Source organism: Manis javanica, chromosome X (assembly GCF_040802235.1).
Source record: "Manis javanica isolate MJ-LG chromosome X, MJ_LKY, whole genome shotgun sequence".
NCBI classification, from domain to species: domain Eukaryota; kingdom Metazoa; phylum Chordata; class Mammalia; order Pholidota; family Manidae; genus Manis; species Manis javanica.
Window position 1 is genome coordinate 135,256,599 of NC_133174.1, and position 72,089 is coordinate 135,328,687.

Below are 72,089 nucleotides of genomic sequence, written 5' to 3' on the forward strand. Positions count from 1 at the left end.
AGTAGGCTCTGACTCAGAAGCAGCGAATAAATATAGATTAACCAGTGATGTACGAAGATGCAATGACAATTCACTAAGCCAGCCAGACCCTTATCCCCAGAATAGGAAATAAAAAAATGTACAGCTATTTGGAAGCTTATACACTGATTCAACAAATACATATATTTATAAAACAACTCCATGTTTTATAAAACAGTGGCAGGCAATCTTACAGGGGACACAATGGTGAACTAAAAAAACAAGGATCTTTATCTCCGTAGATGCTGAAAAAGCATTAAACAAAATTCAACATCCATTCATGATAAAAACTCTCAACACAATGGGTATAGAGGGCAAGTACCTCAACATAATAAAGGCAATATATGAAAAACCTACAGCCAACATCATACTGAACAGCAAGAAGCTGAAAGCTTTTCCTCTGAGATCGGGAACAAGACAGGGATGCCCACTCTCCCCACTGTTATTAAACATACTACTGGAGTTCCTAGCCATGGCAATTTGACAAAACAAAGAAATACAAGAAATCCAGATTGGTAAAAAAAAAAAAAAAAGTTAAACTGTCACTATTTGCAGATGACATGATATTGTACATAAAAAACTCTAAAGACTCCACTCCAAAACCACTAGAACTAATATCAGAACTCAGCAAATTTGCAGGATACAAAATTAACACACAGAAATCTGTGGCTTTCCTATACACTAACAATGAACTAATAGAAAGAGAAATGAGGAAAACAATTCCATTCACAATTGCATCAAAAAGAATAAAATACCTAGGAATAAACCTAACCAAGGAAGTGAAAGACATATACCCTGAAAACTATAAGAGACACTCTTAAGAGAAATTAAAGAGGTCACTAACAAATGGAAACTCATCCCAGGCTCTTGGCTAGGAAAAATTAATATCATCAAAATGGCCATCCTGCCCAAAGCAATATACAGATTTGATGCAATCCCTATCAAATTACCAACTGCATTCTTCAACGAACTGGAACAAATAGTTCAAAAATTCATATGGAACCGCCAAAGACCCTGAATAGCCAAAGCAATCCTGAGAAGGAAGAATAAAGTGGGGAGTATTTCGCTCCCCGACTTTAAGCTCTACTACAAAGCCACAGTAATCAAGACAATTTGGTACTGGCACAAGAACAGAGCCACAGACCAGTGGAACAGAATAGAGACTCCAGACATTAACCCAAACATACACGGTCAATTAATATATGATAACGGAGCCATGGACATACAATGGGGGAAATGACAGTCTCTTCAACAGATGGTGCTGGAAAAACTGGACAGCTACATGTAAGAGAATGAAACTGGATCACTGTCTAACCCCATACACAAAAGTAAATTCAAAATGGATCAAAGACCTGAATGTAAGTCATGAAACCATAAAACTCTTAGAAAAAAACATAGGCAAAAACCTTTTAGACATAAACATGAGTGGCCTCTTCTTGAACATACCTCCCCAGGCAAGGGAAACAAAAGCAAAAATGAACAAGTGGGACTATATCAAGCTGAAAAGCTTCTGTACAGCAAAGGACACCATCAATAGAACAAAAAGGTACCCTACAGTATGGAAGAATATATTCATAAATGACAGATCCAGCAAAGGGTTGACATCCAAAATATATAAAGAGCTCACACACCTCAACAAACAAAAAGCAAATAATCCAATTAAAAAATGGGCAGAGGAACTAAACAGACAGTTCTCCAAAGAAGAAATTCAGATGGCCAACAGACACATGAAAAGATGCTCCACATCACTAGTCATCAGAGAAATGCAAATTAAAACCACAATGAGATATCACCTCACACCAGTAAGGATCACCACCATCCAAAAGACAAACAACAAATGTTGGCGAGGTTGTGGAGAAAGGGGAACCCTCCTACACTGCTAGTGGGAATGTAAATTAGTTCAACCACTGTGGAAAGCAGTATGGAGGTTCCTCAAAAAGCTCAAAATAGAAATACCATTTGACCCAGAAATTCCACTTCTAGGAATTTACCCTAAGAATGCAGCAGCCCAGTTTGAAAAAGACAGATGCACCCCTATGTTTATTGCAGCACTATTTACAATAGCCAAGAAATGGAAGCAACCTAAGTGTCCATCAGTAACTGAATGGATAAAGAAGAGGTGGTACATATACACAACGGAATATTATTCAGCCATAAGAAGAAAACAAATCCTACCATTTGCAACAACATGGATGGAGCTAGAGGGTATTATGCTCAGTGAAATAAGCCAGGTGGAAAAAGACAAGTACCAAATGATTTCACTCATATGTGGAGTATAAGAACAAAGAAAAACTGAAGGAACAAAACAGCAGCAGAATCACAGAACCCAAGAATGGATACCAAAGGGAAAGGGACTCGGGAGGATGGCTGGGAAGGGAGGGATAAGGGCTGGGAGAAAGAAAGGGGGCACTACGATTAGCATGCATAATGTGGGCGTGGTGTATGTGGAGGGCTGTGCAACACAGAGAAGACAAGTAGTGATTTTACAGCATCTTACTACGCTGATGGACAGTGACTGTAATGGGATTTGTGGGGGGTACTTGGTGAAGTGGGGAGCCTAGTAAACATAATGTTCTTCATGTAATTGTAGATTAATAACAAAATTAAAAAAAATAAGGATCTTTAACCTTGTGGAAATCATTGTCTAATAGGAAGAAGAAAAATTAAATCATTGGGTAAAATATCATTGCAGATGATGATAAAAGCTATGGAGAAAAGTCAAAGAAATAAGAAAGATATCAAGAAAGCTGGAATGGAGTAAGGTGGAAGTAGCAGATGATGAAAATAAGTGTTATTTTTAGGAGAGTTAACAGTCTCCTATTAATTTCCTTTGCTTATTAAACCTTCCACCTACCAATCTGGAGTTGGCCTGCCTCTTTCTTCTGACTCTCCCTGCCCTTCACATGGGTGGGAGGGGGAGAGGGCAGTTTTAGATCACAAATGGGAAGATCCTCAGGAGCTTGCAAACCAACAGGAGTTTTCCCCCTTGAAATTCTTCCATTTAGCATTCTTCTGTGCCCTGAGGCACATTTCCAATAAATCCGAAACAGTAGCAGCCTCAAAGTCCCAGAACTGATGATATTCCATGAACTGGAATTCTACAATATCAGGATGAATCCTATGTGAAAAGTCCTATCAGACTAACATTATCTTGATGAATGACCAAGATAGGTCAAATGTCTGGACTTAAATTTTATTGACTCTGAAATCTGATCTTATGTTTTATTAGCCCATCCAAAATGGAATGAATTCATTTCTCAAGGACAAAGTCACATTAGGCAAATCCACAGACACTAATTTATAAAACCAGAGGCTAGTGTACTAATTTACAATGAATAATGTGGTTATTGATAGGACACCTTTGGCTAAGCTTCTAGCACTAACAACTCATGCACACTTCATAGGAACACATTCTTTTATTTGAGGTATTTCTATCAGGCAGTATTCAAGTGTGCTGACCCATGAATCACTGCATTATTTTAAGGTGACTTTGCATGCTATGTCTCTTTTACTCAAAGACACCACTGATAGTAATGTACATTTGATTCAATAACAGCTCATGGGAAATAAAACAAACAGTACACTGAATGGACACATTAACTTTGAATGGCATGTGGACTTTAAGGGTACATTATTTGTACCTCACACTGGGTACAGGGTCACTGGTTACATTTACTGAGCATATACTAGTACCAGACATTTTACAAGGCCCTAAGGATAAAATATTGAGCAAGAACATACATGATCTTTGCCATCATGGGGCTTATATTCTAGTGGGGGCCTTACACATCACATCAATCACAATACAGAATGAGCAATTGCAGTAAATGCTATGGAGCAAGCCAACAGGATGCTATGGAAAATAAACTGAGTAGAATCGAGACACAGACAAGTAAACTGTGGCCTAAAAGGGGTAAAAGTTTTTCTAAAAAACAGGTTCCAGAAAACCCCTGAGGCAGGAGAGAGTTTGTCATGTGGAAGGAAGTAACAGGCAGCCAGTCAGTTGGAACAGAACGGGCATGGGGCGAGGAGCTGGAGAGAAAATGGCCACAGGGTAACTAGGTAGGGATTTGAGCGACTTTGGCTTTTAAGAACACTGAGCGAGGTCAGGAGACATTGCAGTTTTGAGAAGAGGAGTGACATGATCTGACTGAAGCTGTGAAAGGATCCCTTGCTACTATACGCATGATGGACTGAAAGGGAATAGATGAGGAAACAGGAGATCAGCATGGAGGCCAAGCTGCAGTAACCATGCATGAGAGGATGATGCTTAGAAGAGGCTGAAAGAAAGTTGAGATGTGGGATGGATTTGAGATTCCTTTAGGAAGTAGAAATGACAAGCCAATATCCACTTGATTGATGTAACAGAGGAAAATACTTTGTCAATCTTACTGACTAGTAGCTCCAGTCCACATACTTACAGCCTCACAATTAGCAGGCATTCAGAAAATATTTATTGAGTTGAATTTCTTGAACACCAGAGCACTGAACATGAGGATCTATCCTGGCATCAGCACCATATGGTAGTGAAAGAAGTAGCAGCAGGCCTTCCTCACAAATCTAGACCTAATGTTTTAGCAAAGGGGGAAAAATCTTTTTCTCCTGTTGCAAGGTGCTGAAGTGAAAAGAGGGGCCTCTCCAGGAGTCCTCTGCTTAATCATGTCTATCAAATCATATGACATAATTTGTGTAGCAGAAAGGACTATGCTGCCTTGGTAGTACACCATCCCAAAGAGCCAAGCATATCCCTCACAACACAGTACATGACCGGCAGTGGAGTCAAATACGCTTTGAAAACTGTTAAACCCTAAAGTAGAGTATGTGGTTACTAAAATAATGATGATGGTGTTGGTGATGATGGTAACATGGTTAAATATATGCCTGTAGCTGATTGCAAAACCTCAACGTTGCTTTCTGAAATGCCTATTGCATCCTTATTGAAGCTTGGAAAACAAATAAAGCAATACAACCACTGAAATAATACTACTGTAAACCACTGAAAATGAAAATATAATGCTATATACCACCCAAGTTTTTTCTGATCCCATGGAGTACTATACAACACACTGTCAGCTGCATCCAAATTTGAGAGTTGAGGATGCTTGACTCTTAAGACTGACCTTAATAAGTTCCATACACTCCTAGGAACAAAGTTGTGTACAAATCACAACAAATGAATAGAATTATTGAGCAGAACTACTAACTCATGCCACTATATCAAACCAGGTTGAGAGAACATTCTTTTGTTTCACAACATTTTTTTCTATTTCAAAAAGCACTTTTTTGACAGCCCTCCTTAGAGGTGTTATCCAAGAGAAGGCTCTTCTGCCATTCCTGGAAAACATATGCAAAATGGAGAGTGGTGAGATGCACTTCCCAGGTATGTTGTTAGATCACCTGCCCTTCCTTTCTCAGATGAGTGCCTCAGCAAATCAAAACCACTCCTCTTGAAGATAAGCTGCAAAACACTTTCTGTTTTCTATCAGATCATTTGAATGAGTGCAAAATTGGAGTAGGATTTCTTCTCCAAGGATGAGAACATTTTCTCTGGGGTTTCAGTGAACAGAATGCCAAGAGTGAATCAAGAAAGATTCATGACAATAGTAAGACTTTGATAGATGTGGTGAAATAATGTAAGGGAATTTCACAGAAACATGTTTATGGTTCCTTTTCTGGATAGGAAAAATGGTGGATAATTCAACATTCAGATTCAAAATCATTTACTGAAACTCACACTAGGTGCCATGACTACACTGGGACCAGGATTGGCTGGCAGAGGCCAGGGCAAAAAGAAAATGCAAGGCCCCTTGTACAAAATCATTTTGTATTTTAAGATGGTGACAGCAGAGTATTAAACCAAGTGAGAGACTCCTCTAAGCACAGCACCTTTGTGACCATGAAGATTGCACACACTGGCTGGAGCTCTGTAATAGTGCAATAGAGCAGTAGTGTAATAGAGAGGGAATGATGAACACTGATGTGGCCCTAACTTTTGGTGTCAGGGAAAGTTGCAGAGTGAGAACAGTAACTGACTGGGGGCCCTGAGGAGGAGGTTTTCTCCAGACAGAGAAAGGAGGAAGACCCTAAGAATAGAAAGGCATTATACAAAGAGGGAACACCATTTATTTTCTCATTTACCAGATAGTGAGCTCCTACTTTATTCTAGACACTGTGAGATTCCAAAGATGAAAAAGATCCAACCCCTGCTCTTTAGGTGTATAGTCTAGTAGAAAAGACAAACAGGAAACATGAGATTATGTGGATACTATTATAGACTGAATGTTTGTGGGCCCACCCAAAATTCTTATATTGAAACCTAATCCACAGTGTGATAGTATATGGAGGTGGGGCCTTTGGGAGTTGCTTCCATCATGAGGGCAGAACCCTCATGAATGGGATTCATGCCTGTATAAAAAGCCTCTGGAGGGCTCCCTTGCCCCTACACCATGTGAGGGTACAATATGAAGACAGTCATCTATGAATGAGCTCTCACCAGATACCTGTACTTTGACCTTGGACTTCCTAACTTTAGAGCTATAAGGAACAAATATTTGTTCTTTAAACCACCCAGTCTATGGTATTATTATTACAGTAGCCTGAACGGACTAAGAGAGAGACATTCATTTATTCATTCAGCAAATGTGTATTGAGCATCTACTGTGCACCAAGTACTGGGATAAGTGTCTAGGATAAAACTGTAAATATCTAGACCTGGTCCTACAGTCTGATGGGAAAATGGACAATTTAGCAAGCAATTAAAATGAACTGTGGTGTTTGCTATGATAAGAGAACCCATCCAATCCAGTGACGGTAGGAGTGGGACAGGAAACAAAGGAATGTTTCTTGTGAGAGCTGGTGGGGGGTAGTTGTGAGTCACATTTGAAGTTTTAGTCTATTCTACAGGCAATGGGAGGGCATGGAAAGTTTCAAATAAGGGTGGAATTTTATTAATTTTAAATCACTCTGGTTACTGTGCAGATTGAAGGCAAGAAAAAGTACAGTGTATTTGAGGACTAATATTCTAAAAAGGAAAAAAAGGAAATTTCTCTCCTGTCAATGACTAACAAGCAAAAATGGCCTCATTCAGTTATCTGCTGTGTTGTCAATGGTTTTAAGCCTAAGACAAGTTCACTATGGGTTCAGTGAGACTGAGGAATAACAATGGAATGTTCTTGGGGTGAAAGGATTTATTACCTGACTTGTTTTGCTGACAATAACTCAAGTACTAGAATTACATGTGTATCCAACAGTTTGCAGGTCCTTGTCTCTGCCTCCACCCAGAGCACTGGGCAGAGCTCTATATAGTGACTCAGTCAATAATCGCTTATTGCCAATGGGTGTGGAAGCAGTAGCCTAGCAGTAGGCCAGTCACATCATCAAGTAGTTAAGGATCAGGTGAGGATCCTGGCCATAAGAACTTCAATATTCGACACACTACCCCTCCAGGATTCTCGCCTCACAGTCTACATGCTTTCAATCTTTCACGATGGTCCCTCTGCAGGAAAACTGGAGCATTGTAACCAGAATCCACAGCAGCAACAGAGGATAATAACAACATACAGATAATAACAAAAATTAAAATACAAAAAGATGTTGATACAGGTAATAAAAATTATAATAATCCTTAAGCATGAGGAGCTTATTTAAGCTACATTCAAAACCGCTCTACTCAGATGAGCTCATGACTCACACTTAGTAATGGTACAGATAGGGAGCTCCATGCATCCCAGTGAGTAGCAGTATTTTGCTAGGGTATGTGCCCAAACCTCAAAGATCCTTAGGGTGATAAGACACGTGTTTTAATGACACCAACATAGGCAAATCTTGTCGATCAGGTAGGATGCATGCAAGAGAGTAGCTCTGTGACAGAACTGTGGTGGAAAGAATGTCCCATCTGGGTCTAGTATACCATACCTTTATGCCTCACCCTGTAGGAGTTACTGAGGAGTCTATATATAGTGCTACTGGAGGTGCATGCACTGGCCATAATGATAAAACAAAACTCACCAGTAAGATTCTCCTACCTTCTGGCCATTAAGGATATGCTATTATGATCTTTGGGGGCCACTCTGCTGTTACTCCAGGAACACATAGGAGATCAGCTTCCAGGCCTTGTCCCCAAGGTGCCAGGAGGGTCAGCCATCATTGGCCCATGTGTTGAAATGTCCAAGGCCACTTCCACTCGATGTAGTTTCCAGGGTTTAGTGCAGTTGGTGCTGGCAGCAAGATATTATTCTGGTGCCCAAACCTTGGCTTCAATGATTCTTCTTGGTTTGTACTTTCAGTTATATTTGGGAGGCAGCCATATTCATTAGTATGTCTAGGGCCTCAGGGCTCCCTTTCAGGGTTTCTCATTCAATGCCGTAGCACTGTCCAAAAGTGGACTGACCATCCCCGGAGACAACTGTTGTCTGACTGAGTCCAGATTTTAACAAACCACTGTACTTCTCTATCATGCCTACTATGGTAGGATTGTATGGAACATGAAACCTCCATTTGATTCCTAACTTTTGCACCCATTCTTATCATGCAAGTCTAGTAAAGTAGGTGACCTGATCATTTTCAATTACCTGTGGTCAGCCATCGGCTGCAAAGAGATGCTCCAGGCCTCCTTTGGTTTTCCACTGGTCTGTACAACATGTAGGAAAAGTAACCAGAAGTCCAGTATCTGTGTCCACACAAGTCATGGCATATGGTACCCTTCTGACAAAAGTAGAGGCCCAATATAGTCTATCTGCCACCTGACATGGGGTTTTGACCCCTTAGCTATTGTTCCATGTTGCTGTGGAACTCAGTTTAGGTCCCTTTTAGAGCATACGATGCACTCCTGCCGGGCTCTGCTGACTTCTTCAAAAGTCAAAGGTAAGCCCCACTGACAGGCTACAGCCCACATTGTCTTTTGCCCCACATGCAACAAACACTGATATAGCCATTGGGCTACATTAGAGGCAGGCTTTCCTTCTAATCAACATATCTGGGCCAATTTATCTGTTTCATCACTGCCAGGGGATGCCAGTAACATGACCTGTCACATGGTATACTGTAATTATTTCAGTCTGACCACAGGCCCATAAGCCTTGCCACAATTCTTACGCCCAAAGGGATCAGTGACCAACCAACCAGTTGGCATGATACCATGTCAGTACCACAGACTCAAGCCCCAATTGACAGCACAGGTGTCACTGTAGACAACTAGTGGGGAGTGCTTCTGGATGATCACAGGCCACATTGCCCACAAAACTGCCCATTGACTGCTCTTCCCCTCACCATCTTCCATCTATACTGTCTCAGTCTGAGAATGGAAAGCTATGGTCCTCCATTTTGGGGGCTGCCCACAGCTGGAGCCATCTGTGTACCATGCATCTTCGGGTATAGAAACTTGTCCCTCCCAATTAGGACTCTCTGCTACTAATAGTTCTAAAGTAAATTCTTCCTGATGTTCATCTAGTATATCACTGGTCCCAATAACCATTGGAGTTCTTCACTCATGTGGCTAGTATACAGGGTTGCTATGCTTCTGTAGATATGCACCCTACTTGGCCAGTGTAGGCGTTTGTGCCACAGCACTCCATGGCTTTTGGGTCCAGTCTCATACACACCTTACAATGGGATAGTTTGTTATTATCTTTATCAGGGCCATTCCACTAATGGGTTCTATAGCCAGCAAAGCATTGATACATGGGAGCCAGTTGTTTTTCTATCAAGAGGTATCGTACCTTTGCTCTTTTGCAGGGTTGTGACCAGAATCCATTAGGTTGGCGAGTTCATTCAAGCTAATGCCAGATGCCAGCCATAACCATATTCAGTCACATGAACATCCAGCTCACAGGGTCTTGACGTGTCTATCACACTCAAGGCCTGCACGACCTTGATTGTCTACTTTTCTGTAGTAGAGGCATATGCACATGTCTCATCTCAATCCCACCTGATGCCCTTAGTACCAAAAGGTATAAGGGCTTCAGAATTTGTGCCAAGTATGGGATAAACACTCTCCAATAGCCTGGAAGACCACAAAAATCCTGAAAAAATGCCACAGTTGTAGGGATAGGAAAGGCCTGGACTGTATCTATGACTTCTTCTGGTATAACTTAACTCACCCAACCAGATGACACCCAAGAATTTGACAGACAAACCAGGTTCCTGAACATTGGTGCTGTTCACAGCCCATCCTTTCTCCAGTAAATGTTGCAGCAGTCTAGGTGCTGCACCTTCTAGATCTGAAAGAGAATTGGACATGAGCATGACATCATCAATATAATAGTACAGCCGCACCGTGGGCGGTTTCTCCCATGCTGCCAAGTCCTGTGCTACAAGTCCATGACAGACGGTGGGGCTGTGGAGGTATCCCTGTGGAAGGACAGTGAAAATCCATCACCGTCCTTTCCACATGAAGGCAAACTCTTCCTGACTGCTTTTCTCAATGTCATAGAAAAGAAGGCATTAACAGGATCTACAATGTAATGATACATTCCTAGTTCATGACTGAGGGTATCCATTAGGTTTGCAATAGAGGGGGCAGCAGCATGCATAGAGAGTATGACTTTATTCAGTTCTCTGTAATCAAGGTCATATGCCATGAGGGTTTTTTACTGGCCACACTGGAGGATTGAAAGGACTATGTGTGGGCTTTATAATACCCACCTTTTGCAGTTCCTCGAGGGCTTCTCCAATGTCTTTATGCCCTCCAGGAAATTTGTGTTGTTTGGTATTAGTCACCCGCCAGCACAGGCAAAGCTATGGGTGGGTGCTTAGCATGTCCCTTTAGATGGCTTTTACCACGCATATCCTCAGTCTGAGCTCACCTACAGTGGTCTGCAACCATAGGCCCTGCAGGATATCTGTCCCCAAAATATATTAGAGATAGGAGAGATATACACGGGATACTCCTTTGGGGGTTGATGCCCTATTCCCAAAGGGCTTTGGGCTTGTTTCAGTCTAATAGTCTTACCCCCATATCCATCTATAACAGTGGGGGTCCTGTGAAACCTCTCAGGGTTGTCAAACATCAGTGAACATTCAAGCCCTGTGTCCACCAGAGCCAGGACACGTTGTATGTTCACTGGGGACCAATGGATAGATATTTCAACATGTGGCCCCTGGTCCCTCAGGGCAGGTACCTTGACCTTCCTCTCAATCAAACTGTGTCCCCCAATCATCTCCCTCTGCGGTTCAGGCGAGGCTGGCTCACTCTCCACAGAAAGTCTTGCAACACACAGGCCAGATTTGTGGCTCTATCTCTGGCCTTTGCCTCTTCATTCTCAATGGCCGGAATTGCTGTTCCAGTTTCAGTTGCTGCCACAGCTCCAGTAAGATTTTATTTGACTTTGCATCTAATTTCTCTCCATGTGATCCTGCCTGTATTAAATCAACCCACATCTGGGTCCTCATAACCTTCATGGGGCCCTTTAAATTCTCCCTCTGTGTAGCAGACCTTATTTCTTTCTGTGGTTTCATTGCTTCAACCTCTCTTAAGTCTGCTACTGTACGGGTAACATCACTTATGGGCTGCCCTAAGTGAGGGGCAAGAATGGCTGCTAGAGGCACAAAGAGGGATGTTGGAGCTGTTTGAAGCACATTTCTCATCCCTGCAGTAAAAGGCTCCTCATTGGATCATAATTCTCTTAACTGTAGATGGCATTTTTCATGCCTAGCTCCTGTAACACCTGTTGGAGCTCAGCATACATCTGCCATCTAGCAGGAGAGGATGGTAAATCACCCTGATTGGGCCACACAGCACAAAGTGCAGCCATAAGCCAATCAAGGAGGGAGTGATTTCCTGGGGTCTGATGTGTATTTTGTAATCACTGCCTCAAGGCAGGATGAACTGTGAGGGAAGCCAGCTTTCCCATCTCTGATCTAGACAGAATAATTCCATCCACCCCTAATCCCATGGATACAGGAGCCAAGCTGATATTGACTCTAAGGGCTTCTGCTGAAACCGGGAGCCCAAATCCCACAGCTCGGCCTGAGTATAAGGGTAGAGCATAGAGTGATCCACAACCTGGAGAGGGTGCTGCACCTTTTGTGGAGGAACCCTCAGTTGCTATCTCTTTATTTTCTTTACAACTACTGGGCATATTTTCAACAGAGGAGGGATCAGTGCCTCTGGCATCACCCCTTCATCTTTCCCCAGCTCCTCCATTTCCAGGGCTGATGGCATCTTTCTCTCCACTCCTGAGTGCCTCCTCTGCTACATCCTTTCCCTTTTCTACAGTGCCTTGAAGCAATGATAGCTCAGTCTTCAACAGCTCTCTTACCTTCACCTCAATTCCTTGCAGCTGGTATTCTCATGCTGCCTCTTCCTGTGCTTCTCCCAGGAGTATGTCCTTCTCCTCCATGGCCTTTGCCTCCTTCAGAGCACCTTGCCGGGCTATTGTCTCATTCTGTGAAGAATCTTTTACTTCCTCTACTGAACTTCACAGCTCATGTTCTCACACTGCCTCTTGTGCTTTTTGCAGGGGTCCGTCATTTTCCTTCCCAGCCTTTCTCGCTTCCACTGTACCTCACAGCAATGCCATTTTATTTTTTAACAAATCTTTTACTTCCTCCACCGCACCTCACAGCTGGTGTTCTTGTGTTGTCTCCTCTTGTATCAATGGCATTCGATTCTTCAATGAATCCACAGCAGTTTGCAACTCATGTTCCCATGCTGCTGTTTTATGTGTCTCTTTAGGAGCCCGTTCATCTGTAGACTTTTCTAATACTGTAAGAAACAGCCAAACCACAGTTCCTGTGCCTCATGGGCACTCTGTTTCTCAAAGGCCCTCCTTACTATACCGAGGGTCACACCTACTGCCTCAGGTGTCACCTCAACCTGCCTCCAGTCTGAGGTGGGGCCCAGCCCTCTAGGAAGGAAGCCACCTCAGACCACATGCCCACTGGGGGACATTCAACTGTCTCCCCATTCATTGGGTCAGCCCGCTGAAGCACTCCTCCCGTAAGGGCAGCCTATTCTGTTCCTCAGCCTGTGAGACTGAGGAATGACAATGTAACGTCCTTGGGGTACAAGGGTCTATTACCAGACTTCTTCTCCCAGCGATAGGTCGAACACTAGAAGTATGTCTATGTCCAACAGTCTGCAGGTATGTAATCCTCCTTCCTCTCTGCCTCTACCCAGAGTAGTGGGCAGAGCTCTTTATATAGTGACTCAGTCAATAATAGCTTATTGTCTACAGATGTGGAAGCAGTAGCCTAGCAGTAGGCCAGTTATATCATCAAGTAGTTTAGGTTCAGGTGGGGATCCTGGTTATAGGAACTTGAATTTTCCTCATATCTACTAAGGAAAGAAACATCACCTAAGACTTTATTTGTGTATTTGTGCTGTCATAAGCTAGGATTGGCCCAAAAAGTGGCAGTGCTGTGTGTGTGTGTGTGTGTGTGTGTGTGTGTGTGTGTGTGTGTGTGTGTGTGTGTGTTCATGTATACAAACATGAGATGGAGCTCATGGAATCATCAAAGTTCATTATTAGCTCTTTCAAAATGCAGGCACTCTGCCAGATTTATAAGTGATTATGATGTATACACTGAAATAAACACATTATCCAGACAGGCTGTAGACTACTGTCTTGCCAATGGGTTTCAGCCCTGGACAAGTTCACTATAGATTCAATGAGACCAAAGAAATGACAATGGAACATTCTTGGGGTGAAACAGTTATACCCAACTTTATTTCCACAGTGGCAGGTCAATCACTAGAATCCATTCAGAGTGAGTCTGCATGCAGCAAGCCTGTCTCTGCCTCTCTACCTGTCTCTCTACCCGCCCAGCCATCTCAGTCTCTGTCCTCGGTTCTGCCACTACTCCAGCCACTGGCTCTGCTCTCCTGCAGCCTTGCAGCTGTGCCACCATGTCACCCAGAGCACTGGGTGGAGCTCTTTATATAGAGTCAATAACAACGTATTACCCACACGTGTGTAGTGAGCCAGCCAACCAGGGCCAGGTGAGAATCCTGGCCACAGGAACCTTCACTTTATCCACAGTACCCAAGAAATATTCTGCTGCCTCTGTACTACTTTGGGCTCAGGATATTCTGTGAGGCTTTCTCAAGCCCATTCCACTAACCTCATTTCTACCTTGGGGTCCCACTGCTTCCCTGGACTCTATATGGGAAAAGGGAGCAGGAAGTACAGATTTTCTCTGCTCTAAAATTTCTCAAAACTATTTAAAATAATAATTGTGCTCTTCCACCTCTGGGGCTCAACCAAAAGAGACAGGCATGAGGACACTTACTCAAGGACCCCACCACAATCCAAGCTCTCTTTCATTTCCGGGTGACTTCCTATCCTTCAGTATAAAGAATCCTTAGCTGGGGCAGAGAAACTGTGCTCTCATCACAGTCAAATCTAGCACTCACTGTTACTGCTCTGATTCTCATTTCCCACCCATCACCTTTGCCAGGGCTAGACTTTCAAAACTCAAAAGCCAAGAACTAACTTCTCCAATCTAGTCTCTTATCTTTCCCCTAAGGCAAGAAATGGCACATCTGTAGGAGAAGAATGAAGAGGGGAGGGGATATTGAAGATGCCAGGAAAAAAAGCAGTGGTTAATCTTTCAAAAATGTTATCTGACTACAACATTAACCATTGTCATTTTAGAGTAAGAAATTGGAATTTAAATTAGACTTTGGATTTTCATGTCAGTGTACCTGCAGTGGTTCTTAACCTTCTTTGCAACATTCATGGCCTCTTTAGGAATCTACTACAACTACATACTTTCCCCGAAGAAAAATGCAATAGATACATATTTTTCACAGAATTTTCAGGTGCCCCAGAATCATCTGAAGCCAAATACCCCAGATTAAGGAGTGCCAATCTAAAAGAAAATAATATGTTGGTCATGCCAGTGCATACTTTCACCCCAATGAAAATAATTTCTCAGGATACATCAATAACTGCTCATCCTGGTTTTATACACCAGTCCTATGAACTTAGCCACTATGAATCCAGCTCTGAGAGCTAAGTCCCCTTTCAGTGGGCTAACTAAGCATGTTCCTATGCTCACAAGATTGACAGATGGTGCTGGACTGAGGCCAAATACTGTGAGGCTTCCTTGTTAGGGCAACAGCATTGACCCTAGCATACCTATTTTTCCTCCTGTTTGAATTTTTAATGAATAAGGTCACTGACCTACATGGCAAAGCAACCTACCAGCAAAAATTTATAGAAGAATGCTATGTCCCAAAGTCCATGCTGAAGAAAACAAGAGATCATATCCCTCAAGGAGCTTACTATCTAATATGGGAGGAAAAAATTAAGTACAGACCAGCTAGGACAGAGTTTGGCAAACTACAGCCCATAGGCAATATATGTCTCAACACTGCCTGTTTTCGTAGTACAGTTTTATTAGAACACAGCCACATCCATTCACCTATATGTTGTCTGTGGCTGTTTCTGTGCTACAATGACAGAGCTGAGTAGTTGTGACAGACTATATGGCCTACAAAGCCTCAAGTATTTACTTCCTTTACAGGAAAAGGTTGCTAACTCCAGCCCTACAGCTGTGTTTCTCAAATTTCCATGTGCCTATGACTTACCTAGGGATCCTGTTGAAATGCAGATTCTGAGTCAGTGGTTGTGAGGTGAGACCAGAGACTGACTTTCTGACAAGCTCTCCAGTAATGGCAATGCTGCTGGTCCAAAGACCACACTTTGGGCAGTGAGGCTCTAGAATTCTGAACTCTGGGTTATTAACTGAGTGCCCCTTGTGCCTGGGGAAGGTCCTTAAGGAGATTTCTCATCTTTACAACAGGGAAATACATTTATCTTGCACAGTCATTGATTCTGTGTAGTTCATGTATAGAACCTCACACAGAGCCCAGCATGTAGCTATCTCTTCATCAACGTGATCTAACGTGATGGAATGCTCTGCTTTTTATCTCCACTTTTCTTGGAAGAAGTACCAGATAACTCATATTTGCAAGGACAAATCACTGCAGAAATGTGGACTAATTCTATTATTATTCATAGGTCCAGGCTTTCTTGGGGGTGAATAAGTTCTGTTGTCCAGTATTCTAGGCCTTTCTCCAAAGGACTGAGGGTTTTACAGATCTGTATTAAGCTTTTTACTGTAAGCCCAACTCAGGCCCAACTCATGGAGATAGAAAATTATTCCTAGCTTATATTTTTCTTTTCAATCTCTGTTTCTGTTTTTTGAGAACACATTAAATAAAGAGTCCCACAGACCATATACAGCACATATCATACAAAGTACAGATATATATAGAATGCCATCATCTGAACAGGCATGTCAAAATATACACTGGACTGTGAATTCACATGTCATGCTCTGCTCCTTTCAAATGTTATGGCAACTGAGGACAAAGGAAAAACTGCCTTCATATGCTCTGAAAAAAGTTTTTCAGTTCAAATGATTCCTCAAGTTATCTCAGTGGCTAGTGTATAGAGACAAAAAGTATCTTGACGCATTAGGTTATTTAAATGACATCAACTTCCCATGGACCTTGAAGGAGTACACCTCCTTAAGATACTGGGCTATCTAGGGAAGGCATGTCTGGAGCTTGCCCTTGATAAATATTAGTTCTAAAGACCTTGAAAAATGTGTTGGACATATAGAGTCCCCAGCATATGGGCAGCCACAGACCTCAAAATGACACTGGTCTTATCCCACTAGCTATAGAAAACTTAAGGACCTTACGGGATTTGATGGAATAATTATGAACAGTTAACCTAGACTTCCCAAGCCATCTCATGACATGTACTGGTTATTTCCCAATTTTCTCTCATTTCCAAGCCCACTTTCTATACTCTGTTCTGTGATCCTGGGGCTAAGACTGCACACCACATTTTCCAGAATCCGTGCCAGCTGGCTTACAGATGATTCTGCTATTGAGAGGGACTAGCAAGAGACTATAAGGTAGCAGGAAGGGAGAGCAGACTTCCTTAATGTTTGTGGTTACCAGCAACATGGCTTCAGCAACACAGCTGGTATCTCTGTTATATATAGCTTTGGCTATAGCATCCTACTTCCTTGTACTCTGACATCTATGTAATCAGTTTCTTGAATTAAATCCCTGCTATTTGAAACACTTAGAGTAGACTGGCTTTCTGGACTAGACCTAACTCCAAGTTATCAGATCAAGACCAGTAAACCAATGAAGGAAGTCCCCAGAACAACAAGATTCTCTGCCTCCTGAGCCTCTCTCCAACTTCTTCAGGGTGAGAGAGAGTCTGTAATCAGATATTAAGATAGTGATAGGATGTTGTATACAGGTGTATGTGCTAGCATTTAATGGTTCTACTAAGTCCTCCATTATACGCGTAGATACCAAATTTAAAAGTCTAGATGGATTGCTCAGCCACTAATATAAAGGGAAAAACATTAAGAGTCAGTCACTATGAGAAATACTTCAGCCTGGTGTGGTACAGAAATCCAAGATCACTATTTACTACACCCACACGATCTCCAAAGCACAAAGTCTTTTAAAATACCTACAAATTAAATGTGGTGGGCCCAATTCCAGACTGAATCAGAAGAAACCAATAAAACATTCTGGACACACAACTATGATACCACCAGGAATGATAACACAGGATTTTGCTCTTATTTCTTGATGTGTAGTGGGAATCTGTAGCTGCTAAGCAATTTCTACTTCGGAATAAGTGAGGACAGAGGGGCTTCTCAGGACCTGACTCAATGTGAACAGAACCTTAGAGACCAATTATAGCAATCATGCAGGCCAACTTTTGAAAGAACACACCTCTCTCATGGAAAGAAGATTCAGGAGATTTCCTGCACTCAAATAGCAAAGAGCAAACAAGAAAGGTGATGGCCAACCACAGGAATTCCTTCTTGCTCCAAGGAGAACTAGCAAAGGAAATCACCCCTGTATGTGATAAATAACAGGGAAGAATCTGGGTGCAGCCTCCCAGGCAGAAATTGAGGGCATGCTTCCAGACTGGGGATGTGGGAAAAGGGAATAAAATCAGTAAATCAGGGTAAGGAGATTGGGGCAGGGAGACTACCTATAAGTTATAGGAAGGACCTAGAGGTAAATTAAGAATCATATAAATGAAACATTCTGACCCTGACTGGCAAAAGAAAGAAAGACAATCATCCAGTCTCCAGGCTCAGCCACACAGCACATGGGAAACCTGGGGGAAATGCCACCCACACACCGGAGTGCTGCTTTTTATGTGGGAATTTCCATTCTAAGGATCTGGATGGAAAACAGAAGAACTAGGAAGGCCTTGGGAAAATGCTTTCCATTCCTTGAAGACAAACTAAGGAGGGAGATGAATATAAAAAGATTTTTAATCTCTGCTTTAGTGAGAAGGTCAATAAAGGATGGACACTTTGGTGCATTTGGCCTTTGTGAGTAAAATTACAGTATTTCCAGAATCTCTCACCAGGCTTTAGTCCATCTCCATATCAATAGGGAATTACAAGGGCACACTAGGGCATATCTGGACCAGAGCGGTTGGGTGGGGTCCCTTCTTCTGCAGCCGGGTGGGGTCACAAGAGACACAGGAGAGCAGAAGTGGACCATTGCTTGTTAGCAATAAACAGATTTTCTCCCACTTTATTTCTCCCTTTAACTGATTTAGGTTTCAAAGGTATTTTGCCCCGGGATTCCCCCACCCCTACCCCGGAGTTACAGCCCTGCACAACAGGGTGAGGTCCAGGAGGAGCTAGGACCTGGGAAGGGGGAACCATGCTGAGACCTGAGCAATAGGCAGCCAGAAGGATCTATCTCAGTACCGCAGCCTGAGTAACAGGCCACCTAGGCAGTCTACCCCTCCAATGATTCTCAACTTCATGCCTGGTGCTGGAAATAAAGCTAGCCAGTCACCCCCAATCACCCCCTAAGTCACATCTCCCCTTCCCATTTCTATACATAAATATGGTATTGTTTTCCTCAGTTGCTGTAAGTCTGGGTAAAGGAAATCCCAGGGCAAAATAACTCTAAAAACTGAAATCAAAGGAAGAAAGAAAGTTTAAAATCTGTTTATTGCTTACAAACTGCAGTCTCTCTTTCCTGCTCCAGCAGAAGCAAAACTGGCCCTCCCCTCATCTCTGGAGTACAGATAAGCCCTCCTTGCCCAGGTAATTATCCATTGATATGGAGATGAACTTCTTTCCACTGGAGGAATGATGCAAATGCACTAAAGCCATACTTCTCTCCACTCTTGAGTGCCTGTTGATATGCAGATGTACTAAAACCAGGTGAGATATTCTGGAAATATTACAATTTTACCCACAGTTGCCATGTGTGCTAGAGCTGGAAATCATATTTAACACTCCAGGGATGGACTGGAGAATGCTAGCGCACCCAAAGATGGGGGAACTATGGGATGGCCATCTTGTTACACCATGCTTACAGTGACCCAGCATGGGAGAGTAGAAAGTACAGACTCCTTTAGCCACACTGCTCATTATGGTGGCCACTAGTCACATGGAACTATTTACATTTAGATAAACATATTTAAAATGTTAAGTGCAGTTCCTCAGCAGCACTAGCAACATTTCTGCTATTTGATAAGTCACATGTGACAAATGATTACTGTAAGATAAATTCTAGCTGAAATAAGCAGGCGACGAGAGGCAACAAAGGGCCAGGCAGTTTATTTGAGTGCAATTCCCGGATGATGTTCCCCAGTCTGGCTATCACAGGCCGGGGAAGTCACGCTCAGCAAGGCAGGCAGCGAGTTTTTAAAGAAGGTAGGGGAAGGCATAGCTTAGATTTACAGCAGTGCAAGGATTGGCTAGCCTAAGGCACATTTTTCAGGTTAGAGGGGGACAGCAGCCGGGGACTTTGGCACGTCATCAGTGTCCGACGTGCTGATGCCTCCTTCCGGTGCCTCCAACCTTACAACTACTATATGGGATAGTATAGATATAGGCCATTTCCATCACTGCAGAAAGTTCTTTGGCAGAGTGCTACTCTAGAAACTCAAATCCCAGCCCTGCCACTTCCTGTGTGTCTTTGGGAAAATCATTTTAGTTCTCTGAGACTCAGTCTCCTTGTCTGTGAGGTGGGATCCTGGGAGAATTGACCTCACAGATGAGGATCCAGTGGTCATGAAGGAGAAGTACTCAGCAGAATGTCTGGCACATAATAATGATTAGTCAGCTCTCCAAGTGAACTAAAAAACTCCTTGAAAGGAGATCACATGCAGTGAGATTCACTGCCTGCTCTCCAGAGTCTTGCATAGAGTACACATCGCCAAGTGTTTACAGAGCGCCCCGCTAGACAGAACAGTTGGGTGAGAAATGGAACTGCCCTTTTTAAACTGTACCCAAGCAGACCAGACTGCCCTCAATACTTCCTCCTTCCCAGAGAAAGAGTTGTGGAGGCTTCCAGCAGGCTGCCTATCACTTTGAAAAGTGCCAGAATATTCCAATTTCATAAGAGTGAGCTTTTAAACCATAAGCAAAGCAGGAAACTAGCCAGGTTTAAGATAAACTCAGGAATTCTTAAGTAACAGATAAATCACCTCAGAGAAAAACTGGCTAAGGGAGGAGGTAGCCTCCTGGGAATGATGAGCTTGGGAGCATTTGTATTCAGGCATTGACATTAACCCAAATGCTTTTAATTATCATTATTCCCACTACATTTGCAAGAGAAAGCCTCAGGCACACTCCCGGCAGCTGCAGGACTGGTTGGGGCTGGGGCTAGAGTCCTTCAGCTGCGGCTGGTCACATCTTGGGATACTGAGTTCAAGCCATGTTGACTTCCCCCATCCTAGCCTCACTCCAACAGGTCCCTAACATTTGTCCCATCCCTAACCGTAGCCCTGCATTGGGATTAGGGCCGCCTCCACCCCAGTCCCGCTTCGTCACTCCCTTTCACAGCGGAAACTTTTTGCCTCAACGCACCCCAAGCAGGCTTCTGTCTATACCTCTCCACGGGCACCTCTTCCAGGCGTGCCTTTTTCCACACTGTCAAGTTCAGTTTCTGATTCTCCTTTTACTGAATGCTTCATCAGTGTTTGTCTTGCCAATGGGTTTCAGCACTGGGCAAGTTCACTATGGATTCAATGTGATGAAAGAAATGACAGTAGAATGTTCTTGGGGTGAAAGAGTTATACCCAACTTTATTTCCACAGTGGCAGGTCAGTCACTAGAATCCCCTCCACTCAGAGCAAGTCTGCGTGCAGCAAGCTGGTCTCTGCTCTGGGCCTCTCTGCCCTCCAGGGCCATCTCAGTCTGTGTCCTCGGCGCTGTCACCACTCTAGCCTCTGCTTGGCTCTCCTGCAGCCTTGCAGCCGTGCCACCATGTCACCCAGAGAACTGGGTGGAGCTCTTTATATAGAGTCGATAACAACGTATTGCCCACATGTGTGTAGTGAGCCAGCCAACAAGGGCCCGGTGAGAATCCTGGCCACAGGAACCTTCACTTTATCCACAGTGCTGAACATAGTTGGCCATGTGCTTCTTTTGGAAACTCTTTTTGTGACTCCTCAGCTAGAGCTCCTGGTGGCCCTCTCACCTCCCTGGCCTCTCCTCTGTCTCCCTTGCTCATCTCCATTCCTCACATGCCAGTCAATAGGCACTTTCTCAGAGGTAATTCAGATTATGTCACTCTCTGTTTGAAGGCTTCAAAAATCTGCCTACTACATTTAGAAATCCAAGCCCAACTCCATACCTAGGCCAGTAGGGCTGTAACTCCAGGGGGAAAACCCCAGGGCAAAATACCTCTGAAACTGAAATCAGTCAAAGGGAGAAATAGAGTGGGAGAAACCCATTTATTTCTTACAAGCATTTCACTTCTGCTCTCCCTTGTCTCTCCTGACGGGCTACAGAAGAAGAGGCCCCGCCCAACCTCTCCAGTCCAGATAAACCCTCCCTGGCCCTTGTAATTACCTATTCATATGGAGATGGACTACTCCTCTCCATCTCCTGGAAACACCTATTGTATGGAAATGAACTAAAGCCAGGCGAGAGATTCTAGAAATATTGCAATTTTACCCACAAGGGCTCTCTGTGCTCTGGGCCCTAACTCCCTTCCCAACTCAACCAAAGCACCTTCTTCCTTACTTAATTGCCTCCAGCTACACTGGCCTTCCCTTTGTTCCACCTGTGCCAAGCTCATTCCCACCTCACCACCTATGCCCTAGGTTTACCCTAGGCCCGGACTGCTTTTCACCCTAATCTTTACCTGGCGTGCTCCATCTGTCATTCAGATCTCAGTCCAAATGTTCCTTCCTCCAAGAGGCAATAATCTGACCTGCTCTGACATTGAGCTATTTACAGTGTTTATCCCACGCACTGTGAATGTTTGTATACTTTGCTGCAGAAATATTAATGTATTTGATTGCAGGATGTTGCCCCTAACCCTGTCAAAGGTGTTACATAATATGATACATTACCTATCCAGTATTCTGAAAAATTCTGAATTTTCCTTCACATCTGGACTCAAGAGCTTTGGGTAAGAGGCTGCAGATCTGCGTATCTCCCTGTTTTACACGTGAAGAAACCCAAGTTCCAGAAAAGGGAAATAAATGTCTGAGGTATCACAGCTAGTTTGAGAACTCAGATCTCCTATTTCCTACATCGGTGCTATTGCCTCCTATCCTGTGCTGCCACCCCAGAGACACTGGCATATACCTGGTGTGTCTTACAAGAGAGATCTATCTTGAATCACTTGGCAGAAAAGTAGGCCACCTCTCTTAATCCCCACAGTTCCCTTCATGTTCTCAAAAGATGGAAAGGAGAGTTATACTTCTAAGACTTGATTTGGAGATGGGGAAAGGAGGATAAGGGATGTCAGAGTTTAGAGCAAATATTCTTATTCTCTTTTTATATCAACACCCATATGACTGGGGGTAGATCAGAATGTTAAGAAAACATCGCAAATTGTGCATATGGGAAAAAGGAGGGGCAGCACCACCCACTCTCCTTTGATGACAGGGCAGTGCCATCACAAATCAGTTTGGAACAGTATTTGGGAATTAGGTGGATTTTAGCACCAGGACAAGGCAGAGGCATCCCTTCCCTAGCTGTCTCTCTATATCAGTTGCCCACTAAGCAGAAAACTCTAGACTTTCCTCTCCTTCTCTCACTTTCCTCCTGTAAATTAAAAAGTTCAGACCTCATCCTTAAGGAGCTTCTATACCTGGACCTACTATGCCTAGTCGAGCAATCAAAAAATAAAACCACAGGCCAACAACCATCAGAGATGGAACAGGTTGGAGCCATGGATAGCAAAACCAGTCTTCCAACCAATGGCCACACTTCAGAAATTTCTGAGCAGAAAAGGATTCAATGGTACCAAGATAGAGCACAGACTTATTCTGAGATAGGATAAGCAACAGGATAAATTAAGGTATTCTTTTGACAATAGTAACAATAAAGACAGATACTGTTGATTGTGCATCTACTTGGTGCCTGTCCTGTGGTGAGTGTTTTACACATACATATACGTGTATGAAATTTCATCCTTACAACTCCAGGTATCAGAGCTTATCAGGAAAACAAAGCAACTCTGTATGTTAAATGGAAAAGAATACAGGTAATTAGAAGCTTTGTGACCTTTGAAAGGGCTAGGAGAGTGAAAGTCAGGAAAGTAATTTTCCAGAAATCCTCAAGTGCAGAGCTCTTGGAGGCCACTGCGATGATCTTGGCTGCTACAGCACTTCAGTGGGGTACTCTCAGGAGAACCCTAAAAGCCAAGGAAAAAAGCTGCAGATGATCCAGCTTCTCTTTCTCTTTTGCCTTTCTTTTTTTTTACTTTCGCCTTTCAACATTCACACAAGTCCCTCCAATTGGAAGATTACAACCCAGACTCACCCCAGAAAGGGATTCTGTGAAATGTTGTTCTTAGTTTCTCTCCCTTGAGCCAGAGAAATTTAGAAAGGGATGGTGACGATGCTAGGTTGACAACAAACAATCCAGCTCAAATATAAGATAGGCACTGTGACCTCTATTTACAGATGAGGGAACTGCATAATTTTCAAAGGTCTCACATCTGGAAAGCAATAAAGACCAGGCTCTTCCTACTTTGTCAAGCTGCCTTTTCCAAAGAGAAGACCAGTCAATGAGTCATGTTTACTCAGAAAGAACTGGATGTGAGAGGCCATGGGAGCCCAAAACAGCATCAAATATAGTCAATGCTCCATGCAAGCTTAAAGGAGTGCCAGATTATCTGTGGATATGTGGGTTTTCCTAAATTGAGCCAAACATAGGGTAATCATAAGTCCCAGTTGCCCAGAACAGTCCTGGTATATGCCTACTGTCCCAGAATCCCCTTTGGTTTAGCATGGGTCCTGGTGATTTTTAAATAAAACATTATTATTAATGGTTGCACTAAAATAAGCTGGGGTGTGTTTGGTACCCTCTAAATTATGAATCCACCTTCTGCTACAGTCTCTTCTAGAAGTGTGTGAGGGGCATGTGCAGTGTGCAGGGTGCTCACTTGAACACACTGATAAATCTAAGACAACCACATAACAATATGAGCATCTCTAGCTGATCCACAATGAACACTTTCCTCTCAAGGGCACACTGCTGCACTACCACTGCTTAAATGGACCACCTTCTGGTTTCACGTGGGACAGGTGAATTGCCTCTGTTGTCCTAGACAGATACTTGATGTACTTAGCCAGCCATGCTGTGGCACAGGTCTTGACCTGCAAGTTGCTCAAAGCAGGCTCTGTTAGGCACACATAAACAGGGAATAGAGACAGCAGCCTTGCCAGAGAGTATTTGGATGTAGTCTGATTGCTCTTGCTACGGTAGACCTGTTATTTACCATATGATGTTAATGTATAACTATTTTATTGTCTGGCAATGTTTTATTTATTTTGCAAGAATAATCTCAAAATATTAACATATTTTGTGCCTATTTAGTGAAAAATTATGTACCAAATTTCCATTTTTCAAGAAAATTGATGAGGAAGGGGAAACTTGCATGAAATGCTTGCTGGCATTTACTCTCCACCATAGGAGTTAAAGTGATACAACTGTGCCCACAGGACAATCGGAAAATACAAACATGCTGAAGAAGCATCAGCATCTCCTTGAAAAGTTAGTAGTTATTTTAAGTAGAACATATGCCCGAAGAAAACAGGCAGCTGCAGAAGGTATACTTACATATCACTCTGTGAAATGTGATTTTCACTTAGATCAAATGACTGCTCTTAATTAATTTAACGCACTTTCCATTCTAAATTTCCAAATACTTGGAGAAAAAGTAAAGCTACAGCTGTGAATATATTGGCTCCATTAACAGAAGAGCGTCCCAAAGAGTTAAAAGATACTTGTTGTACCTGGGCCATCAGGTGCTTCAAGTAGAATATCCACTAATTATTTTGTTTCCTTTATCCAATTCATGGAATCAAATTAAAGCTATGAAAGTTAATTCTGGTAAAACATCAGACTTTGTTGTGAATTTGATTGTAAATTCAATTAAAATTTCAATATTGAAGATAAAATATTTGTTTTTGAGTGTCAGAACATATGTGAGACACAATGTCACTGTGAAAGCATTGTTTTTACTAGTTTAAGAAGAAATCTATGGAGCAGAAATGTACTTCGATTTAATTGTGGTGCCCACGTAATTCATATGCACACCCAAAGAAGTTGGATGTCTCCCAGTTGAAACAGAAGTCTTATTTGTTAAAATGTACAAAATCCTTAAATATAGGCAGCTACTTAAATATAAGTCAACTACAACATTTTCATCAAGAAGCTAATTTGAATAGCAAAACTTACTCCAATGTGTGCTTTCTCACTTTGATGACCATACTTATTAGATTTCAGAAATTTTTGAGCATTTGAAGAACTACCTTTTAAATTAACCTAAGTGTCTTATAAAATTGAACTTTTTTGAAAGGGGGCATTATGATTAGCATGTATAATGTTGGGGGGGGGCACAGGGAAGGCTGTACAACACAGAGACGACAAGTAGTGATTCTACAACATCTTACTACGCTGACGGACAGTGACTAATGGGGTATGTGGGGGGAACTTGGTGATGGGGGCAGTCTAGTAAACATAATGTTCATCATGTTATTGTAGATTAATGATACCAAAAAAAAACTAACAAATGGCAAGATACCTAAAAAAAAAATTGAACCTTTTTTGTAAATTAGTGATCTAAATTTTAGTTGCATTTTGTTCCAAATATTTTAAAAATCTTACCTGAGTCTTTAATAAGTGGATTGATTAAAAAAAACTTTACCTTTTGAAGCTTCTAGCAAATTCTCCTTACTGAAAATGAGGTTTGCAGAAGACACTAAAATACATTTCTACAAAAGAAAGGGACTGAAACAAATCAAACAATGACAGTGCAGATGGTGTGCAAATTTTGATTTTTAAATTCTACAATTGTGTTTTCGACTAATCGTACTTTGAGAAGAATTTTTTCAAGGCATTCCTTTTTTAATTGGATAAATATACATTCTGCACCATATGGAATGAAATCAAGAAGGCCTATGATTTTATGCCATTTAAAATCAGCAAAGAATTCCAAAAAATCATAAATTCAGATAATTTATTTGACAAGTTTTGTCTTATAAAAGTATTTGTTAAAGTAAGCATCTCTGAGTGGAGATCAAGAGTCAGTGCTATGAAAAAATATGGATTAAAATATTTACTAAATTTAGTACGAAAAAATGAGAATAAAGATTATCTATCTTCCATTTAGCAGAATATGCTCTGAATTTAACAGCTACCTCAGAACCTGTGGAGATTGAATTTTCTCAATTAAAAATACGGCCCACAGAGAAGAGGTCATTAAAGAGTCAGCAGGACCCTTTCCATTCCCTGCCTCTGGCCTTCCTTGCTCATCTGCTTGTCTTCCCTCACTGCAAACTCTCTTCATATGGCAGAAAGTCTGGCAACCAATGCTCCTAAGATTTACATCTTAAACTTTCAGCCATTAAGTGGCCCTCTGAGTCCCAAATCCAAAAATCCAAGAGAATGGATTCCTTGGTGAAGATTTAGTCAGGTGGTTTGGGCCACTCAACACAGGATATCATTGCATAGCCATGTGCGGGCTGAGAGAAAAGTAGTTTCTAGAAAAGAAGCAGTGGGCAAGCAATTAATAGATGTCCAATACATTGCAGACTGTGGTGCCATTCTCAGACACAGGGAAATCAAGAGGAAGAGCTGGTTTGGGACCAATGGGGAGATTATGAACTTTTGTGCCCATTTTTTATTAAATTTTTCAAACATACAAAAGAAGTTGCATAATGGTACAGTGAGCACCTCTAGCAACTGTGCAGCTTCAACAACTGTTACCACTTTGCTATTTTGCTTTATGTCTCATGCATATTTATGTGTATGTGTGTGTATCTTTTCTGAACTTTTTGAAAGTAAGTGCAGATACCCTGACGCTTTATCCCTCGATACTTCAGAATATATCTCCTAAGAATCAAGTTGTTTTCATACACATCCACAATACTATTATAACCTCAAAAATTAACAATAATTCCTTAATATCTGTGGGTAAAATTGCAGTATTTCCAGAATCTCTTGTCTGACCTTAGTGCATCTCCATATCAACAGGTGTTTCCAAGGGGTGGAGAGTAGTTCATCTCCATAACAACAGGTAATTACAAGGGCAAGCTAGGGCATATCTGGACCAGAGAGGCTGGGTGGGGTCTCTTCTTCTGCAGCCAGGTTCTCGAGAGATGCAGATGGCTGCTTTTAAGAAATGAACGAGTTTCTCCCACTTTATTTCTCCCTCTGACTGATTTCGGTTTCAAAGGTATTTTGCCCAGGGATTTTCCTCCCAGAGTTACAATATCATATTTAGTTGATATTCAGATTTATCCAATTTTACAAATAATGTCTTTAATAGATGGTTTTTTAAGTCAGGATCCAATCAAGTATGAATTTATTTTTGGATATGTACTTTAAAATTACTATTCAGATTTAGATGTTCAGTTGATAGTTGAAAATGCTGGCCTGGAATTCAAAAGACAGCCTATAGTTAGAAAAGAAATTAGAGAATGATGAGTTTCTGTAAGAAAGAGGAGAAAAGAGATGAGAAGCTATTGAATGGAGTATCAGTAAATTGAAGGAAGGAAAGAAGTGGCTAACAGTATCAAATACAGCAATCAGATAAGGTAGATAATGTCTGAGGGAAAATTATTGACATGGCAAGCCAAATCCTGTGCAGAGCAGTTTTGACAAGAGAGGAGGTCAAATTACCAGGGGTTAAGTGCAAGTGAGTTGTAAATAACTGGAACTGAGTATAGCCCTCTCTCTAGAAGTTTTAAGTTAAAAAGAAGTAATAGATTAGATGGACACCAGGAGTTCCCTTTTTTTTCATTATTCTGAGCCTTTTTCACTTTTCTCTCCCCTCATCAACACTACTAACTTGGAAGCAATGTTTTGAAAGTTGCTGTTTATCAAATGGTGTTTAATGATAATGGAGTTCCTAATTTTTCTTAATCCAGGCTAGTTTGTCCATCAGAGTGTCTTATAATCACAGATCAGGACTCCCTTGAAGGGAAGAGCTGGTAGACAGTGTAATAAGCCTTACCAAAAAGAGAAAGGACATCTTTTTCTCTAAGACACGAGGGAAAGAAGAGAGAGAAAAATGTTGAGGTAAGCAGAATGCCTGTAGAGACAAATGTTGCAAGCTGGAAGCTTGAGAAAAAGTCTTGAGGAAAGCTTGTCAGAAGACCTCAGGCTATGCTGAGGGGTAAGAATGGGGAAGGAGGAGTGCACTGGAGACTTGAATTGGAATAGCTGATGTGTTGACTATGAGAGTACAATCCAGATTAGAAAGGTTACCTGTTTCAATCAACAAATACTCATGGAGCATTTATTATAGTCCAGACGCTAGGTTACAAAGACACACAGTTCAGATTTCTCCTCGTTTCTAACAAGAATTAGTACCCTCCGACTTGGTTTTCATGACAACACACACTGCTGCTTTCCCTCCTGCTCCTTTACCCTTCTCAATCCCTTCAAGGGTTCTTTTCTTCTGTGGGTTCCTTCAAATTTAAGGTTTAAATGTTGGTGGGCATCAGGTTGCTGTCCTTGGCAACCTTCTCTTCTCACCGGATGTATTCCCTTTGAGTGATCAAATCCACCCATACTGTTTCAAGCAGAAGCTTTCTGTTGTTGTCTGCCAAAACTCTACTTGCAGCCCACTCTCAAGAGCCAGATTTATATAATGAAGGGAAACAAATGGATATTTAAAATAAAAACTAACTATGGTCATTTCCCTTCTCAGGGGTATCATTTGTAACAGTGGTGAAGTAACTCATACCCCATCTTCTCCAGACACAGAGCAGGTGGGTGGAGGATGGGGGCAGAAAGAGTCAGGGAGAACCCGAAAGATATGTTCCTTTGTTAGCTAAGCACACTACGAAATCTGGATATGCAAAGATGGCTTGAAGAAAGGCACTATAAAGAAATTTTGCATAATATAATGGGAGGTTTCATTTGCTTTTGCTCTTTTTTGCTTGTTCCTGTTGCTAGGAGGCACTGAAAAAGAGAAAAGAGAGAGGGCAGAGCAATTCAGGAGGTGGCTGCAGCTCAGGTTGGCAGGTTGGACAGTTGGCCAAGGGCTTCTTAAGAACAAGGATGATGGTCATTCATTTTTTTTTAAGTTTTAAATTAGAGGGGTTTTTTTTGGTATCGTTAATATATAATTACATGAGTAACATTGTGACTACTAGACTCCCCCCATCACCAAGTCCCCCCCACATACCCCATTACAGTCACTGTCCATCAGCATAGTAAGATGCTATGGAATCACTACTTGTCTTCTCTGTACTATACTGCCTTCCCTGTGCCCCCCCTACTACATTATGTGTGCTAATCGGAATGCCCCTTATTCCCCTTCTCCCTTCCTTCCCACCCACTCCCCCGGCCCCAGACCCTTTCCCTTTGGCAACTGTTAGTCCATTCTTTAAATCATATTGCATTGCTGCCACCCAACCCCCTTGCATCTCCACAAATCATGAGTCAAACCTGCTGCAAACACAATGGCCCTGTGATTGGGTTTCTGGTTTGGGTTTTGTGAAAATTAAGGGAAACCAGCTTAGTTCAACAGCTGTTGTAATGTGGCACAGAACCAGGACAGGGAGATGATCCATCAACTGAACCAGTTCAGCAAAGACCAGAATTGGGGTCTAGGGGCAATGAGGAAAAATATTAATCATGCCTTCAAGAATCACCAGAGACTTTGGAAAGGATGTAGAGCTCCCACTAGAGGGGAGTGGGCTTTGAAACATTTCCATTTGAATTTCAAAGGCCAGTATATCTTAGCAGACTCTGTTCCTACACAGATCCAACTGACTGGAGGATATCCCCACTTAAGAGACTGCCCATGGGACATCAGCTGCAGCATGGCCATAACTCATGCTTTCATCCCACCCCCTACAACCTATCCCACCTGCAGTTTGCTGTATTTTTAGTCAATTGCAAATACCACCATTTAGCCAGGTGCCCATGTCACTCCTTGTAAGTCCTGGGAGAGGAAATCCCAGAGCAGAATACCTCTAAAAACCAAAATCAGTCAAAGGGAGAAATAAAGTTTAAAATCCGTTTACTGCTCACAAACTGCAGTCCAGGGCCATCTCTCTCCTATGCTCCTGAAGAAGCAAGCAAGCCAGCCCCTCCCTTTAAACTCTCAGGTTCAGACATGCCCTCGGTTGCCTAGGTTATTACCCATTGACATGGAGATGAACTTCTCTCCACCCCTGAGGATATGCAAATGCACTAGAGCCATACTTCTCTCCACCCTTGAGCACCTGTTGATACACAGATGTACTAAAGCCAGGTGAGATATTCTGGAAATACTACAATTTTACCCACACTCCTCCTTATCCTTCTACCTCCACAAAAGCTTATTGTTTTTACCTCCTATATACCTATCGAATTTTGCCCCCTGTGCTCCCTTTGTTTAGAACCCTCCACGTCTCCAGCCAAGGCTCCACCAATCTCATGGCCCCCATTCTTACTGTCCCACAGCCTCTTCTCCACATAGTAGCCAAAGTGATCATTCCAATACACAACCAGACCATCAGACTTCCCTGAATAAAACCTTTCAGTGGTCACCCATGGTGCCTTGGGATAAGATAAAGCCCAACTTCCTTAGGTCCTTTGTGATCTGGTTCCTCTTGGCCTCTCCACCTTCCTCATGGGTCCCACTTTTGCTTGGACCCCTTACTATCATGGCACAGAACTACTTTCAATTCCAGGAATGTTTCGTGCTCTTCTTTTCACCTCTTGGATTCTGCACATGCTGTTTCCTATTTCTGGAGTGCTCAGTACACTCCTCCACCTGGCTATCTCCAAATCAACCTGTAGGTTCCAGCCTAGATGCCACTTCTTCCAGGAAGGCTTCCCTGACCATCCACTCCAACTAGTCTGTTATGTGGCTCTCCTATGTTTCCTTAGCAACTGTTGCCTCCCCTATCAGATCCCCTACTGCCCTCTAACTGTCATAGTCTGTTTATTTGCCTGTCTCTCCTCACCAGCTTGTAAACTCCATGAGGGCTGGGATCATGTCTGTCCACCTGGTTCACACCTATATCCCTACCATTGAGCACAAAGCCTGGCTTATAAAAGGCAGTGAAGAATTATCTAATGAACGAATAAATAACATGGATGGAATATTTTGCAGGTTATGAAGTGCTTTATCTCATTTTAACTCCACCACCTGTGAGAAAGATATTATCCTTTTGATGCAAAGCTCCATGTTATCTTTATATTTAAGTTTGACATACACTACATTTGTGAAGTTTTACCTAATTGAGGTAATAATTACCTAAAATATTAACAAATGAGATTTTTAGACAATTCTAGAGGAAATTTGACTTACATAAATCTTTCAAAAATAGTGTAATCATAGCTAACTGCTAACAAAATATCCCAAAGGAAACGTCACTCTGCTAGATGTCCTTTAAAAAACACAGGACACTGTGCTATCGGAATATTTTTGCATTCATAAATGTGCTAAAGTCCCACAAAATGCTTAATACTCTTAAGTGGATTAAACATGCCTCCTGTGATCTGATTTATATGGTGAATGTGCCAAGTTAAACCTTTTCCCACAGAGAGATCAGATTGTAAACTTCAGTTGAACTCTGATAAAATTCTCATAAATTCTGAACTAGTGGAGCTTGAATTGATGAAATTTTACTTTAAAGTCTTCTCATGGAATTGCCAGCTAATCTTTGTTGAACATTTGAAGTGTATCAAAAATGTCCTAAACTCAAACCACTTAATATAGTAGTCACTGGACACATACAGCAGAGCACTTGAAAGTAGCTAGTATGAGTAAGGAATTGAATGTTTAATTTTACATCATTTTAAGAAATTTAAATTTAAAAATGTAGCAGTGTAATTTTTAAATTGATTGTATGTTAAAATGAAGACATCTTGGGTATACTGAGTTAAATAAAATATTTAAATTGTTAAAATTATTTTTGCCTAATTATTTTTACTTTTTTAATGTGGCTACTAGAAAGTTTAAAATCCCATATGCAGTTCACATACTTCTATTGGACTTCACTGTTTTAAAACATGCTCTACTGTTCAACTCAGGAAAAAGAAATGTACAATTTAGGGTAAAATGGGACTTGTAATTTTCAAATGTTGTGTTATTTATCCCCAGTAGTAAGTTAAACTCTTTGAGCTAGATGGTTTCCTAATACCTAGAAAACATTAAATGCCTTCCCAATCCATGATAACACCAGATTATCAAGCATGTGCTGGGAGAGGGTAACTGACCATTTACCTAATTATGCTACCACAGTACTTATCTACTTAACTTTTTTTAAAGGAACAGTACTTATCCATTTGACTTTTTTTTAAAGGAACAGAAGTTGTTTTATTTTCATAGTTGTTGCTTTTATTTTGCTTTTTATTTGTCAGTGTGTGTGTCTGTTTATGGTATCGTACCTTCAATGTGTGAGATCATGTGAAGGGATACTGCCCTGGTTAGAAAGGAGGTTCCCTCTGCCACAACCCACAGCTCTAACACTGAAGCCATCCCCTACACATACACACACCTCTTGGCAGCCTCTGGCCATTCTGCAGAATCCTAGAACCCTGCAATAATAAAAAGTGTGAAGAACACTGCTCTAGACCACAGCCTAGACTGGGAGGGAAACAAACAAGAGTCCCTGAGCATTCAGATGAGATGTGTCAATATCCAGCTGCTTCCGTTCCCACACTTCCCTTCTATTAGTGCTGTCTATGACCTTATGAAGTCTGTTCATTCCCTCTTCCTTCTTAACACAATTTTAACTTTCTCAGTGAGAGTTTCTCAATGCACAGAATATCAGCTGTAGGAAACTACAGGATGGGCCTTGTGGGGTTGGGAGGGGAGGCAGGGATGCAGGGAGATTGTTCAACCAAAGGGAAAAGAGAAGAGGTTATCGCAACTGGTAGCTCTGAGTAACGAAAGGAGAGAGAAAGAACGTTCCAAAGCAGTCACTAGAATTCATGCTGGGGCCACTGAGTATGGGATGAGTCGTCCCACACCAGATACTTCACAGTACCTTTCCTGAGGAAAGCACTATGTCAGGACACAATAAAATCAGTGACCCCCCCCTCATATCCACCCCTCATCTTTAAGGCAAGGACCAGTATGGTTTATTCTATTCAATATAGAAAGCAGAGGCATATATAATTCATTTAAGCAATCTTTCCATAAAACAGGCTAAAATAAAGAATAAACCAAGCATTGCTAGGATAGCATCCAGCTACCTGAATAACTCGCATATGTGAAACAGCTCATTTCTTACCACAGTTTGCCAAATGGGGTGTTGCAAGGAAAGAAGGTAGCCTCCATGAATTACAACATATAACTAACATACATCTCCAAACAGTCAGCACATGCTTGAAAGTATTTTGTGCCTATGGATTGTGAACTTGGCAAATGAACAGAAGGCTTGTTCCCATAATTCACTCATCCCATACAGCTACAAGCTGAGTCGGTGTTCTGACAGGTATTTCCTGAATCAAAGCAGCTGTCTGGGACCTGGGTCCAGATTGCTGTATCACTGTGGGCTTTTGTAATATAACAGATACCTTTCAAGGCTGCGAGGTACAGTGGGGAGGGAAAAGAATAGGAGCAATCATCAGAGGCCTAAGAGGGAGACTATTTGAGAGTGGAAAACAGCACATAGGAAAGCAGTAGCAGCTTCTTTGCCAAGAAGAAATGATTAGGGGTCTTCGCCTCTGGCCCTGGGGCCCACCAGACCCTGGACTTACACCATAGCTGTGGTGTTGAAGGAATGTGTTCAAGAAACAAAGTATCTTTCAGACGGCACCTTACTATTCTTTCCCCAGGGAGTGTACTGAACATGTAGGCAAGATTATCCGACCTTTCATATGACCCAAATTAGAAGTGACTGATAAGAGACCTTAGCATTTCTCTTTTGCTTAAGTTATAACTCAAAACCTCTCAGGTGGTATGACATAAACAGGAAAGAATGCATTTGGTAGAAGGGTGTCAGCACATGATGAGCCACTATAACTGGTCTCCTTAATTAAGCTACTGTTCTTTTAGTTATGACGAGCACAGCCACCTAAGAAAAGTACTATTATATGGCCATGGTGGTTGCAATATTTTCCTTTCATATTGATTTTCCTTATAAATATATTGAACATATAGTTCAAATACCTTCTGTGGTATGTTTAAGGAATGTATATAAGAGTTGAGGTGAACTGTTTCTTATGGTAGAAAGATCATCAGATTAAGAAACAGGACACAATGGAATATTATTCAGCCATAAGAAGAAAACAAATCCTACCATTTGCCACAATATGGATGGGGCTAGAGGGTATTATACTCAGTGAAATAAGCCAGATGGAAAAAGACAAGCATCAAATGATTTCACTCATCTGTGGAGTATAAGAACAAAGAAAAAAACTAAAGGAACAAAACAGCAGCAGACTCACAGAACCCAAGAATGGACTAACAGTTACCAAAGGGAAAGGGACTGCAGAGGATGGGTGGGAAGGGAGGGACAAGGGGGGAAAAGGGGCATTACAATTAGCACACATAATGTGGGGGGGCGGCATGGGGAGGGCTGTACAACACAGAGAAGACAATTAGTGATTCTATAGCATCTTACTACACTGATGGACAGTGACTGTAATGGGGTATGTGGTGGGGGCTTGATGAAGGGGGAGTCTAGTAATCATAATGTTGCTCATGTAATTCTAGATTAATGATACCCAAGAAAAAAAAAGGGAAAGAAATAGGAGATGTGTTGTGTATCTTTGGATAAGTCAGTTTGCCAGTATCCTCTTCAATAAAATGAGGAGATTCAATACAATGACCTCTAAGTGTCTCCTATTCCGGTTCTAGTAACAGCTAGGTTATGGTGCACAGAAACTCTCAGGACTAGCACTATGAGGAACTTGTGCAACTACCCCACTGACACACTCTCAGACACTAACACTACCCCGACTGCCTGGTGTTGGCTCAGGACGCCTAGGACAGAATGTCCTTTGTGACTATGGCAGGAGGCTCTCTGGATGTCTAGATGTGGCTGGTAACATACCAACTTTGAATGGACTGTCCAATTGTTCTGATGAAGTCTACGAAGAGATTAAGAATATCTTGTTTCATAATGTCTTCTACATTCCCTTTTCCTGAGAGTCCCTTCAGTTACCTCATTTGGGGACAGTCTTACTTCCCTTGTGACTCACATCTCAATCATTAATTCCGACAGGGTAAGGACAAACTGCTGCAGGTGTCTTCTGCTTCCATCCTTGGATAATTCTCAAATGGCAACCAAGCACCACACATATACAAAGAGAACTCATTTTGCCATTCACACATTTCAACTCTCTACTCCCTTCCTGAACGGAGCAATTTCATTGTATGATATAAAACGCAACTAACACTTAATGAAATGCTATTCCCTAGGCTTTTACATGATGCCAACTTACATAAACGCTTATTTCCAGTTGAAAGTTTATTTGGATGATAATACACTGGAGAAATCCTTCCTTAGTCTCCCCCTAGATTGATTAGCACCAGCAATTTCCCAAACACTTGGTAGTGCTCAAAAGAAATTCAATTCATGCAGCCAAAATTCTTCTGAGAGCTTTGAGTTTCCTATGGACTGTCCTTACAAAATCCTACAAAATCTATTCCCATTTTAGAGATAGGGAAATCAAGGTACAGAGAATTGGTGAAGTAACTTCTTCCACTTGTTAATGTTTTTAACATCTTTTGTACCTGGAGCAGTGCTAACTGCTACTGACAGTAACTCACTAATTCACAGCACACAGTGGCATCAGTTCATTTTAAATTCTTTTTTTATTCCAGAACAACCTGCTGATACGGGAAGAAGGGAAGTGTTTTTCGGTTCCTCATCCCACCACAGTCAATTAATAAGTCCTACAGGAATAAAGCACTCTTTATGATATTAATAATATTAATACAATAACAAAGAAAAAAGCCAAATAATATATTGGTGTGAACTGTGAAACTCAGTGGCGCTCCTACTGTGTTGCACCACTCTGCGTCTTTCACACAGTGAAGCTGTTTCCTCCTATAGCTTCAATCCTTTCCCAAACAACAGAAGACACACAGCAGCAGTCCTCAGCAGAAGTATGATGCCACTGGCACTCCTCTCCACTGCCTCGCAGTGGCACCCCTCCCCCTCGTCAGGTATCCTGTGCTTGCTGCCCTAAACCTTCCTTCTCTCAAAGCAGTTATTTTAGGGGCGACGAGGGACATTCTGGAAAGGCCCTTTCACCCGTTGTCTTATGAGAGACCACTCCCCCAGTGCAGGTATAAACTAGAATCCAAGGCCTACTGGCTAGCTCCTGCTCCCTAAGAATGTCACCAATATTAACATTTCTGTATAAAGGGCTAAGGAAAGGGAAAGTAGGAATTAGCATATCAACTGTTTTCATCTCTTTGGTCTATGCATGCTTGGATGCCTCACTGGCCCAAATTTTGCTTATCAGTCAATGCTATGCTCCTCTCAGGGCAAAATATAGCCACAAGAATTTTCATAGTAAGAGGTTTAGAGTAGAGATAGAAATGTAAAGCTAGAAATGATCTTTAAGGTGTTCAAGTCCAACCCCTTCATATTAGACAGCAGAAAATGTGAGACTCTCAGACAGAGTAGCTTGCTCAGGCATGGCCTAGCAAGTAGCAGAGAATGGACAGCATGCAGGTGGCCCAGGCTTGCTCTTCTCCTCTACCTGCTGTGACTGTATCTCCAGTCGGAGTTTCTCTGGGGTTTGGTCATTGGCCAGGTGAGGCTCTGGGAACTGCTGCAGATTATCATAAGGACAAACAGAGATGCCAAACCCCAGTCTAAACCACCACTAATGAATAATAGAGCCTGCCTGTATGAACCCAGTGACCAAAAATTGAGGGTGACTGGTGCCTGAGCACATGGAGCCAGAAGGACACTATCACCCTCTTTCTTATGAAAGGCTGAGATTTTACTCCAGTGCAGTATAGTGCCATTTACTCATTTTAATTCCCCTTTTCCAGACAGGTCATTCCACCCCTCACTTGAGCCCTTCCTTTTCCAATTCTACCAAAATCATGTTTATGTTTTCCAGTACATTAATTTGAAGCTTACAATGAATTTCCTCTTATTGTCAGCACCAAATCTACCTTTCCTCATGTCCTCAAGTGCATCTCTATGCCTTCCATGGGACTTGTTTTGTTTGGCAAAAAATGTATGTTTATTATTAAGTGAGAAACCAAAAATACAGAGAAGAAAAACAAAAATAATCCCTGATCCTACCACCTCTGGAATTGCCACTGCTAACATTTGCAAAGTTTCCGAGGATGATTTGAATCATTGTAAGGCTTTCCTCCACTTAACAATGGCAGTACATTAGATCAATGTACCATGTTCTATAGAAAAATGACACTTAACCAATCATCACTCCAATACTTGACAGCCCCGAGTTTATTTCTACCTCAGGACCTTTGCACTAGCTGTTCCCTCTGCCTGGAATACTTCTCCTACACCTTCTCAGGTTTGTTTCTCCTTACTTCCACATTTCTGCTCCTTCAAAAGAGCTTTATCAGCTTACCCACACTAGAACCTGGTCATTTTCAATCAGATTACCCTATCCCATTTTCAACATAACACTTATTGCCACCTGATATTTTCTTCTTTATTTCTTTAGTTCTTTATTATCTGTCTCCCTAAGCTCCATGAAGACAGACTGCGTGTGCCCTGTTCACCGTTAGATACCCAGCACCTAGAATAGTACCAGACACATATTAGGTGGTCAGAAATGGTTTGAAAGAATAAACAAGCCACAAGAGGACATGTACTTTGGGTTGCACTGAATGATCCATGCTCTTTTAGGTTATCTCTCATAGCCAGAAGTACAGGGATGCCAGTGAAGTCTTGGCATTGAAAAGCACTAACTGGCCTATGCAGGGTTTAAGCCTGAGACTTACTAGTATTATCAATGAGAATGTTATCAGTTCCCTCTTTTACTTTAAATCAGTCATAGTACTGGAAACACCTTGAATTCACTGACTACCACACAATATAGGTAAGTTGAATAAATACAAATGGTGAAGTTTGTCTTTTGTAGTACTTCTATATTCAGCTGAGGCTCTTTCAACAAGCATGCTTCTCATAAGTAGCTATAATTTCTATACCATTTATTTACCAAATACCTACTCTTATGGTATGAGGTAAACATGAAACTCTACCCCTAAAAATGTACCATAAGCCTAAATATTAGTGGCCAAATCAATCCTGAATCTAGCACATGAGGCACTCAGTTTCTCTCCCTTCCAAAAGCAGGACCTTTTGATATATAAAGTCCACTTGTCTAAATCCAATCTAATTTGGGGAGAAAACAGAGTAATTTTACCTTTGAGGCCTATATTCAACTTGACTGTAGACATGTAAATAGTAATACACACCAGAACTTTCCTTGAAGGAAAAAAACCTCCCCCATTGTTGTTGGGTATTTGACAGTCATGTCTACTCTGACTTTTAGGGGAGAAATGGGCAATATTGATAGGAAATATTTGAAGGCATGGGTCTTACAGTAAAGGGCTCTGGCTCATGTTTAAGATTCACCACTTACTAGGTGACCTTGAACAAGTGGCTTTAACCACTTTAAAACCTCTTTAAAACTGAGTTTAAAATTCAATTTTATTCATAGTAAAATTCTATTTTACTCATCTGTAAAATAGATAATAATAGTACCTGCCTCCCAAAAGGGTTGTAAAGATTAAATAACATAAATATCACTCTAAAAGGTACCTACTACTTAGCAAACATTCAACAGATAGCAGCTAGTATGACCCTATAGATAGAAAAATACGTATTTGTTAAACTTCTTTATCAAATAGAAATGCTTGTTAAGACTCAATATAAAACAGTTAGGAATCATCTAAAACAGAACAAATCAGCTTGGTGCCATTTCTCAAGGAGTTCACACCTGGGTGCAAAGGATGAAATGCATACACAGATAACTAGAACTCGAGGGAGACTATGGTTAAAATGCTGTAAGAAGTGAAATTGTGTGGATTAGGATTCTTCTGCCTGAAGATGACAAAAGCCCAACCCAAAATCAGCTTAAGCTTATGCTTAAGTGATAGGTTGGCTGTCAGAATCAAAGAATGAGAATCAGGGACTTGGACTGGGAACTTGATGCTATTGAGCTGCTCAGTCTCTCTCCCTCTTCCATTCCTGTCACTGATCACCCATTTTTGCTTGACTCCATTCTGTTCTAATGCAGGAATGATCACTCCTTGTTATAGGAATTATAACCACAATTATCCATCAATTCTAATACTCCCAACTTACCCCTGGTCCAATAAATGTGGCCTGGAGGATGGGGTATAATAATGGCTTGGTTTCAGTTATCTACCCGGCTGTGAACTGCAATGGTGGGGAGAAAAAAACTTCTCCAAAGGAAGGTGGGGACAGGTTGAGGGAGACATACAGAGAGCAAATATCCAAACAAGACAAGTGTTGGTGAGGATGTGGAGAAACTGAATGGTGGCCAAATGGGGGAAAAAATATGCTCCTAAAATTTTTTTTTAAAACTACTATATGATCCAGGAAGTCTACTTCTGGGTATTTATCCAAAAGGATTGAAATCAGGATCTCAAAGAGAAAACATCATTCCCATGTTCATTGCAGCTCTATTCACAATAGCCAAGGTGTGGAAACAACCTCGATGTCCACCAGCAGTGAATGGATAAAGAAAATTTGGTATATACATACAGAAGAATATTACTCAGCCTTAAAGAAAAGAATGGATCTTCAGTACATTATACTAAGTGAAATAAGCCAGTCACAGAAAGACAAATACTGAATAGAAGTTCCATTTCTATGAAGTATCTAAAATTGTCAAATTCATAGAATCAAAGGGTGGAATGGTGGTTACCAGGTACTGGAGGGAGGGGTAAGTGGAAAGGTACTAATCAACAGGCATAACATTTCAGTTAAGCAAGATGAATAAGCTCTAGAGATTTGCTGTACAACATTGTACCTGTAGTCAACAATAATCTATTAAATATGTAAGTAAGTAGATCTCATGTTTTGTTATCACAATAAAATTCTTAAAAAGAACAAATGTCCACTGAAACAGTCATCTGATAACACTAGTCATATTACATCCTGCCAAATAATCCTGTATTATTAATTAGTATGAATATGCTTTCTATTATCTTTATACCATTAGGAAAATTCTTTATATCAAAACAAGCACTTTTTCTCATTCTGCCTTTCTTATCTGTTCTTTATCTGGAAGGATCTGGAGACAAAGCCAGAATTTTTAAAACTATCTTGGCTATAATGGAGTCGGTCTCTACCAGATTCTTGATGATTTAGCAGTCCTTTGTAGTCAGTGGGTTAATTAAAAGGCAGAAATAACTGAATTTCTCCTAAGGGACTTATAACCAAAATCAGAATAATCCTCCCTCAAATCAGTCATAAGCCAGCCAGCTGATTATGAAGAATATTATTGAGAAATATTTATATCCAGGAGGTAGGGCAAATTTCACAAGTCTATAAAACAGGAAAAACTCCCATAGCCCCAAAAGCATTGTTGGAGTTCAATAGAATTTGTACGGTACTTTCAAGAAAAATGGAGGTGACACCCTTATTCCCTCTTCCCCTTTTCTGCTGCAGAGAATGTAGATAGAATAGCTGGAGTCACCTTGGGCTCTGAGGAAACATTAGGAATCTAAGCCAGGTATGACTGAACAACAAAATAAGAGAAGCTTGAGTCCCTGACACTGCGGAGCTGCCATCCTAGCCCTAAATTGCCTCTCTCAAGACTGAAATAAATGTAGTCTTGTGTAAGGCACTAATTTTCACATATCTGTTATTCACAAACAAACCTAGTCCTAATTGATGCAAAAGATGTCCTTAATCAGTGCACCTTATTTCATTTGAATTAAGAGTGTTAACAGTCTCATATCATACTGAAACCAGAAGACAAATGCCTTAGTCTTTGAGCCATTATACACTTTTTGTAAGTTCAATGCTGTTTTTACATGAATGCTAAACCTAAATGAATACAAATATTTTTACGAAGAATGTTTTCATTTATTCCTATAATAGTGTTAAAATACAAAGATAGATATAAAATGAATCTAGTATCTTAAGTCATATCTTTATAGATTCATTGTATAACTGAACAGTTTAACACCATTTTAGATGAATCAGCTCCCAAAAAGCTAGCTCTACGAGGTAAATTAATCTAATTGTTCTGTCAATGCTTATACATTTTATGCTAATGTTCAAAGGCTCGTCCATGGAAATATTATGTTCTTATTTTTAACATGCCTGCAGCCCTCTTAAGGAGGTAACAGAGTTGGCGCCAATGACACAATGAATGAATAGAATGGAAAAGCTGGAGTTTGGGAATTTTTGAAATACTTGAAAAGAATGATACTGCTGAGACTATAACCAAGTTAAGCCCCGAAAAGTTACCTTTTCTCTCTTCATAGACAATGAAAATGTGCAGACCAATATCAATAAAGGATATGGCATGAATCTTTCAACAGTATAAAAGGTCTACACTCAATGGTCAAGTTGAGAAAGCAATGAATTTATTAAACTGAATTTAATAAACATTTCTAGTATATCAGTGATTCATTATTCATTCACCTACCCTTCCAATGTACTGGGAGTACTTACTCCATGCCAGGCAAAATGCTAGGCATTAAGAGTGTAAGGATAAATAATACTTGAAGAAAGGCAAATAATCCAGTGTGGCTGGAGTAGAAGGAACATGGAAATATAAATCAGGCGATTTTCTATTCATTCATTCAGCCTACCACTCAAACAACCAACAATTGCTGAATACCTACTAAGCACCTGGCTAGGGGCTATGGATACAAAATCTAATTCAAGCATAAACTTGTCTTACAAAGTATTTGACTAAAAGGCTGAATATTACCTGTGTAAGAGCTAAAATATTGTCTATGTATAAAAGGGACTTTTTTATCTCGATCTTAATAAACATATTAAGACCTTATCACCAATGCCCAAAGGAAAAATCCTCCATTCAACAGAAAGCAAACAATCCTCTTGCCAACAAGGTTCTTGGCACATTTCATATATTCAATAATGATAACAAATACTATTAATATTATTATTCTTGCATAAGGCCTAATTCTTCATGCACAAATATGCCATTGAGCCTCATTTTCAGGAACACAGGCCACTCTTTCATTTATTCAATAAGTACTGATTGAGCACCAACTATGCAAGGGGCACTGTTTCAGACACTTGGGATGCAATAATGGAGAAGACAGACAATGATCCCTGCCCTCAAGAAGCTTATGTTCTAGTGGGGAGAAGCAGGCAGTGATAATAAACAACAAATAAATTGTAAAGTATGTTAAGAAGTGATAAAAGCTATGGAAAAATAGTGAAGATAAAGTGGGGTGAGGAATACCATGGTGGGACCAATTGCATTATTAAAAAGGATGGTCAGAGAAGGCCTCACTGACAAAGTGACATTTGAACAAAGATTTGAAGGAGTTAAGGAAGCTACACAGATAAATGGTAGGAGAGCAGAACAGCCAATGCAAAGGCAGGAATATCTGAAGAATAGCATGAGGTCAGTGTGGCTGGAGGAGAGCAGCTGATGGGGAGGGTAGGAAGGAATGCAATCAGGAGAGTGATGGGTGACCAGATTATCTAAGGTCTTATAGGCCCTTAAGGACTTTGGATTTTACTCTGAGTGATTTGTGAGCCTTTGGAGGTTTCTGAGTAGAAGAGTGATATGATCAAACTTATATTTTTAAAGGACCGTTCTAGTGTTAACATTTACAATAAACTGAATAGGGAAATGCAGGGAGACCATTAACAAGCTATTGTAGGAATCTGGGAAGAAGATGATGGTGAGCTGGACCAGGGTTGCAGAAGTGGAGGTGGTGAAAGATGGTGAGATTCTGTATATATTTTGAGGGTAGAGTCAACAGAATTTCCTGAAGAACTGGATGTGGGATATGAGGCAAGGAATTCAAAAAATAATCCTGAAGTTTATGGCTTGAGTAATTAGAAAGATGGAGTTGCTATCAATGGAAAAAAAAAGGAAGGCTGTTCAAAGAACAGATTTAGTGGTGGAAACAATTCAGGTCCGGACAGTTGAATTTCAGATATCTAATTCAACCATTTTGAAATATTAAGTAGAAAATTGAGCCTGGAGATTAAGGCTACAGGGATTCCCTTCAGTCTATGGAATTTTGTTACAGTAGCCCTCTCAAACTGACACAAGGGAGCTACCCTTCTATCCTTCTGGTGGAAGGTGCTGGCTCACTTGGTGTCTAGGTTACTTCCTTCTATTGCTAGATCAGGCGGTCAGTAAATGATGGGCCTATGTTGCCTTCTGCTATTGGGTGGGGAAGAGGTGGGATGCGATGCAGGAACCAGTTAATGTTCTTACGAGTTTTTTCCTTCTTTTTCGAGTTCCCATTGGTTACCTCTTGCATTATTTTCAGGGACTAAGGTTGTATTTAGAGAGGAGCAGGAAGAAACCTGCTTATCCAGATTGAAGTCCATACACAATCGTTTACTTAGCAAAGGAGTTTATTTACAGAAAAGTAAAGACAAGTGGGATGTCTCATAGTGCCCATAGTACCTAACTTAGTATTGGACATCTAGTGGAGGCCCAATAAATACCCCCTTGCTTTGAAATTGAACTGAATGTCAGTAAATGACTCATGACTTTCTATAGCCCACTCCCCTAACACTCCAATAGGTATTTCAGCTGTGAAGCTGTGGTTACCTATCCCTAAGCATAACCTCAGTCCCAGCCAAAGCTTTGAGACCATGTAACTGACAATCTGTTTTGATCAGAAAACTTAAAAGAGCTGCATACTAACAACTGAGTATGAATAACTGCCTCTGATCTTGCTTTAATCTTTTACCCTGGTGGAAATTGCTGAGACCTTGTCATATACTCCCATTCTAGCAATTAGGCTCTATCCAATCACTGCCTAACTTCTGTGTGCTGCCTTAATCCAATGATGTATATTGCAATTTCTTTCCCACTGGGGTCCTGTTCTGGTCTTAGGTCTTCAGACCTTGGGGTAGTATCCTTACTGTTGCATCACCACAATCATGCCTGGTGGCTTGCCTGAACATCTATCTAATGCTTACTGCCATACTTTCCACTTGCCATGCTCTACTAATGTAAAAATGTCTGCCTGCTATGGCACCAGCCTGATACCCACTGCCTGCTAACTGCTTGCTGCTAAGACTTACACGAGGCCCCTACCCCAAGAGACCAGAAGAGCTGGGAGTAAGTTGCCAAATAAATATAGGATGACTAGTTAAATTCGAATTTCAGAAAAACAATGTTTTTAGTATACATATGTCACAAATGCTGCATGGAACATAATTATACCAAAAACTTACTTGTTTATTTGAAATTCAAATTTACCTGGGAATCCTGTGTTTTTATTTACTGAATGTGGCAACCTAGCTAAGATTATGAAAACCAGAGATCCCAGGTTCTTAATATTTGTATTCAATATGTGATTTTCTTCAGATTTTAAGGTGAGATCTGTATTTATTCAACTTGTTGGCAAGAAACTAAATCAACCATGCAAATGAATTTAAAATAATGTTTTCATTTTCCATTTTTAAAATAAGAAAACTGAAAAACAGACAACTGCTTGTGTCCTTTCAGGCACTCCTCAATTAATTAATTGTAGGTAACAGGGCAAATAGAATTGTACATGGTTCCAGACTGAAAATTGAAAATTAATAAAAGAGGTAAGGGGTGAGGCTTGACATCACATTTAAGAGGAATGTTCTATATAACCAGTGAGGTTCATTTCATTTACAGAGCAATCTGATTGATGAGAGAATTGGTCAGGGCACATTAATGTCACCTCATCAGTGTGGTCCTAAAAAGCTACATGAGCACATATTTGATACAAAATAAACTACACTTACAGCTCAGATTTCAACTCTGGAAAAAGATTAAGGGCTACAGACCCAAAGACAATGGTCCATGAGGTTGTGACATAATGCCCTTCACCAAAAGAGTCTGAAAATATCCTTCACTTTTATAATTGTCAGAGAACACCTGGTAGAGAAAATATTTTACTTTTGAAAGATAGATAATTATCATTTAAAAATTCCCAGCATTTTATTTTCCTTTTTCCATAATTAGAGAATAATTCACTTTTATAGCAGATTTCCTTTGTTCTGGAAAAAAAATCTTACAACATCTCCTTTAAATTATGTAAATATAAAGCAAGTACTCCACCATTGTTCTTAGATAAGGATGTAATTGGATATTGCCATAGAGTGGGGGAGGAGGACTTGGCAATGGCTTAGGGTTTTAGTACTCTTACTGAGTGATAGTAGATACTGTCCCTCATATCATGGCCATGCATACTGATTTGCATCCATAACCTTATGTAGGAATCAAGAATCATTTTAGAAGAATGCAGAGTAGAATTTCTACCTTTCACCACCTTACAATTAAAAAATAGAGGAGTAAAGCCATTTGGATGGTTGAGGTGGCACCCATCTGAGGCCACAGAACAGAAGACAAAAGGGGTTCCTGGGAGAGAGAAGAAAGTCTGAACGTGACCTAAATGACACTAGAAATCAAGCTACTTCTAGTTACAGTGGTGGTTGATATATCAGGTTTGTTGGCTTAACTATATTAATGTTATGGTTATACTCTGGAGGAAAACAACTGAGTCACGTGTGGGTGTGTTTGTGTGTGTGTCTTTATGAGAGAGATCATCACAAGTTATAACTTTTGAGGACCATGCCAATTAAGTTGAACACCTGGAGATGCTCATAAGACCAGGAAAAGGAGCATATTATCTTTTATCCCAAGGTTCCAATGGTGTAGCAGGGGCAAGAGCAGCCCTTTCAGTGGGAATCAGAGATCTAGAGATCCTAGACCTTCTGTGTAAAACACTAGTAGCAATAAGAACATTTCACAGTTTGTTTAGCTTTCAGCAATGAATAAGAACATTCAGGATTAACCCTTTGGGCTGAGAACTCCTGGGACCTTTGGAACTTGCAAAGGACAAGTTCTGAAGGAAAGGTGTAGAAAGATCAGACTTCCTGAGTATTTGTGTGAACAGAGGTTCAGGGTCATTATAATCTAAAGACAAAATAGTGGGGGATAAAGGTAAAGTGCACTTGTCTAGGAACCACAGAGAGGTGAAATCTGGGCTTTGTGATTGTTCTGGATGTCTTACTTTTCTGAAGGGTAGAACCCTTTACTTGGTGTCACTATCATTTGTGTTCTCCTACCTACCACACCCTGGGCGGTGCTTAGGATACCATAAGAAAGGTAGTCTATACCTGGCTTTGCCACAGAAAAGGGTAATTTAAATGATCAAAGGATCTGTACTTAGAGGATAGTTGATTTATGAGAGCAGATTAAAATGTGTTCAGAGTCAATGTACAGAAGGATAAAGATTGAGAAGGGATAGGTTGAAAATATATGTAACTGTAATATGGGCAAAGTAAGCCTAAACTGGTTAACAAAATCAGAGAATACCAGGAGTAACTCTAGGAAGACAATCAGCTCCCAGCCCAGGGCAAATTACTGTCAAAGCCAAAATCAGTCAAAGGGAGAAATAAAGTGGGAGAAATCCATGTACTGCCTACAAGGAGTCATCCACTTCTGCTTGATTATGTATCTCACAACCCAGCTACAAAAAAGGGGTCCCACCCAACTTCTCCAGTCCAGATATGCCCTCACTCCCCCTTGTAATCACCTACTGATATGGAGATGGACTACTTCTCTCCACCCCTTGGAAATACCTATTGATATGAAGATGTACTATGGCCAGGCAAGAGATTCAGGAAATATTGCAATTTTACCCACAGCCCACCCCTCCAAAAATCTCACCTCACAGTCTACTCACTCCCATCTTCCACAGTGGCCCCATGTGAGAAAACTAGAGTACTGTAACCAGACTAATAACATATAACAACAGCAATAAGATCATGATAATCCTCAACCCAGAGGATTCAGCTAGGTTCAAAGTCCTATGGAGATTAAGTCTTTAGCTTGCCCATTCCACAAGCAGTCAGTAGCGGAACAGGTAGGGAGTTCAGAGCAATCATCATGTGGCAGCTGCAGCCAGAGAGTAGGTCTAGGCCACAGAGATTGTAGAAGAAAATAAACTTAAAGGCGATAATATACATGTTTTAATGACACCAGCATAGGCAAATCCTGTCCATCAGGTAGGATGCATGCAAGGGAGTGGTCCTGAGATAGGACAGTGGCAGGAATGGGATCTTTTCCTGATCTGTTATACTAGACTTTCACCTCTGTCCCTGTGGGAGTTACAGATGGGTCAATATAGAGGGCTATGGGAGGTAAATGCACTGGCCATAAAGGTAAAACAAAACTTCCCCATAAGATGCCCTTAACACCCAGACATTTGGGGCACACTACTGTGAACTTTGGGGGCCACTCTACTGTTACTCCAGGAACACACAGGAGGTCAGCTTCCAGGCCTTTTTCCCAAGGTGCCAGAAGGGCCAGCCATCACTGGTCCATGTGTTGAAATGTCCTGGAATACATCTACTCAACAGTCTCCAGGGTTTAATGCAGTTGGGGCTGGCAGCAGGATGTTACTCTGCTGGACATATCCTGGCTTCAATAACTCCTCTTTGGTTTGCATATATAGTTGTATAGGACAGGCAGCAATGTGTGTTAGCACGTTCACAGGGCTCAAGGCTCCTTTTTGGAGTTTACCATTCAATTGCCGCAGCACTGTCTATAAGCAAACTGACCAGCCCCATAGACTACTGGGGTCTGACTTCAGGCCAGGTTTCAACAAACCGTTGTACCTCTCTATTATGCTTCCCTGGTAGGGTTATACGGTACATGAAACTTCCACTTTATTCCTAATTGCTGTACCCATTCTTGTCATGCATGTCCAGTAAAGTGGGTGCCTTGATCATTCTCAATCACCTGCGGCCAGCCATAATGCAAAGAGACACTCTAGGCCCCTCTTGGTCATTTGCTGATTTGCAGGACATGCAGGAAAAGCAAATGACATTCCAGTAGCTGTGACCAAACAAGTCATGACATACTGATAACCTTCTGATATGGGCAGAGGCCCAATATAATCTATCCACCACCTGAAAAGGGGTATCGGCCCCTTTACTATTGTCCTATGTTGCTGCAGGACTGGTATAAATCCCTCTTAAAGCATATAAGGCACTCCTTCCAGGCTCTGCTGGCTTCTTTAAAGGTCAGTGGCAAGCCCCACCGATGCACTATGGCCCACACTGTCTTTTGCCCCACATGCAACAAACATTGAGGTAACCATTGGGCTACATCAGAGGCAGGCTTTCCTTCCAGACGACGTTCCTGAGCCAATTCATATGCTTCATCATTTCCTGGGGATGCCAGTGGCAAACAACCTGTCACATGATATACAGTAACTGTTTTAGTCTGACCACAGGCCTATAAGTCCTGCCTCAGTTCTTGCCCTCAAAGGGGCAACCACCCAGTTGGCATGGTACCATGTCCATAGCCACAGGGTCAAGCCACAATAGATGGCCCAGCTGTCAGTGCAGACAGCTATGGGGGAGGGCTCCTGGGTGATCACAACCCATACTGCCTTCCACTCAGCCCACTGACTGCTCTTCCCCTCTCCATCCTCCATCCATATTGTCTCAGTCTTAGGATAGAAAGCCACAGCCCTCCACTTCGGGGCCAGCCCACAACTGGAGCTGTCTGTATACCAAGCATCTTCAGGTATAGAGTCTTTTCCCTCCTGATAAGGACTCTCAGCAACCATTACCTCAAAAGCAAGTTCTTCCTGCTTTTCACTGGTACATGTCACTAGCCCCAACAAGCACTGGAGTTCTCCACTTGAGGGGTTATTGGAGAGGGCCCTATGATGCCATAAATATGCACCACATTTGGCTAGTATAGGCATCTGTGCCATGCCATTCCATGGCCTTTGGGTTCAGTCTCACACCCACCCTGCAATGGGATAGGTGGTATTACCTTAGTCGGAGCTGTTCTGGTGATGGGCTCTGTAGCCAGCAAGGCATGGTACACAGCAGCCAGTTGCTTCTCTATCAAAGTGTGCCAGACCTCTGCTCCTTTCCATAGTTGTCACCAGAATCCAACAGGTTGGCGTGTCCATTCAAGCTGCTGCCAAAGGCCCCATCCATAACCATCTTCGGATACATGAACATCTAGCTCTCATGGCCTTGATGAGTCTATTACACTCAAGACATGTATGACCTTGACTGCTCACTTAGCAGCAGTAAAAGCAGATGCACATGTTTCATCCCAGTCCCACCTTCCATATACCAACTGGTATAAGGGTTTCAGAATTTGTGCCAAGTGGGGGTAAATACTCTCCAGTAACCCAAAAGACACAAAATCTCTTGTAACACTGCCACAGTGGTAGGGGTAGGGAAAGCTTGGACCTTGTCTATGAATGCTTCTGGGATAACATTAGTTTTACTTGACCAGACAACCCCCAAGAACTTTACAGACAAACCGGGTCCCTGAACCTTTATGCTGTTTCACAGCCCATCCTTTCTCCTGTAGATGTTGCAGCAGTCTAGGTGCTGCCCCTTCTAAATCTGCAAGAGAATCAGACATGAGCATATCATCAATGTAGTGATAGGGCCGCACCATTTGCAGTTTCTTCCATGTGACCGAGTCCTAGGCTACAAGTCCGTGAGAAATGGTGGGACTGTGGAGGTATCTCTGTGGAAGGACAGTGAATGTCCACTGCCGGCCTCCCCATGTGAAGGCAAACTGTTCCTGACTTTCCTGCGCTATGTCAGTAGAGAAGAACGCATTAGCAAGGTCCACGACGTAATGATACATCCCTAGTTCATGACTGAGGGTGTCCATAAGGACTGCTATAGAGGGGCAGCAGTGTGTGCAGGGGGTGTGACTTTACTCAATTCCATGTTATCTACAGTCATACAGCAGGAGCCATCCGGCTTTTTCACTGGCCACACTGGGAAATTAAAAGGGCCATGAGTGGGCTTTTTGATGCCCACCTACTCCAACTCCTGTAGAGTTTCTCTAATTTCCTTGAGTCCCCCAGGCAATTTATACTTCTTAGTATTTGTCACCTGCCGAAGTACAGGTGGAGCTATAGGCAGGTGCTTAGCATGTCCCCTCAGAACTGCCTTTACCACACATATCCTCAGTCTGAACTCACCTGCAGTGGTCTGTTACTACAGGCCTTGCAGGGTATCTACCCCCAAAATATATTCAAGGATGGAAGAAATGTACTCAGTATACTCCTTTGGGGCGGGTTAAACACCTTATCCCCAGTGGGATTTTGGCTTTTTTCACCCTAATTGCCTTACCACCGTAGCCATCTATCACAGCAGGGAAACCAAAAAACACTCAGGGTTGCCATAAATCAGAGAACATTCAGCTCTTGTATCCACCAGCACCAGGACATGATGTATATTCATGGGGGACCAATGAATTGCTAATTTTACATGTGGCCTTCAGTTTCCACCACATCTCCCAAGGTGGGGGCCTTAAACACCCCCTTAGTCAAACTGCGAGGCCTAATCATCCTCCTGTGGGGGTGAGGGCCCAGGCAGAGGCTGAATACCTTCCCCCAGGAAGTCTTGAAGGGACACAGGTCAGACATGCGGCTTTGCCTCCAGCTTCCGTGTCCTAGACCTCTGTGGCTGGAAATGCTGCTCTGGCTTTAATTGGTGCCATAGTTCTAACAAGATCCTATTGGGCTGTCCATCAAGTTTTTCTCTCACTACCCCCACGTTTATCAAATCAACCCACATATGGTCCTCGAGGCCCTTTGCACTTCCCCTATCAGCTGTAGACCATACTTCCTTCCATGCTCTTATTGTTTCAACCTCCCCCGGACCTACCCAAGTACGAGTAGCCTTACTTTTGGGTTGACCTATGTGGGGGGCAAGAATAGTTACTAGGGAACCAAAGAGAGATGGTGGAGCTGTATGGAGCATCAGATTTCTCATTCCTCCAGTGGAAAACTCATAGGGGCCCTGGGGGGTCCATATTATAGATGATATTTTTCATGCCCAACTCCTGTAACATCTGCTGGAGTTCTGCATCCATTTTCCAGCTAGTGGGTAAATATAGTAAATCACCATGATTAAGTCAAACTGCCCTGATGGCTGCTCTCAGCCAATTCAAAAGCACCTGATTCCTTGAGGTGTGATGGACACTTTGCAAGGACTGCCTGGAAGGAAGGGTGAGTCATCAGGGAAGCCAGTCTACCCATTTCAGAAGCTGACATAACAAGGTTTTCCACCACCATATCCCAGAGATGCAAAAGCCATGTAGGCAGAGGTTCCCAGGGCTTCTGCCAAAACTGGACGCTCATGTCCACCAGCTCATCCTGGGTATAGAGGAAGAGTATGGAGTGCCCCACCACCTGGAGATGGGGCTGTTCCTCCCCCTGAGGAGCCTGTGATTGTTGCATTTTTATCTTCTTAATTACAACTGGGTGGGCATTTAATACAGGAGTGGCAGTGCCTTGGGAAGTGGCCTCAGCAGCAATTCGGCCCTTGGCCCCACCCCCTCATCCTCTCCCGACCTCTCCTCTACATCTCTGGGGCTGAAGGCACCACTCTTTCATCCCCCTCCCCCACAGCCTCCTGTAACGCGGATTCTCCTGCTGCCTCCTCCCTCACTGCTAACGTATCTTCCAGGAGCACGACCTGTCTTCTCAATAACAGTCTCTCTTTGTTAAGGGCATCCCATAGGTCAATACCCAGCTCCTCCAAGTGATGCTGAATTGTGTATATCTCCATATTAACCCTTTCCACTGTCTCAAGAAACAAACATCCCACAATCCTGGCTGCTATACAGCCACTCAGGGCCTTTAAGCTGTCTTCTATCTCACAGAGGGCTGATTCCACAGCTTCTGGTGTCTCCACCCTTCCCCAATTTTGGGGAAGGCCCCACCCATCTAGGAGAAGCTTTACCCTAAACCAATTCCCCACTAGGGGCTCCCCAATTTTAAGCCCAACAGATAGGGAGCTCTCAGGTGAAGCTGCACCCTCCATTGTTGCAGCCATTAGGGTGTCCCCACCATCCACAGGGGTGTTCCCAGGTATTTCCCCACCATCTCTAGGAGCAGGCTGCCCAAGAGTCGCACCCATGAAGATAGATTTAAGGTTCAGAGGTCCTGCCTACTACTACCAGATGTAACTCTAGGGGGATAAATGAGTTCCCAGCCCAGGGAAAATTACCATTGAAGCCAAAATCAGTCAAAGGGAGAAATAAAGTGGGAGAAACCCGTTTGTTGCCTACAAGCAGTTGTCCACCTCTGCTCCTCCATGTCTCTCACGATCTGGCTGCAAAAAGGGACCCCACCCAACCTCTCTGGTACAGATATGCCCTGTGCTACCCCTTGTAATCACCTATTGGTATGGAAATGGCTACTTCTCTCCACCCCTTGGAAACATCTATTGATATGGAGATGCATTAAGGCCAGGCAAGAGATTCTAGAAATATTGTAATTTTACCCACACCAGGATTACAGGACAACATTGCTCTCCATACCCTACAACTTTAGAGTGATAATTTTAGGAAAATTTCCTCTATGTTTAGCAAGCAATAAGTAGTGTATCCAGCAGAGTGACAATGCTGAGCTGTATTTTTTTTAATGCCAATTGATGATATAACTCTGTGCAAAAAGAGATTCCCTTAATTTGTGGTTCCTTTCTAGGCTTAGTAAGAAAGAGCGTGATGCCTGGTTAGTGATGACTTCTATGGGTAAGCATCAGATAGAGTTGCATTCATGGTGCCATTGTTCACCATCCTTGACCAAAGCTTTAGGCTGAATTCAGCATGTAATTTCCCATATTCTTAGCAATCTGTATAATTTCAGATGTGTTTCTTTCATATATGATCATTTTTTAATGTATTAGGATTATTATTGAAAGAACCATTGAGAGGAATAAAAAGATATTGGAACAAAAGATTTAGTAAGGTAAATTTTACCTATACAGAACTACCTTGCAAAAATTTTTAAAAGACCCCTTCTCAGAGATTTTTTTTTCAAAATGAAAGAAAAAGGCTGAAATTTTCACTTAACACATCAGCGAATAAATCTCCTAAGGAGTTGTCTGAGGTATAAAAATCAAGGGACTAAGTAGCAGAAAGAGAAATCTCATGATGGTTATGCTAATGTAGGAGTGAAAAGTTACTTTCTGATGAGTCCAGAAGTCTGTGGATGGTATTTAAGTCTCATTTTCATGGGTCAGGAAAGAGCCTTCATGTATAGATTCAGTACAGGGTCTGGGAAATAGGTCATTCTAGGTTCATGGTCTTTAATCAACAAGTTTTTGTTTTTTTGTTTTTTGTTTTCCTGGTTAAGACCAACTGTGATGAAAGTCAGAATTCAGTTTTGATCATTACTAGGCAAATACTGCAGTAAAGAATGTGCTTGCTCCTTTCCCAACTGCCCATTTGGTGAGATTATCCCTTCTCTTCTGAATGAAATACAAATAAGCTAATTGTTTAGGTAAGATTCTTTCTAGCTCAAAGTGCTTTCCAAAACAAAGCAAAAACCATGCCTCCTTTGATGCTCTTTCAGTTTGAGTCAAAATAGCTTTGAAGGCAAAGCATCTCAGTGAAGTAGTCTCTCTGAGGCTGCCTTGTGTCCAGAGCAAGGTGGGTCAGTGCCTAGGTTACTTGTGCTATCTACAGCCATGAGGATTTGCCCAGCCAAGTTCACCCCATCCAAAAGTAAGAGATCTTTTTTTTTTTGATCGTCTTCCTCAATAAGTCCCTATGCCCTTGAAACAATTTGCTCCCTCTCTGCATGGCAGTAGGCATACAGTGTATCCCACCTATGGAGAGAAACTCTATACCACCAAGACAAGATCAGGTTCCCTGTGGAAAGGATAGGAGCTCGGAACTATACCCCATGAATGAGTGGTTTAAGGGAAACTCCCTGGAAAAGAGGCAGGAAGTAAGATAGAAAGTCTTGGTTCTATGGCACTATGGATGAGGGTATATAATCCATACGACTCGCAGTGGGGAGGGGTAATACTTTCTCACCCCACTGATGTTGTACTTGGCTAATGAGATGTAAGTGGAAAGGACATATATCACATTCAAGCAGAAGTCTTAAGCTAAACTGCATAGTATGGCTCTGATTCTTGCTCTTTTCCTTCAGCCATGAATGCAGCACATCCGAGAGACTGCTACCTCAGAGTGGGTCTTAGAATGAGAAAATGTATGAACAGAACTTATAACCTGGGCCAGACCCAGACCCACGATGTAACTTGAACAAGAAATAAATCAATGCTATAAGCCACCAAGAGTTTGGAGTTGTTTGTTACGACAACAGAGCTGACAAATACACAAGAAATGCCTAGGCTGTGTCCAGAGGCAAGGTACAAAAGGAGAGGAGGAGACATGGGAGAAAAGCACATTGCAATCATTCTTGTTCCCCAGTTCTCAGGATCCACTTACAGAAATTCCATGTCCTGGTATCATAACAGACATAATAACTTTCATTGCTGCTCCTAGGACTAGGGCTTTACCATGCCTCTAGGGGATCTAGTATTCATTCACTGGGGGCATTCCCTGTTCCTCAGGTCCCTGTGGATAAAGTGAAGGTTCTTATGGCCAGGATTCTCACCTAGCCCTGGTTGGTTTGCTTACTACACACGTGTCAGCAATATGTTGTTATTGAATCTATACGAAGAGGTCTGACCAGTGCTCTGGGTGACACAGTGGTATGACCGCTTGGATGCATGGCTCTAGGAGAGCAGAGACTGGAGTAGTGGAAATGCCAAGACTAGAGACTGAGATACTATGGGGTGGAGAGGCCCAGAGGAATAAACTGGCTTGCTGCATGCAAACTTGCTCTGAGTGGAGGGGATTCTAGTGATTGACCTGCCACCGTGGAAATAAAGTTGAGTACAAACGTTTTCACCCCAAGAACATTCCATTATCACTTTTTGGTCTCATTGAATTCACAGTGAACTTGTCCAGGGCTGAAACCAATTGGCAAGACAATGGGTGATACTGGCAGGATTCACTGTTGACCATTGACCAAGGAAAAGAAGAGACTGCCCTTATGGGAGGGGTACTTCAGTGGGCTGCCCCTATGAATGGGGAGACAGTGGATTGTCCCCCAGTGGGTATGTGGTCTGAGATGGCTTGCCTCCTAGAGAGCCGAGCCCCACCCCAGGACCAGAAGCAAGTGGAGGTGATACCTGAGGCAGTAGGTGTGGCCCTTGGTATAATAAGTAGGTCCTTTGAGAAAGAGAGTGTCCATGAGGCAGTGGGGACTGTGGGTTGTCTGCTTCTCACAGTATTAAAAAAGTCTACAGATGAGAAGGACATGCTCCAGAAAGAGACACAAGAAATGGCAACATGAGAACACAACCTGTGAACTGCTGTGGGTTCACTAAAAAAATGAAATGGCATTGATACAAGAGGAGGTAGCACAAGAACGCTGGCTGCAAGGTGCTGTTGAGGAAGTAAAATATTTGTTGGTGACTGAAATGGCATCACTGCGAGCTGTGGAAGAGGTAAATGCCATGAAGGAAAAGGATGGACGTCTACAAAAAGCACAAGAAGAGGGCAGTGCAAGAATGTGAGCTGCGAGGTCCAGTGTAAGAGGTAAAAGATTCCTTACAAAATGAGACAGCAGTGCTACCAGGTGTCCTGAAGGAGGCAAAGGCCATGGAGGAGAAGGACATTCTCCTGATGGAAGTACAGGAAGAGGTGATACAAGAATGCCAGCCGTTAGGCATTGAGATGAGGGTAAGAGAGCTCCTGAAGACATTGAACTAGCATTGCTGTGAGGCACTGTAGAAAAGGTAAAGGATGTAGCAGAGGAGGCACTTGGAAGAGTGGAGAGAAATGTGCCATCAGCCCCAGAAATGGAAGAGGTGGGGAAGGATGAAGGGGTGGTAGCAGGGGCACTGACCCCTCCTCTATTGAAAGCATGCCCAGTGGTTGTAAAGAGAATAAAGATATAGCAACTGAGGGTTCCTCCAGGACAGGTGCAGCCCCCTCCCCAGGTCACAGAGCACTCTATGCTCCACCCCTATACTCAGGCTGAGCTGCTGGATTTAGGCTCCTGGTTTAGACAGAAGTCTTCAGAGTTAATATCAGCTTGGCTCTTGCATCTGTGAGATTTAGTGGTGGATGGAATTGTTCTGTTGGGATCAGAGATGGGAAAGCTGGCTTCCCTGACAGTGCAGCCTGCCTTGAGGCAATGATTACAAAATGCACATCAGACCCCAGGAAATAACTCTCTCCTTAATTGGCTTATGGCTGCACTTTGTGCTGTGTGGCCCAATCAGGGTGATTTACCATCTACCCCTGCTAGATGGCAGATGTATGCTGAGTTCCAACAGGTGTTACAGGAGCTAGGCATGAAAAATGCCATCTATAGTCCAGAGAATTATGACCCAGATGAGGAACCTTTTACTGCAGGGATGAGAAATGTTGTACTTGAAACAGCTCCAACATCCCTCTTTATGCCTCTAGTGGCCATTCTTGCCCCTCGCTTAGGGAAGCCCATAAGTGAGGTTACCTGTACAGTAGAAGACTTAGGACAGGTTAAAGCAATGAGAACACAGAAAGAAATAAGGTCTGCTATTCAGAGGGAGAATTTAAACAGTGCCGTGACAGTTATGAGGACCCAGATGTGGGTTGATTTAATACAGGCAGGATCAGATGGAGGGAAATTAGATGCGAAGTCAAACAGCATTTTACTGGAGCTGTGGCAACAACTGAAACTGGAGAAGCAGTTCCAGCCACTGAGAACGAAGAAGCACAGGCCAGAACAGAGCCACAAGTCTGGCCTGTGTGTTGTAAGACTTCCTGCTGGAGAGTGAGCCAACCTTGCCTGAACACACACAAGAAGATGATTGGGGACATGGCTTGATTGAGGGGAAGATTGTGGTACCTGCCCTGAGGGACCAGGGGGGAACCAGAGGCTACATGTTGAAATATCTATCCTTTGGTCCCCAGTGAACATGCAACATATTCTGGCTCTGGTATACATAGCGGTTCAATGTACAGGGATTTATGGCAACCCTGAGTGGTTTCCAGGATGCCCGCTATTATAGATGGATATGGGGGTAAGACTATTAGACTGAATCAAGCCCAAATCCCTTTCGGAATAGGGCATCAACCCCCAAAGGAGTATCCTGTGTATATCTCTCCTATCTCTAATATATTTTGGGGATTGAGATCCTGCAGGGTCTATGGTCACAGACCACTGCAGGTGAGTTCAGACTGAGAGTATGTGTGGTGAAGGCAGTTCTGAGGGGATATGCAAGGCACCAGCCCATAGCTCTGCCTGTGCCTTGGCAGGTGACTAATACAGAACAACACAAATTGCCTGGAGGGCATAAAGAAATTGGAGAAACCCTCCAGGAACTGGAAAAGGTGGGTATTAATGAAGCCCACACATAGTCCTTTCAATCCCCCAGTGTGGCCAGTAAAAAGTCCTCATGGCATACACCCTTAATTACAGAGAATTGAATAAAGTCATATCCCCTATGCATGCTGTTGCCCTCTCTATTGCAGACCTGATGGATAACCTCAGTCACTAACTAGGAACATATCATTACACTGTAGATCCTGTTAATGCCTTCTTTTCTATGACATAGAGAAAAGCAGTCAGGAACAGTTTGCCTTCATGTGGGAAGGACGGCAATGGACTTTCACTGTCCTTCCACAGGGATACCTCCACAGCCCCACCATCTGCCATGGACTTGTAGCCCAGGACTTGGCAGCATGAAACAGCCAACAGTGCGGCTGTATCATTCTATTGATGATATAATGCTTACATCTGATTCTCTTGCAGATCTAGAAGGTACAGCACCTAGACTGCTGCAACATCTACAGGAGAAAGGATGGGCTGTGAACAGCACCAAGGTTCAGGGATCTGATTTGTCAGTCAAATTCTTGAGGGTCGTCTCGTTGGATGAGACTTAAGTTATACCAGAAGAAGTCATAGATAGCCCAGGCCTTTCCTACCCCTACAACTGTGGCATTTTTACAGGATTTTTTGGGTCTTCTAGGCTGTTGGAGAGTGTTTATCCCACACTTGGCACAAATTCTGAAGCCCTTATACCTTTTGGTACAAAAGGGCATCAGGTGGGCCTGGGATGAGACATGTGCATATGCCTCTACTACAGAAAAGTAGACAATCAGGGTCGTGCAGGCCTTGAGTGTGATAGACTCATCAAGGCCTTGTGAGCTGGAAGTTCATGTGACTGAAGATGACTGGGGTCATCTTATGGCTGGGGTCTATGGCAGCAGCTTGAATGAACTCAACAACCTACTGGATTCTGGTCACAACTCGGGAAAGGGGCAGAGGTATGATGTGCCATGATAGAAAAACAATTAGTTGCCATGTATCATGCCTTGCAGGCTACAGAACCCATCACTGGAATGGCTCCAATAGATGTAATAACCACCTATCCTGTCATCAGGTAGGTATGAGACTGGACCCAAAAGCCAAAGAGTGGTGTGGCAAAAATGCCTAGACTGGCCAATTGGGGTACACACCCACAACAGCATAGTGCTCTCTGTAGTAGCCTCCTGAGTGAAAACTCCAACATTTATTTGGGCCAGTGGCCTATACTAGTGAAAAGGAGGAAGGATTTACTTCAGAATCATTAGTAGCAGAGAGTCCCTATTGGGAGGGAAGAGCCCCTATACCCGAAGATGCATGGTACACAGATGGCTCCAGCCATGGGCAGCCCCCAAAATGGAGGGCCATAGCTTTCCATCCTAAGACTGAGACAATATGGATGGAAGATGGTGAGGGGAAGAGCAGCCAATGGGCTGAGTTGCGGGCTGTGTGGCTTGTAAACAGCCAGGAGCCCTTCCCCTATAATTGTCTGCACTGACAGCTGGGCTGTCTATTGGGGCTTGACCCTGTGGCTACCAACCTGGTACCATGCCAACTGGCTGGTTGTTCACCAACCCCTTTGGGGGCAAGACTTGTGGCAAGACTTATGGGCCTGTGGTCAGACTAAAATAATTACAGTATACCATGTGACAGGTCATTTGCCACTGGCATCCCCAGGAAATGATGAGGCAGATAAATTGGCCCAGATACATTGGTTAGAAGGAAAGCCTGCCTCTGATGTAGTCCAATGGTTACATCAGTGTTTGTTACACGCAGGAAAATAGACAATGTGGGCTGTAGCCCATCGGTGGGGCTTGCCTTTGTCCTTTGAAGAAGTCAGGAGAGCCCAGCAGGAGTACATCGTATGCTCTAAAAGGGACTTACAGTGAGTTCCACAGCAACATGGGACAATAGCTAAGGGGTCGATACCCCTCGTTAGGTGGCAGATATATTTTATTGGGCCTCTGCCCATGTCAGAAAGGTATCAATATGCCATGTTGCACAGACTAACAGATGAGCAAATGAGGCCTGGAGCGTCTCTTTACAGCCTATGGCTGACCACAAGTAATTGACAGTGATCAAGGCACTCGCTTTACTGGACATGCACTACAAGAATGGCTGCAACAGTTGAAAATCAAATGGAAGTTTCATGTGCCATACAATCCCATTGCAGCAGGCATGATAGAGATGTACAATGGTTTGTTAAAATCTGGACTGAAGTCAGACACCAACAGTCTGTGGGGCTGGTCAGTCCGCTTATGGAAACTGCTATGGCATTTGAACGAGAAACCCCGTAAGGGAGCCCTGAGCCTGGTAGATATGTTAAAACATATTGTTGTCTCCTGTACACAACTGCAAGTACAAACCAAGGAAGAATCTTTGAAGCCAAGGTTTGACTACCAGAGTAATTTCTTTCTGCCAGTACCAATTGCACTAAACCCTGGAGACTCCATTGAGTGGACGTGGCCTTGGACATTTTGACACATGGACCAACAATACCTGGTCCTCCTGCCACCTTGGGGACAAGGCCTGGAAGCTAGCCTCCTGTGTATTCCTGGAATAACAGCAGAGTGGCTGCCAAATGTCACAGTAGTATATCCTGAATGGCCAGAAGGTAGGAGCATCTTATCAGGGAGTTCTGTTTTATCATTATGGCCACTGCATGCACCTCCAGTAGCACTATATATACACCCCTCAGTCACCCTCATGGGGAGAGGAGTAAAGGTTTGGTATACTAGACCTGGACAGGACCCCCTTCCTGCTACAGTCCTATCACAGGACACTCTCTTGCATATATCCTACCTGATGGACAAGATTTGCCTATGTTGGTGTCATTAAAACATGTGTCTTACCATCCTTAAGGTCTTTGTGGATTGGACACACATTCTAGCAAAAAAAACCCTGCTACTTGCTGGGGTGTATAGAGCTCTCTATCCGTACCACTGCTAAGTGCAAGTCATGAACTCATCTGAATAGAACTGGTTTTGAATAAAGCTGAAATAACCTCTTCAGGCTTGAAGATTATTATAATTTTTGTTAGCTGTATCAAAATTTTGCTGTATCTTAATTTTTGTTATTATCTCTGTTGTTATTCACTGTTGCTGTTGTGGAATCTGGTTACAGTGCTCCAGCTTTCTTGCACAGGGACCATTGCAGAAGATTGAGGGCATGTAGATTGTGAGGTGAGAATCCTGGGGGGTAGAATGTGGATAAATTGAAGGTTTCTATGACCAGGATCCTCACCTGAACCTAAACTACTTGATGATGTAACTGGCCTGATGATAGCTTATTGTCTACAGGTGTGGAAGCAGTAGCCTATTACTGACTCAGTCACTATATAAAGCACTTTGCCCAATGCTCTGGGCAGAGGCGGAGACAAAGGAGGATTTTAGACCTGCAAACTGCTAGATGCAGCTGTAATTGTAGTACTTGACCTATCGCTGGGAAAACAAGTAGGATAATAAACCCTTTCACCCCAAGAATGTTCCATTGTCATTCCTGTCTCAATGAATAGTGAATTTGCCCAGGATTGAAGCCCATTGGCAAGACAGTCCCCTAGATGGGAACATTCATGCCAGTAGAGCTCTACATGAATGGATTTTTTTCTCCTACGACTATTTTCACTGAGACAACAGAAAATCAAAGCAGAGTTGTTTTAGCAGTAGTGGGAAAAGTATGCAGTTACCCAGCACAATACCTCCAACAATTTATTTAAATTTCATTTAAATGTTTACTGCCTGTGGGGAAGTTGGGGCTCCTATGGCCAGGATCCTCACTAAACTTAAACCACTTGATGATGCAACTGGCCTGTTGCTGGGCTGCCTCTTCCACACCCGTAGGCAATAAGCTATTAGTGCACTATATAGAGAGCTCAGCCCAGTGATCTGGGCAGAGGTAGAGATGCTAGTGCTCAACCTACCACCGGGAGAACAAGCCAGGTAATAAACCCTTTTGCCCCAAGAATGTTCTACTGTCATTTCTTTGGTCACATTGAATCCATAGTGAACTTTCCCGGGGCTGAAACCCGTTGGCAAGACACTGCCTCATAGCACATCACTGCATCACTTATCACTGGAACATGCTACATATTTTTTAGTCAGGAGCAGAAGCAGGTGAGCAGATGTTCTCAAGGTGTTACCAAGAGCCAGTGTGATCAGCATAATAAACAACAGTGAAATTTAACCTTATGCAAGTAGCTTCACAAATATGAACAAAACCTTTTTTCTTTTTATTAACACCTCTTCTCCTCTTTCCATTTCTCATTCTGGTGCCTCCACATAAAAAGCTATCATTTATTATCCTCCTACTATATGCCAGGCAATTTATAAAAGTAACATCAAATCTTCACAACAACCCTTCAATATAGGCAGAGTTATTCTCAATTTACAGACAGTTGTGGATAAAACAAAAGTTCCTGTGGCCAGGATTCTCACCTTCTCACCTGGCCCTGGTTGGCTAGCTCACTACACACATGTGGGCAATACATTGCTATTGACTCTATATAAAGAGCTCTGCCTAGTGCTCTGAGAGACACGGTGGCACAGCTGCAAGGCTGCAGGAGAGCAGAGCAGAGGCTGGAGTGGTGGCAGCACAGAGGACAGAGGCCCAGAGGATGGCTGTGCGGGATGGCTGTGCAGAGGCCCAGAGAATAGCTGTGCAGACAGAGGGGCCCAGAGGCAGAGACTGACTTGCTGCATGCAGACTTGCTCTGAGTGAACAGGATTCTAGTGATTGACCTGCCACTGTGGAAATAAAGTTGGGTATAACCCTTTCACCCCCAAGAACATTCTACTGTCATTTCTTTGGTCACACTGAATCCATAGTGAACTTGCCCAGGGCTGAAACTCATTGGCAAGACACAGTCAAAGTAACTTACTGTATAAGCTTACTACTGCTGCTGTAACAAATTAACAGCTTAAGACAACACCCATATATTATTTCACACTTCTGTAGATCAGAATCCAAGTATGGCATAGCTGAACTTGGTTTTGCGCTTAGGGTCTCACAGGATGAAATCAAGGTGAGTGCAGGGCAGGGCAGAATTGACTTCCAACCTCCTTCAGCTTGTTGGCAGGATTCAGTTCCTTACAGTTGTAGGTTTGATTCGTATTTCCTTGCTGGCTGTCAGCCAGGAGCCTGGATCAGCTCCTTAAGGCCCCTGCATTCCTCATCCTATTGCCCCTCCATCTTCAAACCAGCAAAGGCAAGCCCAGACCATCCCATGCTCAAATCTCTTCTGCCTCCCACGGCCCTGCATCTCTCTAACTTCAGCTGGAAGTTTTCTGCTTTTAAGGGCTTATATGATTAGATTAGGCCCACCTGCACCACCCAGGAAACTCTCCCCAATCTAAGGTCCCTAACATTAATTACTTCTGCAAAGCCCATTTTGCAATGCAAGGTAACATTCACAGGTTCCAGAGATTAGGACATTGACACATTTTGGGGTTGTGGAGGGAGTATTATTCTGCCTACCACATTACCCCAGATCACATATTTAGCAAGTCACAGAGGTCAACATGAACCAGGTCTATTTGGCAGCAAGGCTCAAGGTCTTCTTATGAGTCTACCCTGCCTTTCTAATATGTTGAATTTGTTAGAGCATGTAATAAATGGGAAAACAGAGGAGGAAAAATGTCTTAAGCAAAGCAGAAATGTATTTAGTAAATAAATGATCATGCTGAAATCAATTTTCAACATGATTTATACCTTTAGAATAAAGTACTCAAAATAGTCTAAGTTGCAAATAAATCAAAGTTGCTTCACTCTATTCTGAAAGAGCAGTGAAAGTGTGTATTAAATGTACATATACTTTTCACAATAAATGTAGATGAAAATTGCCAGAATCGTTTCACTAATTCATCAAAGACTAAGTGTGCTTCTTCCTGGCAGAAATGAAAACACTTTAAACACAAAACTCTCTTAGATCCATTGTCTTGCCAGTGAGTTTCAGCCCCAGGCAAGTTCACTATGGATTCAGTGAGACCAAAAAATGACAATGGAACGTTGTCCACTCAGAGTGAGGCAAGCCAGTCTCTGCCTCTGGGCCTCTCTACCCCTGCAGCCCTCTCAGTCTCTGTCCTCAGTGCTGCCACTACTCTAGTCTGCTCTCCAGCTCTCTGCTCTACTCTAGCCTTGCAGCCCTACAGCCATGCCACCCTGCCACCATGTTGCCCAGAGCACTGGGCAGAGCTCTTTATATAGAGGCAATAGCAATGTATTGCCCACACCTGTGTAGTGAACTAGCCTATTAGGACCAGGTGAGAATCCTGGCCACAGGAACCTTCACTTTATGCACATCTACTTTCAGCAGAAGGCAGAACAAGAATTTCAATGCACCAGCCACACACTGGCCCCAATCATCAGAAGTAACCCAGGCCTCAGTATTTCCCAGAAGGGAGCACACTGACTTCCTGACAGAAGCAGGGTTTGTTTTCCCTCTTACCATGTGCTTGAATATAGCACCCACATTTATCTGGATCTGGGTACTGACAAAGCCTTGTCAGAGTTAAAAGTTGTAATGTAGAGTAAGAATGATGATTGGGTTCATGAGAAATCACTTTTGCAGTTGAATCTGTCACTAAAGCCTGACCACAAACAGACACACCTAAAGTAGCTGCTTAAGAAATGCTTGCTTGTGACTTCACCAATGAATTCCCATATCCAGTGATGACTTTGTAATTTATTTACTCAACATTTGTATTAGGTATTTTGATGTGGTCATCACTGAGCGAGGCATTGGAGGTACCACAATACATACCATAGCCTTTACTGAAAAAGCTCAGGGTCTAGTTAGGGAATATGAAGGCACATAAAAGGATAAGGATAACTTGCTCAAAGAAGGAATTAAAAATATCTGTTGAATATAATAGTTAGAATCTTATTGAAAAGATGTGAGAAGATGCTCAACATCATTAGCCATTAGAGAAATGTGAATCAAAACCACAGTAGGACACCACTTCATACCCAGCAGGATGGCTATAATTCCAAAAAATTGAAACTAAGAAGTGTTAGCAAGAATGTGGAGGAACTGGAATCTTCATACTTTGCTGGTAGAACTGCAAAATTATGCAGCCACTTAGGAATGTAGTTTGCTGGTTCCTGAAAAAATGAAACACAGAGTTACCATATGACCTGGCAATTTCAGTCTTAGTGGAATTTATGAAAGTTCATTTAATGAAGTATATGGAGTAGGAGAATATACATACACCTAGGTATATATATATATATATATATATATATATATATATATACCCAGAAGAATTGAAAACATGCAAACAAAAACTTGCACACTTGTACATGAATCCTTATAGCATCATTATCCATGATAGGCAAAAAGTAGAAACAACCCAAATGTCCATCAACTGATGAGTAGACAAAGGTGGTGTAGCCACATGAAATATGATTTTTCAATAAAAAGGAATGAAGTATTAACACATGCCACAACATAGATGAACCTTGAAAACATGATAAGGGGAAAAAGCCTGATACCAAAGAACAAGCATTGTATGATTCCATGTACACGAAATGTGCAGAATAGGTGACACTGCAGAACCTGAAAGTAGATCAGTGGCTGCCTAGGGCTAGGTTATTAGAGAATTGGATGGTGATAGCTAATGGGTATGGAGCTTCTATTTGGGGTGATTAAAACATTCTAAAATCATATCATGGTTATGCTTGAACAGCTCTGTGAATGTACTGGAAACCACCAAGTGAATACTTTAAAAGGGTGAATTTTGTGGTATGTGAATTCTATCTCAAATAAAGCTATTATTTAAAATATCTTTTGAACTCTTCTTATGAGCCAGGAACTTTGTTAAAGTATTTATAGGCATTATCCCACGTAAGTTTGACTATAAACTTGTAAGGAGGCTATGTTGCATTCCATTTTACAGTTCAGAAAGCTCTGGCTCAGAACTGGTTCCATATCACCCAGCTAATCAGCAGTGAGCTAAGATTGAAACCCAGCGGCCTTGGCACAAGAGCCCTCTCTCTTATCCTCTGTGCAGAACTGGATAAACTCTTCTGGTCAGAGAGGCAACTTGGTGACACAATATGGGTCCCACGGATGGGGAACTCTGTTAGAAGGCACTTGAGGAGCAATGGAGGGGGCCATGGAGGGGGTCACACATCTGTGGTGGGCCTCCACCCAAGGCCGTGTGACTTGTTAGGTGTCAAAGACTTGCAACCTCTGCAACCTCTGGGCCTTCAGTCTCTGACTCCATGAAGGGAATATAATCAGAAACCCTCCTGCCTCTCTCCCAGTGTTGTTAATAGCAGCCAAAAAGAAAATAACTGTGCCCACTCTTGGAACCTGGCAAACACTGTGCATATGTTAGAGATTATTACATTCCATTCTTCAAATACTTTTATACAAAACTCTGGAACCATGTGCATGAAAATGTATGTATAAGAACAGTCACTGAAGTACTATAGGTAATAGCAAAATATGGGAAGATAACCTAAATGTCCATCAACAGGGGAATTGTTAAATAAATTATGATATATCCATATTACGGAATGCTGTGTTCACTGAGTTGGTAGTTTTGTATATACTGACATGATAAGTGATAAAACTGCAAAACTACATGTATGCTACGGTCCTATTTAAGTTTTCTCAAAACTATACAAATGATTTATATCTTCATCTAGGTAGCAGTTATATAGGTGCATACAAGTACTTTTTAAAATGCAGTATACTTAATACTTGGGTACATTTCTTTATAAACATCTCAACAAAAAGTTTATACATATATGCACTATATATATATACACACATACTATATATGAATATTGATGCCATGTCTTTTCACTGATGAAATCTTTTAAGTATGCACATCAAACTGTCAACAGAGGTTACTCTCAGGGAGCTAGATTTGGGAAGGAGAATGAAACATAGTTTTCTTATAATTTTATATGCTTCTACATTGCTTTGAATTTTTCAAAATAGACAGGTATTTCTTATATTACTTAAAAAAATAAAGATCTTTAAAAATAGCCAAGAATCTAAATCCTGAATTCTATTTGAGCTTCATTCAGAGTACCCACCCTTAGACACTTTTCCCAAAGGGTAAAATCCTTAACTAGATGCAAGAGATGCATGTGTTCATAAGACAGCTAGAGGAGCCACCCACTCTAATGGCTTCTAGGCTTGAGGTACACTTACTGGTGCTCCCTGACCCCAAAGTGCCCATTTTTAAAGGGCCTCTGTTCATAGGCCATCAGACTGTAGTGGTGCCTTCAAATACGTGCCACCCCAAAGTATTCAAATGAGTATTTATATCTGCTAGAGGAAACCACAGCTTCAGTTCAGATCCCCAGTTGGCTCATAAAACTCCTAAAAGGCCAGACATCTTCCAAGTTGATGGCAAACCAGGGTATGGCCAAAGGCTACAGAGCAAATAAGGCATCAGAGTCACTTCTGTCCACTGGACACCGCTAATGAAGGACCTTTGTGGAGGCCATCCTTTGATCTCCTTCTAGGACTGCAGAAGAGTACTGGCTTCATTTGTGTGCTTGGCAAATAATCACCAGTGGGGCTCTGATAGGATTTGCCTTTTACGAAATATTGACACCTTCTCAAATGATGAGGATAAGTGATCCCTGTAAAGTTCTCCTTTCTTTGCCTTTAACATAAATTGCTTATGTGGTCAAATCAACCCTGGACTAGAATCAACCTTAGGGGAGTGTGTGGGCTCAGCCACATTCCAGCTGTATACTTGGGGCAAGTTCTTTCTCTGCCTAAGCTTCAGCTTCCTGAGTGTTTAATGCAGATGAAGCTGTACAGGGTTGCTGAGAAGTACAAACGACATATGTAAATGTACTTTATACTGGAAGGACATTCACTATAATAGTAGCAGAGGTTATTTCTGCATGATATGATTATAATTTTTTTAGTTTTCATGACTGCTCACTTATACTCAGATTTCTGAAGAAAACTAGAGACAAAAATATCATGTTCTTATAAATTACAATGTAAATAATAAGAATTGTTTCTATTTAATGAATTAGATTGGTGTCTTGCCAATGGGTTTCAGCCCCAGGCAAGTTCACTATGGATTCAGTGTGACCAAAGAAATCGACAGCAAAACGTTCTTGGGCTGAAAGGGTTATACCCAACTTTATTTCCAGGTGGCAGGTCAGTCACTAGCATCCCATTCACTCAGAGCAAGTCTGCATGCAGCAAGCCAGTCTCTGCCTCTGGGCCCCTCTGCCTGCACAGTCGTCCTGCACAGCCGTCCTCTGGGCCTCTCTGCACAGTCGTCCCACACAGCCGGCCTCTCGGCCTCTGTCCTCGGTGCTGCCACCACTCCAGCCTCTGCTCTGCTGACCTGCAGCCTTGCAGCCCTGCCACCTCTACTCTGCTGTCCTGTAGCCTTGCAACTCCCTGCAGACCACTGGGTGGAGCTCTTTATATAGAGTCAACAGCCATGTATTGCCCACAGGTGTGCAGTGAGCTAGCTAACCAGGGGCCAGGGGAGAATTCTGGCCATAGGAACTCTCATTTTATCCACAATTGGGAAATCCAGTGAAATTGTTTTAGAGGCAGGGAGGGGGGCTAATTTGGGTTGGTGCACCAGAGAGAGCAGGCATGGGTGGGGAAGACGTGCTAGTCTTATAACCTTGAATGAATCACTTAACCTCAGTGATCCTCAGTTATATCATCTGCAAAACAGTGACAGTAAGTCTTACCTAAAAATACTTTGTGGTAATTAAACACATGTGAGAGCACCTAGCACAAGGCCTGACCCATAGCAGGTGTCTGTTCTCTATAGTTGGAAGAAAAGGAGAGAGAGAGGGAAGGAGGAGGGGTGGGAGTGGAGCAAAGGAGTTTAGCTCCATAAATCCACCCTGCCTAACTTATTTTAAGTACTTTTTAATTAATAGAGAGGGCTCTAATTGAGAAAGTGTAAAGCATTCTAAATCTCTCAGATAAAAACATGCGTCATCTATTTCATGTCTCTAGGAAAAGCAAAATCAATATTTGAATTAATGGAAGAAATTAAATGGCCGCAGAAATAGTTTGTGAATTTAACAAGTTTCAACAAGAAAGTAGTTAGTAAATGATAATACAGACAGCAACAGACCACTTGCCCTTAAAACTTCTTCACAAAAGTTCAGGAAGAAAAATCAATCAATCTATTGCCTGGTAGGTACATTGGCAGATAAGCAAAGCTAATATACCCAGGGTAAACCCAAGTGCCATTACTCACCTAAAAGTCAAAGCACCTAAGAAAAGGTGATTTAAAAAAAAACAGGTTAGCAGTTAAAGTACTGAGCTGATGGTTTAGTCTCTGTGGCTGGTTAACCTATAAATCCTAGACTGTCATTGCTGAATGAGCATACAGAGATGAAGTTCACAAACCACCCCACCTCATTTGAGAGACCGAGGAATGAGACCCAGAGAAAGGAAAACAGCATATTCAGGGTTCTTGAGCTGGTGACAAGGGTCATGACTCAAGACCAGAACTCACAGTTTGCTCTTTTTAATTTCTACTATTTAGAGCTTAATATCCAGCCGACACAAAAGGATAAAGAGATCATGTGCCTGCAATTATTCCTAAGGTCATTAGAAGGGAGATACTTTACTACTGCTTCCTGCCCCTGTCTCCTCCCATTTACTTGGGAAGCCTCTCTCAGTGAGTCTTACCTGGGATATGGTGCCCCAGGGCTGAGCCTTCTCTCCCAACAATGCTCCCTGACCCTCATTCGTTCAATACATATTCTGTGATCACTTACTATCCTTAAGTGGCTGCTTTCAAGGCATTTCCATCCACAACTCTAAGGGAAAAACAAAGCAGAAATGAGAAAGCAACTTGCAAGGTCAAAAGCCTAAGATCCAGAAGCAGGAAAAAAATCCAGTGAGTGGAGGAAGTGGTTCAGAACTAAGCCTGGGAGAGTGAGTATGATCTGAAACTGTCTTTATATACACTGGTTAGTCTGTGTTCTAGTGCAGACTGGAGTTTAAAGGAGGCAAGTGGGCCAGACATAATGCCTCCCTTATGAGATGCTGCGGATTTGTGCATTACACAGGTTTGTGGCTCTAAGGTAAACTTGAAAAATGAGACATTTATGAAGATTGTTTATCATCTTGTTCTGATTTCAGTAATGTTCCATGAGACATTTCTTAAAAGCCCATTTGCGTTTATTTCACCGCAATAATGGGGAAAACAAGTGATACCAACCATATCTTGGTTTCCTGATCAGTGAAGTCTGGCCACCAAAGCTTGGCTTCTTCATAGCTGGGCTGGGACCCTGAGGGTCTTTGAAAGTCACCGTTGCCCTGCTCCTTCTCTGTGCGGTCACTACACTTCCTGTAAGATTTGGGGTCCTTTAGGAAATGACTCAGGAACTTCACCTAACCTTACTTTGAACAAGTAGGTTATAGCGTCTTTTCCCATACTCCACAGATCTAAAACTGTTGCCGTCTTGTTTGATTCCTTCAACAATCTTCTGAGATACAGGTACTATTATCATCCCAGTTTATCAGATAAGTAAACTGAGGCTCATGAAGAGTTAGCAGGTTGCCCAAGGTTACACAGCTATTAGGAGTCAGACTCAGGATTCCAGCCCAATTCTACTCAAGTTTGTGCTTTTAACCGTCTGACACAGTGTGGGGCAGCTGGGGTTCCTCTGGCCAGGATCCTCACTGAACTTAAACCACATGATGATGTAACTGGCCTGTTGCTGGGCGGCCGCTTCCACACCCATAGGCAATCAGCTATTATTGCGCTCTGTAGAGAGCTCGGCCCAGTGCTCTGCGCGGAGGTAGAGACACTAGTGCTCGACCTACCGCCCGAGAACAAGCCGGGTAATAAACCCTTTCACCCCAAAGAACACTTTGTTGTCAATTTCTTTGATCACACTGAATCCATAGCAAACTTGCCCGGGGCTGAAACCCATTGGCAAGACACACAGTTTTAGTCAATCTTTGTTTTTCACAGAGACATAAAAAGAAGTTTTAATTAAACTACAGTATCTCTGACCCCTGGGGTTTTTTGAAACTTTAATGGGAAAAGGACTACAACAATATCTGCCTCATGAAGGCTATGCTTAAAAAGAAAAATGACTGAAATATCAAATTCCCCCTGCCACCTGCCAGAAAGGAAGGCACTATACCACTGAGTCTTACCAAGAAAATTGAATCTTGGAATATCAGAGCTGGAAGGTCCTCTGGGGTCATTTAGTCCATCTTCAGTTTATAAGCAGGGAAACAGGCCTAGAGAAGGGTGGATCATCCTGCATGGTTAATAAACCCCCACTCCCAGTGCAGTGCTCTGTCTGTGTACACTCACCACGTGCTTGCCCAAAGGTAAGTCACCACTAGATTTCCAATTATATGCTTAAACAACAATTCCTGGAATAGTGTGTCCTAGGAGTTTAAAAGCGCTTCCATATGTTGAGCTGAAATTCTGCTTCCCTCTAACTCCCTCCCCATCAGTCCTAGTTGAATCTCTGGAGACATATTCAGACATTCTTCAGACATTCTAATTATAAATCCAGGAAAATATCTGAGTTTGGGATATAAATTTAGCTGTCTTATGCCTCCCTTGTGCTCATTTCCACATAACTTCTGCAACTTTAATTTATGCTGCATAATGACAGTTGATGCCGTCTGCATTTCTATAGCCCAACTGATGCTTTCTTGGTCTCGAGTGACCAGCATAAGGCAATCTGACCTAGTTGACCTTTGAGCAAGGCAGACTAAAAAATCAGTTCTTTCCAGTAGGTACAATACACATGTGGGAATAATTTGGCAATAATTGCCAAAACTGCAAAGTGAACAAAGCTCTGGATTGCCAAAATACAGGAGTTACTTGAGAAAGAGAGGGTTTCTTATAGGGACTGGCTCTCTTGCACAAGCTCACTTTCCATAGATTTCTGCACCTCATCTATGTAGAAAAAGCCTCACAAGATGCCTTATCAAACTGAGGTTTCTGCCTTAATAGGAGTACACATATGGAGCTTCAGAGGACTGCAATCATTCTCTAAATGTGCTTTATTGGCATTAAAGGCAACCTCACTGCCTCAGCTTGGCTGTAGAAGCCAGAATCTCTGAGTGGAAGGGAATGAGGAAGGCACCCACCTAAAGCAGGATTTTTACCTACAATATCTCCAAAACATCCATTAGGCCATACTCCTTCCCTCCCACCAGCCCTACCCTCCCTCTCTTCTCAGCGCACAAGGACTTGAGACGGTAACAGGACCAAAGGAAGCCTGCAGGGAGGTGAGATATTTTACCCCCTAGAACAGTTTTCCAATTCTTCCCCTTTCCTTTTGGCCACATTTCAGAAAAGAACAGTCCATTCTTTCTACCTCCACTTATTTCTAAACCTCT